Genomic DNA, 72,089 nt, shown 5'->3' on the forward strand with positions numbered 1-72,089 from the left:
GTGATCCCTGAGGTCACTCTAAAACGAGTGAAAATGAACATTTTCACTCAAAATTCACTCCAATCTCACTCTATATTCACTCTTTTTTGAATTCACTCCTTTTAGAGTGAATATTTTCACTCGATTTTTTTAAGAGAGTATATATATATATATATATAGAGAGAGAGAGAGAGAGAGAGGTGTATTATATATATATATATATATATATGGGCAGGTAATTACATACACACAAACATTAAGAAATACACCATAAACACAGTTTGAGAAATAACCGTAATTCTTATGAGTTGTGCAATTAAGTCACCGTTGTATATGTACAATATATGTATATGTATATATATAATATATATATATATATATATATATATATATATAGAGAGAGAGAGAGAGAGAGAGAGAGATATATATATATATATATATATATATATATATATATATATATATGGGCAGGTAATTACATACACACAAACATTAAGAAATACACCATAAACACAGTTTGAGAAATAACCGTAATTCTTATGAGTTGTGCAATTAAGTCACCGTTGTATATGTACAATATATTTAATCTCAATACTATGGTACAAACTGAATAGTGTTAACATTATTCACAATGATTACATTACCACCGCAGCGACAAATTTTGTACTCTTCCACCAGAATTTAAAAAAAAAAAGAAAGCGATGGAAACAGCGCGTAAAATCAACAAAACAGTAAAATACAGCATAAGCTTGGTGCTGGAGCATTATGTGCTAGTTGCTCCACAGCGCAAATTGTTTAATACATTCCGTCCGTAATATTCTGTGTGTATCTATACATATTTCAAGTCGAAAAAAAACCATTTCTGTCAGTGGTGTCATAATGCTATATAGCTATAGAGGTTGTCCTAGTGCTTCATGTCGACATTTCACAAAACGGCGATCTGCATAATATGGCCACCGCCTGTTACAAACATTTCTCGCGGAGAAATATTTTGCTATAAACCGTGCATGATTATCATACTCGTTATGACAGTCGGCTGTCAGTGGTGGCTGAAAGACCGTTTTACAGGAGGGTTACGGTAATCCGGCGAGATCTTGATGAAAGTATATACCGAACAATTTACGAATCGCCTGTCAGCTACCATTATCCTTGGGTAAACAACTCTTCGCAGATCTATGTTATACTCTTCTTCCCTCGAAAACGACAGTGCACGGAGAACTCTGTTTCTTCCAAACTTTATCGCCAATATTAGCTACAGTATCGCTCACACTTTAATAAAGTTACCTTCATTTCGTGGCTAATGGATGAGACTTGCCAAAGAAGATGAGACCGCCTCTGATCTCCACTTCGAATTATGAACATTTGAGGTTTTACCATTCTATATATTAAATAACCTACGTAACAATTGCACCAGAGCCGTGTTTGAAATACTATCTTCAATTTTCTGTCTCTAGACTGTCGAAACATTGCACATAACTCGGTCTTTTTGTGACAGAATACAATTCTTATTACATATTGCATTGCATGAACGTGATAGAACAGACGAAGTTGATTTGTTTGTGCTTATAGCATGAACAAAGGATAATAACAAACCTTTGAAGTGACTCATTGAAATTGCTGTTTAAGTATAGACCACGCAATATACAAGTCATTGATTAAAATGCGGCTAGAATCCATGCAGTAAAAAACAAGAATGTAAAGCAAAAATGTGAAATGCGAGGACTCTCATCGCCAATTTCGTGCTATTCAAGACATCGAACGAAGATAATTTGGAAGGCCTTGTGCCATGTTTCCCTCAAGCAAATGACCAAACGTTGACAAAAATCAATGAATCTTGTGACTAATACAGCTATGAGGGCGAGAAACTGATCTGTAAGTGCTAGTGCCATCGTCAGGAGAAGCGCCTACTAGAAACTGTCATTTCTTGTCCAGAAATGATGCAAAAATGAAATCATTGTTTATACCAACACAATGTGAGTTAGAATAACGAAGGCCTCAAAATGCAATGTGTGCCACATAAAAGCTTTTTTCCCCAGAAATTATGGTCTACTTTAATCAGCAAACTAACAGATAAAGTAAGGGGCGAATTCTAAACACATAAATAGCATATACCCTTTAGCTGAAATTTTAAGATGTATCTTGCTTGTAGTGAATAAACCAATATTTGATTTGATTTGATTTGATTTGATTTTATTGTTCCACATTTCAAAACATCAAACATGATACGATCTTTAATTCATTTAAAATAAAAAAAGATGAAGTGAAAAGGCCTGTTCTTGTTAATGTAGGACACAAAATAAAAACGAACGGTATATATATATATATATATATATATATATATATATATATATATTATTTTGTGTAATGTAATGGCGACAAGACATCTAGGAAACGGCGACAGTCTCACTTAACTGATGCTTTACTCGACTGTGCGCAATGATTTTCCTTCATGAACCACTAAAAACAAAATTATTTGAAACGTTTAAACGTTTGAAAACATAATCAAATACGAATATATTCGTGCAAAGGCTGATAAGTACCAAAAAGATTCTTGTGCGCAGACTTCAGTTTATACATGGTTCTTATTCCAACAAAACCGCTGGCCAACATGCAGCTTTAAACCTCCAAAATGTAATTTGTTTGATACCTGCGACTGTGAAGAAGGTGTGATGGGTTTCTTCAAATTGATGAAATTCAAGTTGTTCTTATTGCAACTGATTGACAAATTGCACTACATCGACGTAAATAAGCACTGAATTGATCAGTGTTTTGTTAGCAGCCATGACAAAAGAATCATGGGCATATACCCGATCACGATTCGAACCTGCGATCTCCTGTTATGATCACCGGACAGGCGTCTTATCTATACAAGACCATCCAGCTCCGCCCGACAGCCAGGGCTGCAGTTGTAATCCTGACAGCATGCAACGGGTACACTGCGTAATTATTCAAATTGATGAAATTCCTGTGTCGAGATGATTCTATTGCAACTGATTGACCAATTGCCCTACATTTGAATAAGCACTGAATTAATCAGAATTTAAAAAAAAAAATCTATTTACGTACCGTCTCTTGGAGACGGTAAAGTCCATGATTTGTATTCTGGCATATAGTTTTATTCTGCCAGATATACAAACACACACATATTGCATTGTAGATTGTATTCATCATTGTGAAGAGAAAAGCCACTCCACTACAGTAAGTAAAGACCCATGGCTATACGCCATCTCATGCTATTGCGTTACCGTGACCCATCTTTTTATAGTCCTATATGGCACAGTGCCGAGAATGGGCGAAATAAGCACAGGAAAGCTCTGGTATACATCTGCGTCTGATGATGGCTGAGCCAGAGGGGCTTTTCATGAGGCGTTATATCCCAAATCTGTCGGACAAGTTTGCTCTCAGCCAATCAGATGCAAGGATTTCAGTAGCTTATAACAGTCTGGCAGAAAAAAAAAAATCTGACAAAATGGTTTATGAAATACCCCAGGCCTCCTGAGACTTTGCACTTGTATGTGCATAAAACCCGTAGGTAGGAAAGCGTTTTATATCAATCCTCCTCTTGACAAGATCCTCATGAGCTTGTATCATGAAAACATCCATGTTGTATTGCGATGGTTACAAAAAGTACACTTTAGCATATTGTAGTGAATACAGGCAAAATGTTACACCTTGTTACTTGTTAGTGGTTGTAGCAACAGTTTCATTGTGCGGTCCTATTGCAGGCCGGTAACAACTGTATTCATCTTTTCTCTACCATGGGATGTGCCGTGATTGCAACCTACATCCCCCTAAAAAATAATGATAACATTCCCTGGCGACAGACTACCTCGTTTCACTTTTAATTTCTAAAAACTTGATTGTTAGGCCCTATGTGTGATTTTCCTTCTGGGCTTGGTAAAGCTCCCCAAGTAGGCATACATGTGGAACAAATTAAGTTAAGCCGTGAAGAAAATTGTTATGTCGTCTTTTTTCTTCGGCACGATAAGTCTATCGCTGTACATGTGTTTTTCAGCAAGCCACATTATTCATTCTTCAGTCCATGTTGATACTATACCAGCAAAAAGCTATTACATTTAAGTCTGACTAATTAAACCACGCTCTCAATCGTTGGTACATGGGATTATGCCCCTTGAATTTAGGATGGTCCCGCGTCAAAAGGAACAAGGCACATGCGTAGCATTCGATCTCGACGTTGAATTTGCACTGAGCAAGATGGCCGGATGTGGAGGCGCCATTTTGTATGACGTCATGAGTCCTGCTGCCTCCGCGACAGCGTTCGAATATTCCTTGGCTCGCATCCGAAGTGCGGCGAGGCTCAGCGATCGTTTCTCGTGCTCGTGAAGGAGTGCCGAGGAGGATTCGAGTGGGCTCCGCATCGAGGGAATGCTGAAACTCCCGTAGCCGCCCGATGTTGGCACTGATTCACCTGATGGGGAATATTATAATCATACCGATGAAGAGTAAATCTTTCACTAATACTCAAATAGAATAACAACATGTAACTAATTCTTGTGATTGGCGAAAGCATCTATTCAGAGTGAAATGTCATTCACAGATTTACACATTCATGAATTCAAAAAGACATAAACTTACCGCAAAAATCGTGTTATCATGAGGTCCAGGGCACTGTCTGTCCCTCACTAAATGTAGACCTACTATAATTAACCGATCTCTCTCAATCTAGTCATCTGTCTTCTTTTAACACGATTCTCTGTACCTGTCTATTGCAGACCATCCACTATTTTCTCTGTCTAAATATGATCTGTTATAATTTTTCATCCTCACTTATAGACCTACTATAATTAACCGATCTCTCTCAATCTAGTCATCTGTCTTCTATTAACATGATTCTCTGATATACCTGCTATTGCAGACCATCCACTATTTTCTCTGTCTAAATATGATCTGTTATAATTTTTCATCTTTTCCTCACTAGATGTAGACCTACTATTATTAACCGATCTCTCTCAATCTAGTCATCTGTCTTCTATTAACATGATTCTCTGTATACCTGCTATTGCAGACCATCCACTGTTTTCTGTGTCTAAATAAGATCTGTTATATAATTTTTAATCTTTTCCCCTCCGAGTTTTGCAGAAGCATGAACGATCTGTCTTCAGCTTATTCTTTTGTTTGCTCCTATATTGTGATAGTCATGTTCTCGTTGTTTTGTTCGAATATATAGGTAAAGAGTAATCACAATTACAGTCATTTTCGAGAGCTTGCAATGGTTATGATATCAATGTTAATACTAAAAACAATAATGATGATAATAGTGATACAATGTAATGATGACAATAGGTGTAATGATGATAATGGCAAAGGTGATGATAATGATATGCAGTAACAATTTTATGACAGATATGATGATGAAGAGGAAGGGATGAATCGCTTGTTTATTATGGTAATATAAATTATAACCATGATATCCCTCAGGGAGACTAACAAACCCCCGACAGCGACAGATTATGGAGAAAGTTAATGCTTGCATGGATCATGACTAAGATGGACTGGCGAAGTAGGCCTACCTTTTCTTGCTGATGCGAACGACATAAGCTGTGAGGCGTAGGATGGGGAGACGAGAGGTGGAAATCGAGCCGGCGCGGCAGGACTTCTCATACTGGATGATAACAAACATACAATAATATTGAATGCATTAATTTGAAGCCCTATCTTTGGTGCGACAGGAAAAAGAAACCATAAAGCGTAACAGATTATCTGCCATGACAGTGAAAGGAATACATCCTGAGTTTTTATGTAGGGGGCCGACCGGTAAGACAAGATGTATCTACTGATCGAGTATATGTTTCACCAGCTCATGTATTGCTTAGCACAACGGTCACTTCCGGTAATCGGCAGAATATATGAATATCATTCTGCGTAATATTATACACTCAAAGAGAGTGTGCACAATTTTGGATGTGCATGTGCTTCTTTCACTGTTCTGTCTCTTCCTAAAACAATAAATCTTGTCCCTTGATGAGAAATTGACTACTCAGTATTCTATTCGCATTATTAGGGTTGATCGCATCACATTAAATGATTCAGGAAAGATATAGGAAAGATTATAATCAGAACTGTGGGTATTTCTTTTTTTTTCAGAATCTATCAGTAATAGAATACCGAAGTGATGATGTCACGATCGTTTGTTATAAGCTTTGGTTGGAATCAGATGATAGCATGGTTAGCAACAATAATGTTCACAGATATTCGGGCGAGGTGAGATTGTTTAAAAATTCAGTTTCCACGGCGACAAATGGCTATAACATTACACGTTACGTTATGCCGTCATAAAGGTAGAATATAGTGCGAAGTGTGCTGTACCTGAAGTCTCGAGAAACTCTCAGATAAAAGCAACCACCATCGACGCTGATGAAATATTGTACCGGAAATCCCATCATGCATTATTAATTCTATTAGCGTTTCCTCCCAAAAGTGGCTAGTAGAAATATTGCGAAGGTACAAAAACGGGCCATTTTTATGTACATAAAGTATAATTTGCCGTCTTGGTATTCTTTTGATAATCAAAATCGCATATTTCTTTAAAGGGACTTGTCGTTCAGTCAGGAAGTTAGCAGTCATGGCAGGAAGTGTGGCAACCGGTGGCCGATTGGCAATGTGTATTCATAATACAAAAAGCATGAGTGTAGATGCTAACTTTTTCCTATCAAAGTCGACAGAAATGTGACCATTATGACATTGGACTGCTGTTTCACAATATTATCATGACTCTGATCGCGTAATAACGTTCTACAGTTATAACTATGACCGTGTAAATCATCTTTCCTAGCCCCAAGTTTTCTGGGGATATAACTTCAAACTTATGCTCACACACAAACATAATACACAGATTCCAATTAACCAATCAGTAAAATTTAATTTCATTTCATTTCATTTTCCATATCCAAATAATACAATATTATTGCAAAATATGAAGTCTGACGAACAGGAGTGTGAGGTTTGGCAAACACTCTCTTAAAATGCAGATAAAAATGCACACCAAAAGGTATAAGAGAAAAGTGCAAAATGCCCTTACAATCAGCATTCTCACCTCTCAAACGGCTGAGATGCCAGCAATAGACGTGCGCCAGTCGGATGGTAAAAAGGGTTTATCATAGTAGCGGCAGCAGTGTGACTAAATGCAGCGGGAGGCAGCAATCGGCCAGTAGCGGGCGCTCCTTCTAGACTGTGTCTGGGAGAATCCTCGTCACTATGTGATTCTGGTTTGACCATCTGATATTGTATCAAATTTTGAAAATAAAAAGTCAAAAGTGAGTGTAGCTGCTCTGGCATTTCAATTCACCAAATACCAGACTGTTGCAAAGCCGATTATTCTTTGTTTACGATATAGCTAGGCATTTAAATCGTAAAACAATGTTCTATCAAGGTACCTCATTCCAGTTATTCTGTTGTAAGTTGCTTGAAATTCTAATTGTCTCTGCTAATTGCGATGAAACAAACAATACTCATTCGCAAAAGTACAAAAACTACGTTGACTCAATTATTGCTGTGACGTCATATAAATTATTAACCATGGTATTTTGCATAGGAAGGGAAAGGGAAGCTGCGTAGTAAATGTGGTGGTACTTACAATGATGGTTTTGTCCCTATCTTCAGGAGATGAACCTGGACTCGCGCTGAGCTCCTCGCGTGATTTTCCCACAGCGCCCTCGTTCGACGAGAGACGATCCTCATTCTCGGCGCCAGACGTTAGGGAAGTGGCGCCACGCTCTTGCTTTGTTCTCTCTGCTTTCCTCCACTTGGCCCGTCTGTTCTGAAACCAAACCTGTGCATACGTACAAAAGGATCATAGCAATGTAAATCGACGTTCATGGTAATGGTATAGATGAGCTTGTGCCTTTGCGTGATGCCTTATCTTTAAACGGCGTTTGATTCTTTTGTTAAAAATCAAAACATGAACTAAGGTCTTTGCAAATGAAATATTACATACCTCAGAATCTCGGACATTTTTTCTATATTTCAATCCTGCTTTAATTGAGTCATTATTCAAGTCAAGTGCACTCAACTATTAGTTTTTGTTTTGTGGTGTGTGTTCTTTGTTTTCTCGGGAACAAACATGTACTGTATAATTGACATGTACGAAAATATATAATATGTATATAGACGGCTAAGTTATTTGAATATATCTGTATATAACCTTTACATTTATAACTTTAAGTGCTTTTAATCGTTGTTTTTGTATGTAGCTGATAATATCGGCTGCAGAGCATTGTTTTCCATCCTTTTTGTGTGTTTATTTTTTCTTTCACGGAGCATAAATTCGTGTTTTCCTCATACCCTTACTATGTAATATCAAGCGAAAAGAAAAAAGAGAGAAAAAGATGCATAGCGCGTTTTCAGCGACTATGTCAGTTGAGTCCCGGTAGACCGTTGACTACGGGCTTGTCTCTATCTCCTCCCCCGGCCGCGTCTGATGGGGAGATGTGCAGCGCGAACACAGATGACTTGGAAGGTTGCGGCCTATAGGTGATACAACACGACCTGCCTGCCGCCCCACAGCGTTCATGAGATAATCGCTTTATGACTAATATTCGATTTTTCATACTCATCATCACCGACTCTTGATGGTCCTTGAGAGAATTTCTCGAGTCTGCACACACTTTCATTTTGCCATACTTGAAGGAAAGAAAGGCCGCAAAGATGACATCACCCTTTAACATTGCATCTTTCTAACCATATCAATCAGTGCACTATCTTGCCTTATAGCATTTCCCTTAAAACGTAATTTGAATTTGACAACAGCCCTGAAGTATTACTATTATTTTGTTGCTGTTGTTGTTCTTGTTCTTTGCATTTCAAAATTAACTCAAAGGATGTGAGCACAAAACGGGTTATTTGAAAGTTTAACCTTTCATTGTCTTTGAAACATCGATGGAACACAAACTCCAAGATTTAACGACTATTTGGATGTGCCTGACTGAAGAATGGTAACATTCATTTACTCGGTGGCAATATAGTATAATGGAAAAGAGACGTATGCTTAGATTGAATAGGGAGAAAAGGAAGAATACACGCAAGTTTGATAAAAATAAAAAAGAAATACCCGGTAGATAAATTAATTTACCCCCTGACTCCTGTTTCTTCGCATTTGAATGATATAGCTTAATCTTAGGGGAAAAGCACTAAAGGTTGCTTTGAGCAAGACAGAACAAGTTTTGCTCTGGTACCCAATTAGTATTCATCAAGAATGATTTGGAGCGGGAAATTCATGAGTTGGAGAGAAAACACATCTTAGCTAGAGCCGTGACAAGAGGAATAAGCGAGATGAACAGTGAAGCTAAGCTCCTGCCGCAATCCTGAGGGACTCGCTGGCCAGGCGCAACACCTTAGCTCTCGGCTGGGGTGCCCCGTGTACCGGATGCTCGCTCTCGCCGCAGAATAATGAAAGTCAGAACGTAAGTCGTTTTCATACGCGTTCATCGGAAAGAAACACAAATCCGGATAAGTCATGAATACTGCCCGTGGGCATCCACCGTGAAATGCATCACCGCTTCGATGTGATTGTCCCTCTTGGTGTTGCTTTTCGCGTTAATCGGACGATAGTTGTCTCTGCCCCCCCCCCCCCCCACACACACACACACTAACACCATCACCACCATCATCACCATCAATGCGAGCACACACACACACACACACACACACACACACACACACACACAAACGTTCTTTTTATAATATACCTCCTTCCATGATTCTCCTTGCCATAAAATACATCCATTACCTAGCGCCAAGTTGATATGCTTTACTCCTTGATTTTTTTCCTTCAATTCTTTAATTTAAATCTGTCGGGTAGGGACTGATTTAGCTTTATCGCCTTTAACTATTTCAGTTCCATCTTAGTTTCTGGTGCTTTCCGCAGTATAGGCACACATCCATTGTATCAGAAAAGGAGTTCCTTAGACAACATTACAAGAAATAGTCGTGACCACTATGTAATCATTTTTATCGGTCCTTATAGGTAAGGACTAGTATATCCCCTAGTCTATCTCTTGTCTTACCCCGATAAACAAAACAATCCAGTCATTGTCGGCCTACTTATTCCATTCGAGCATAACAAATTACTAGCACATGATATAATATAATATAATATAATATAATATAATATAATATAATATAATATAATATAATGTAATGTAATGTAATATAATATGATATAATGTAATAATAATAATAATGATAACATTATATATATATATATATATATATATATATATATATATATATATATATGTATATATTATGAAATCACGTTAGTTAAACTTTTACTGCTAATGGGTGCAGCCATGTTGTTATGTATACCAGTGAGTCACCTTATCTATTACTTCTGTACAGCCCTGACGAAGGTCTAAAGAAATGACCGAAAGCTTGGCAATAAACCACGTTAAACATCAAACGAAACTCATAACATGATGTCAATTGATAGCCATTACTCTAGCACATAAAATGCAAAACGTTATTGGCTACACAATCTCAGCGTTCTTTCGTAACCTCTGAAAGGTAAATAGTCATTCATTTCTGGAATTGTTCCGTGATTTTAGCTATTCCAATACTCGTCTTTGAAACCGAGGCAATGTAATTATGTTTAATATTTGAATGCATTTGTCCATACATCAGAATTGTGTTTCGTTGATGCATTTAGGCGTTCTGCTTGTATGCTAGCGATTAGCAATTTTTTTTTTTCTTTAAACAAGTTTTTAATTGAAATTAGATTGAGCGCATGTAATCAGGTGCCATTGGATAAGTTTCCGAACAGAATGTTCCTGGAAAACGGATAATTTAATGATTATGAATATATTTTTTTCCTCTACAGAGGTACTTTATTCATTCTTTTCCAAAAACTATACATCGAGCGAAATTTTAAACAATTGTATGGGCAAAAAAAAAAAGTTGAGTGCATTTTTTTTCAACAAAATAGACATAGAAAATGGATGCGATGGATACCTGTATCTACGTGTTGACGAGTATCAGATAATCTAAAATCCTTACGAGATTTATACGTGATATATATTCTTCACTTTCGGGCATATGCATTCCTTGAAAATGCTCGATTAGATATCAAGACGTCTACACAAGATGGCATTGAAGGAGATAGTCGTCTCGGATTCTGCCGTGCACCAAATAAAGATGATCATCAAAAGTTTGAATTGACAGCTTGCTTTAATTCTCAGGGCATGATATAATTTTGACAACCCGATTCGAAATTGCGGTTCTTGTTATCGTACAAAATATTCAGATGAGCCTGAATACGATACGATGAAAATCATCTCTCGTTTGACACACATTTCCGACAAAATTAGGGCAATTTTGATCGAACTGTGATTCTATCAGGCTCTCCGAAATCATGCCCTCCCCCAACTCTGCCAAACAAAATTCTTAAGCTTTTTTTTCAAATTGAATTACGACAAAAGAGGGAAAGGAGATGGGTAAGATGTGGATTTATCAATCCGTTTCATTAGCCTGCTGTCAATTTGACAAAACTCACCGAAGTTCTCCGAACGGGAGACGATATTGAGATCTTGATCTTACCGTTTGCAACCCTTGATATTTTCTACTCTGATTCGGCATAAAAATACGTACACAGGCTTCTGGACTTGGCAAGGTTATAATTATTAGGGCTTAACCGACTGACTCGCATGACAATTGCACGAAGAGAACGATTCTTTGATACTATTTTGATGTAAAAGGCTATTTATAAAATCTTTAACCCAACGATCCTGACACTTCAATTAAAAAAGTTTCGATCTATTTCCGAAATTTTAATAACTACCGCTCCTCTTCTCCGATGTCTCAAGGAAGTCCAAGCATCTTATTTACTTGTCTTGATTTGCTTGTTATAGCTTTGTTCTTCATGACTGACAGCATCTTATAGATACAACTATGTTATCACCAATTCATTACTGTTAATCTGCCAACATAAAGTCACCCGACGACAGAAGATGTGTGTATATGGCAAATACATTGCTTTTGATTACATACCAGTGTCGAACGTAGGTTTGTCAACACAATAGATTCTGTTGTCATCGTTTCTGTTGGTAACAGAATCACTCGTGATCAAATCACATTGTAACGTCATCAATGATCTCATCATTAGGTATATTGCCCACGTTGAAAATAATAATACCAAGCAAGTTGTTTCCATGAAACGTGTCTCCTTTTTTAAACAATAGGCTACACGGTACACTGCGGTTCCCGAACCCTCTGCGTGCCGCATCAATTACCTGTCCATAGGTTTGTGTGTGTGAAATTCGTGCACATGTGACTCACTGGCACTGAAGGGGCTTACTATTCCAGTCTTATATACTTCTGCACGTACATTTCAGTTACTGTCAAACTACAAATGGAGATCTCAATTTCTCAAATGTCAATGAATTGTTCATCTTCAGACAACTCAATATATATATTTTTATCAGTTTCCGTTTTTCAAATCAACCATATATGATCTCCACAAGTTCTATTCCCATCTCTGCAGTTTTGACTGCTCGTCTAAATTTGCTAAACATTTTGTGCATAATATGCACAAAATATTATTATGATATAGATTTCAAATATCAAGCATTTTCTATCACTTTGATGGAGCTCGTTTCCTACTTCATTTGCGAAACATAAAGCAATACTTCATGGGAATGATATCTTATGTACAGTATCACTGGTCTTGGCTCAAGACTGCGTTAAGGTGGAAAGGAACCGAAATAAGCTTTTACCATCTCAGCAATCACGATGACTGGCTGAATGAATATGCTAAGGTGATAAGAACTTAGACGGAGGAATACACAGGTTACCAACCTGAGAAGAGGTTGTCTTTTAAGGTTGGTTTTTGTTTTTTGTTTTGTGGGGGGTTTTTTGTGTGTGTTTTGTTTTTTACACCAATTGATTTCCTTTTAGTGGTCTTTAGGATTCGATAGCGTTCAATACAAAATGATTATTTTTAACAATCCATGAAAACATGCACACTTTTCCACAGATAACGATGGATGGAAAAACGCGAACGCGTTACTTTGGTGACTTTGACAATGGTAGTGGCACATTTAAAGTGAAAAGGCAAACATAGATTGTATATATGTGTCTCTTAAAAAAAGGAGCGAGTTGGCTTTTTTTTTTCAGGTAAAACGCTCACAAACCGCGTGGAAATATCGGAGAGAAAAATAACTTGCGTCCCATATCAAACAGCCACACTGTCACGTCAGCCGACACGTGTGTGCGCCACCTTGCATCCACATCTCCTGATGGCAGTGGCGGAATCAAATTTTCTCCGGGCAGCAGACCACCTTACAAAATGTGTCAAATTTGCCTACGAGAATGAAAAATTTAACCCGCTTCCATGACAAATTAGGTGGCTGTGATAATTTGAGCTGACATTTAGCGGATTGAGCCGGAACTTTCTGGCCCACATGTACGCGGTCTGGTTCGGATTTTGTTTTTGTTCTTAACTGACAGAACAAATCGTTTTGCCCTCCCGTGGCAGTGGATGGACACTCGGCGACTTCTTCAACGATTCTCGTTGCGTGTCGACAAGCGGTTGGCGTGAGGTCAGACCATGTCACGTGACAGGTCTTATTTATGGCAGTGCACTGATTTAAAAGGAGGTCGTTTATAGTCTGTATGGTAAGGTTTAAGAAGCAAAATAGGGTCTTTGAACAAAATATGAAGATCGGCATCATTGCAATCTTTCTCCATATATTGGTCATTTTATTTGCTATCTTTTATCCTTCTCATCTGCGTCATAAATTATAATTTATTTACTCATTTCTGAGAAGCTTTCAGTAAACATGTAATGTGGTTTAGCGCTACGAGTTATGATTATCTCACCATTTTAACATATTGTAGGTCATATCAACTAGCAATGAGGAAAAGAGCATCTTGAATGCGTACTTATGTTTCGTATGTAGCTGATCTAGCTATGTGAACAATGCTAAAGCTGTGTAGCATTAGCCACTAGCTGCACTGTTTTCGACACTTGGGTGTTTACATCCTTAGGTTTTGTGAACTTAAGGTATTGTTTGGGCTGACGCCAAACTTTGCTTGAAGACAGAATGTCATTATCATTTTGACGCGCACCCAGTACTTGAACCGCTACCCGTGACATTACGGAGACCAGTGAACTATTTGTTTCAGCACATGTCATAATGACCATTCGACGCCACCTTATACTCTGCCCTGCCTACTTTCATCCCGCGTTTTTCACTGGTCTAGCTGATCACAGCTGCGCTCGCTCTAATAGAATAATTACATTTACTTGCCCCTAACCTGATAACGTGTCCAAGTCAATTGAATTAGACCCTCCTAGGGCAAGAGAAAATATACATTCATCGTCGCCTGCAATGGTAAAACCCTTCAAAAATATAACAGAGCAAGGAGACGCCCGTCAACTTCAAAGAGAAGAGAAGGTCTTTGATAGTGTAAATATTATCAAGATGCTACATATCAAAATATTATTTGCACATCCTCACAAAATGCTTAGTGTACATTCCTTTGTTTGTTTGGGTATAAATGCTTCAATATATAGCCATTGATTAAACATAGTTCATTTAAATCATAAAACTTGTTTCTATCGTATAGTTATGATAATAATAATTAGTGGCGGTCTTGCCAGGGGTTGGCCCTTCAGGGTTGGCACTGATTTCCAACCAGAGGACTCTCTCCTCTCTCTCTCTCTCTTTCCCATGTTATATGCATGCTTGTGTGTGAGCGTGCACACACACACACACACACACACATAAATATATATATATATATATATATATATATATATATATATATATATATATATATATATGTATATATATATGTGTGTGTGTGTGTGTAAGTGCGTGTGTGTGTGTGTATCATATATATAACATGTATGTATTTGCTTACGTCAGGGCATGCGAATACCTATTTAAGTGACGCAATATGCGAAAAGAATGAATTTCTTAGATAGAATATAGATTAAGTGTACTGTAATGATATGGTCCATTGGAAATATTGCTGGAAAACTTGATTTGAAATTGAAATGAAGCACCTGGATAGAACATTCTTCATTTTGGCTCGTTTAATGAAAGGGAACGAAGAGCCAGATTTGGCGTGGTTTTGTTATGTTTAGCGATATATTCACAAACCATTGAATAATCCGTGAGAGTGTAACAACATTTACATTTATAATGGAACCCCTGAGACCAATCGTAAAGTAATCAAATTTGCATCGCACATGCAGAAAGGGGGCTCTTGCTACAGTCGCCACTTTGCATCGAGATATGGGCAATCTTGTTTGTTGATTCTCGTGTATTTAAATTTCTTAAAGGGACGGAATTATGAGATGGGGAAACACGGAATGATCAAAACCAACCATTATGTGTATAATGATTCGATTTGAAGACACTGTAACATCTCGTAGCCACAAGGAAGCAACATTGCGCGAAATTATATTTGACAGTCACGGTTTGTTGCTGATTACCATAAATTTATTGTACACTACTTGGATTTGGTCAATCATGATTTCAGAGAGAAAGAGAGAGTAGATAGAAAGATAAACTTATAGAGAGAGAGAGTAGATCGAAAGATATACTTATAGAGAGAGTAAAGATATACAAATACAAAGAGAAAGAGTGATAGAAAGATAATACTCTTACATAGAGAAAGAGTATATAGATAGAAAGATATACTTATATATACATATTATATAATGCGCCTTTTGGAAGCAAGCTCTTCATATATATATATATATATATATATATATATATATAGAGAGAGAGAGAGAGAGAGAGAGAGAGAGAGAGAGGAGAGAGACGGAGTGACGATGACGACATCGTTGAATTTTGCTACTGAAATAACGATTCTCGATGAAAAGAAAATGATTATTAAGTTTTACATTATGCATTTAAATATCTATATCTACTTCAGAGCAAATATAATTCAAATGAATTACAGAATCACAAAATAAAGGAAAAAAAGATTAAGCATAACAAAATGAATACATAAGATATTACATATCGAATGTGACAAAAATGCCTTGCAAGTTAATCATACATTTTCAATTCAAATTTCGAACCTCCATTTTTGAAGATGAGTGGCCAAGTTTACCTTTCGTTTTGGAAATCCTATATTCTATTTCTTCATTAGTTTTTAAAGTAAGCACGTAAAATATTCCAAAATAGGGGTTTTATTCTGGAATTTATAGACATATAAATGTGAAATATCTAATGAGATGAGTACCTAGAGAACGCATCAGAATGTTTTCTTTCTTTAATAAGGACACATAGATCACTTTGTTAGCTTTTATCTTGTCATTGGTTGTGAATCACATCGCATCACATCCACGCGGATAACTGGAAAAAAAAATCATGAAAACATGAATATGCAATGCTGAAGTTTCCTAAATCAATGGTAGCACGCATCATTTGATTACACTTCGACAACAAAAGCTTTACGCGACGAAATCTCGCACGCGAATTTGCCAGGACTCTCCATTTCCGACCAAGCACAAAACATGGCAAGGATGGTGCTAATCGTCAACCTACTCATCGCTCATCAAATCATGCGCGTCTAATGTCGATAATTTCTCAACTGTTTATGGAATCTAACACCGCTAAAAAGAAATCTATTTGGCGAGCGGCGAGGCGGTGAGTTCCCCTCACTTCTCCCCGATCCGTTCCCCCTAGTGGGACGTGCCGATTGCGGCCTCTAGCTCAGTGAAATGCATCAAGCCAATTAGCGGTCCCCGCGCTTGAGTACCGCGAGATGCATCCGACGGCGACTTGTATTTCAAACCATTTTGCGATTGGATATCTCTTCCACCCTTCTAATGACCTAGCTCTTTCCCTATCAAGTATGGCTCTCTAATCTCGTTTGTAGGAAAACAATCAATGTGTATTTACTAGATCGTAAAATGCAATTATTTTGTGCGCCGGGGAATTGCGCGCACGTGTCGTTGATGGTAGAAAAGGGGGCCTCTTGTTTCACGGCTTTTCATCTGATTTTTCTTTCCTTACACAGAATCGACAATCCACTTTGGTTGTTGTTATTTGACGGAAACTCCCCAAATGCATTAGCCAGGGACCTCTAACGAGTTACTAGATCCATGCATTAACTAATAATTGTAATTGTCAGCCTGAGTGAGGAGATGATTTAGCAACTCGTAGGGAATTATCTTATAGTCGGACCCAAAAAATACACATGATACTTATTCCTACTGAGAAAGTAACTTCTGTATAACATGGTCAAGGAATTGCTACAATCATTTTTTTTTTACCAGTAAAATCTTAGACACAATGTGAATATAAGCCAGTTCAAAAATAACTTAAATCCCACTTTTCACAAAGAGCATATTAAATGATGATAATTCCACTACTTAGTAAATCTTTTTTTAATGAGATGTCTTGCTCATGTATAACGATTCTTGTGGACTTAATAGCCTGTCTCATAAAAGTGATTTTTTTTTTTTTTTTTTTTTTTTGGGGGGGGGGGGGGGGTCTGGGGGCCTTTTTTATTTCAGATTGACTTAACTTGTGGTCACACTAGAAAGGGTACAAAGTATTATTTTGCCATTACAGGGACCAGTGTTCTTACAAAATAACCCTATTTCTGTTAATGTGTTCATCAACGGCATCCATTCCATTTGAGTCTATAAGGCTGGCTCAACGCCTTTACACACACTCACGATCACAAACACACACACACACACACACACATATATACACACACACACATATCCCTGTCCAATGCACCTTATGACCCCGAAAAATTCACCCAGTATTTGGAAAATATTAAGGACAAATAGGATTAAGCCTAATCTAATTTGCATGTGAGGCTGCGACTCATATCGCCACTGTTTCGAGAACTATCTGAAATTTTAGATGTCAGAACTTCTTCATGATTATGGCCGAACGAATCTTAATGTAATTTTGTCATTCTGCCAGTTTGTTGTGATTAGTTTATCTATATAGTCGACACGTAGGACAAGGGGAATGCTGCTTTGATGATTCAAAAGGGCTGATAAAAAAGTTACCGTTATGGCCACAATATCAATTAAAGAGAGAAAAACAAGAAAAGGAAAACAAAAGATAATGAGAATACGAAAATTAGAGACCACTAATAAAGATATTAATATCTTAGATCATTCGCAATATAGAAAGCTCAATGACGGCATTTTTTAGACATTTTTATAGGGTTTTTTTTTCGAAAATATATCAAGCTGTTTGACTATACGTAATGCTACCCAAAATGACACTGTACAACGACGTACAAAATCAATTTAAAAAAGACTCCTGGATCATAACACACTGCCTACCAAGAGCCACTGCCGTTAAGAAATTATGCAAAGTCCTAAGGAGAAACATTAATGGAGAATAGTTACTAAACAGACAACCGCCTTGAAGAGAAACTGCTCAATTTTTCACGTCACTATCGCTCCACTATGGAGTACGTGCATATATATATCACCGGTAGTTGTTTTTCAGGTTTGTCTGTTGTTGTTTTTGTTTCGGCTACCTTTACATCTGAGACTTACATTGCATCCGATAGCAGGACACTAAGGGATAATTACTAAACATTTACTCTCGACAAGATCACTGTTACTGCAAAAGCTGCCATTTTTTAGTTTAGGAACTCTTTTTTCCCTCTCCTTTCTCGCTTGCGTTCCGTCACGATATCATTCCGCGGGTGTCATAAAGAACAGATGTTTTCTACTTTGCAACCTGGCAAATGTTTAAATAACATTTTTGTTTCAGTTATTCCGTTGATGTTTGAATGTTATAACATTGATAAAATTGTAATTATGATATCATGGTGGTGAGCACTACCGCTGTTAACCAACATTGCTTTTACACTTAAAGGAAACCAAATCCAAATAAATGTGTATTAAGTGAAAGAAGCAATAATAGTAAAACACATCAGTGAAAATTTGAGGAAAATCGAACTATCGATTTAAAGGTTATGAATTTTTACCGTTGGTTGGTTTATAGGTTCCGTCATCGCTGAATAACGAGACTGCTATAGTGCATGACGTCATATATGGACAACAATTTGAAGATTTTTTTTTAATCCACATCCCCCCCCCCCCACTTTTCTGGCATAGTAAATGAGCACTTGACATACCTCTTTCAGAAAACAGGATTACTAATACAGTATACTACTCTTACATAATTATGTCAGTGACAAATCGATGGAATGTGTACTTTTCATTTTTAAAAATGAGATTTTGTGGAATTCTCCTCTTTTCTTTATATACTCTCTAAAAAAAATCGAGTGAAAATTTTCACTCTAGAAAGAGTGAATACAAAAAAGAGTGAATTTGGAGTGAAATTGGAGTGAATTTTGAGTGAAAATGCTCATTTTCACTCATTTTGGAGTGACGTCAGGGATCACTCGAAGATTTTGGAGTGATCCCTGACGTCACTCCAAATGAGTGAAAATGAACATTTTCACTCAGAATTCACTCCAATTTCACTCCAAATTCACTCTTTTTTGTATTCACTCTTTTAAGAGTGAATATTTTCACCCGATTTTTTTTAGAGAGTACTTGTCCTTACATGGCGTCATAAACTGTATTGTAATCTTCTTATCCAGCGATGAAGGCACCGAAACTATAAAAATTCATAACGTTTTACTAGTAATCGATTGTCCTATTTTCTTCAAACTTTCACTGATGTGTTCTACTAATATTGCTGCTTTCACTCAATCCACATTCATATTTTGGTTTGGTTAAAGTGTTATTACATCCATGATAAATAGTTCTCTCAACCCTATGATATCACTCTGGGGTTTGTTTTTTTTAGTTAGTAAATCCCCAGAATATTTACTCGTCTAATTTTTGTTTTTGAGACGAAGTCATGATGATCTGTCCTCTTTAATTACAGTTTGTGTGTACGAGGATAAAGGAATACAAACAGCTTGAATTCTTGTTAGTGGATTACTTTGGTTCTTATTGGACTGGATGTCATGATTGATATTAATCTATCAGAGTGAACGCCATGGTAGCATTTACAATACAACACATAGTTTGTGCAATACACTGAAGTTGTTTGAGGTGAACACTCGTGTCCCGCTATACGGCTGCTGGGAAATCCCCTCGTAAATTTCACGTTAAAAAAGGTGTTTTTATAGTCTTACCTGAACTCGAGCCTCCGTGAGATTTATTCTCAGTGCCAAATCTTCGCGGGTGAATACATCAGGATAGTGAGTCTTCGCAAATGCAGTCTCCAGTTCTTCAAGCTGTTAAAAACAAAAAAAACAAAAACAAAAATGGTGACTAATCAGAAATTTGCATACCGGTAGTCATTTTTGTAAGAATTCAGTGCATATAATGGACAGTGAATTCAATACTGTACCACGCAAAATGACATTGACTAGACTTGTTTGATTTTTTTTTCACAGTCCATCTTTTAACGTTTATTGAATGCAAACTATGGTATCTAAAGAGTGAAATCCTTTATTGTCCGAGAAGCAGCATTTCTTCTCCCCATCTCTCTCTCTCTCTTTCTCTGCTCTTTCTTTCTTTCTTTCTCTGTTCCTCTTGAAAGGACTGTTGGCTCTGTTTAAGCAAATTGCTTAACTTTAGTTACTCACCAAACCAAGTGATTATGATAGCAGCAACATTCATAAGGCTGTCTGGAAGAGTGTCATACGAAATGATATAGTAAAGTTGTATATCTTCGCTACTTAACGTGGACGTCTCCAAGTTAAAGCAATGATTGTAGACATCAAATTGATTACACTAAAAAAAAAAGAAATAAGAAAAACTGGATATTGCGTTTTTCTTTTTTTAATCGGATTTTAAAAGGCATTCTTACGCTGTTTTGGTTAAGAAATGTGAAATGTTAATAATTTTGTCCGGTTGACAATCATTCGAAAGTATGGGATCGTCAAAGTTCAAACATGAAAAGAAATACTTCCAGGAGCACACAGTGGAGAGACTGCTATACCTGCTGGACTGTGAAAGTGGTCCTGTTTCTTCTCTGTTTCCTCCTTGCAAATGTTTCGTCCAGCTCCCCTCCGTATGTCAGCTCTGAATCTATAAAAATGACAAGAGGAAATTAGGGTATAATGATCATAATAATAATCGTCTCAACATAGTCTTACAATCTCTCATCAAAGTACACTGTCATTAAATCTATTAGACTCTTACTAAATCTTCACGTCCGTTTTCATCGACTAAGTCATATAATCGCTTTATTCTAGAAATGTCTTTAGGTCTGTAGACAATGGACCTATGTCTACTAATGTCTTATTTCATAGCATTACTTGCAAAGCTATAGATCTCAAACTCAGAACCAGTCTATTACCAATAGATATGGGAAAGTTCTGGTCCACGACACAACCAGATACTTGAAATAATCCGGGTGTCAAAACATGACTTGCTGGATTCGCGCAATCCAGAAGAAGGCGCAGTATAATATACACTTTAAGACTGCCAGAAATAGAATGGTATCAGTTATGACTATGAGATAACAAAGCGTTTGGCATGGCTGCTGTCAAATATTCAAGTTTCAAATTCAAACTTCAAGTATTCAAAGCGTACAATCAAGTGGAATTATCGGTTTCTGAAGATGAAGATTTCTGAAAACTTGAAGACTAACGTATTTTGCTTATTAACTTCCTCCTTTATTAATGGAGGGAAGGTACTCTCCAGCAGCGGACTGTTTGGCAGGTGGTTGTATGGGTCCAAAAGTAGCCGCTTTTCTAGACCATCCCAAACGCTAACCTTAAGACGAAATTGGCGTATTTTCTTCTCCCTGTGACGACCATTTGCGTCAATGTCAGCGCGTTTGTTGGTTCAACTGAACCATGATCCGTCCAGTCTTCGCTTGTAAGTCTTCCAACAGAAAAAAAAGAGCCAAAAATTCCTATTTAATTATGCGATTGCAAATTCAGTTAAAAACATGTCTGCGATTCCTCCTCTGACGCTGAGATCCGTCGCCTCTTTACCCTATTTTCGCTGACACCTTTAAAGGAAGCGAAGGAAATACCTCCCGGAAGTCGCCAGAAGTAATAACTTGCACCTCTCCTTTTCCCGGCTCCTTTTCCTTGCGCGCTTTGTCACAAGCGTCGTCTGTCAGATGAAGAGGGAAAATTGTTGCAAAATTCCTAACCGCGGGCAAGGCTCGAAAACTGTACAAATTCGTCTGGTTTTTAATCGAATAGCAATGTTTAGAAAGCTGTGCGGGCACGCTGGGAATCTTTTATCCGATTTCCCAGCTAGCTGTCAGACCGTGAATTCGCGTTAAAAAAAGCATTGAAACATTTTCATCACAATTATTCACATTTTGCACAAGGTCCTGCTCAATTTGTTATTTCTTTATTGCGACAAGAAAATATACGCTCTCATTTCGAAGAAAAAAATTTATCAGATATTTATCAGTCTATCTGTCCACAGAACAAGAAGTGAAAATAGGATGGATTCGATGCCAAAGTTTTGAAAACTTGTCAAAATAATGTTAACAAGTCTTCATTATCATGATGATATTAGCTTATCAGCAATCTATCCCTTCGGTATACTCGTAAGTATACGATGATATAAATCCAACGTAAGATGAAGTGGCATAACTGACGACAGAAGAGTCACAAAGACGTCACATAACCGTCATAATCATAATATATGTAGACACATCTTGACATCTTGTGAAGTTGTATTAAGCAAAATGAATATCCCTGTCATCGTATTTAAACTAATCAATGTCTTCAAACCACTATTATTATGTTCCCGTTGCTAATGGTGTTCTTCATATCTGTATCATCATAACTACATGAAGACAAAATTTTGCGGCAGCATCAGATAAACGTTTCTGTCGATCCTGACTGTCAACACGTAGATTATTTCATCATCCATTACAAGAGGAAAAGGGAAGTATCAACGTATATAGCTATGTGGCGAAAATAACTGATATTGATTTGGGATATCAAAAAACAAATTAGCTGTACACCTGTTTGGATACAGCAATATCTAATTCGAAGGACTATAAGTTCGGTCTATCGCTGTGGTGTCTTGTGTCTTTGTAAGTAATTCTCTCTGGAAGTTATTCATTATTGTTTATTTATGATTGTTTTTGTAAAGTTGACGAGCCTGTAGATTCTTAGTTCTTCTGTCAGCCAAGTATTAACACAGTTTAGAGTGCCTTTTGTGAGCTATGTGAAGGTGTCATAATGTTTTATAGTTTGAGAAAAGAAGTAGAAATCACATTGATTCACCGGCCCTTCACTCTTTAGCAACGAAACACCATGGTCGGTACGCTGAGATGGGGTCTCGGCGGTATTCACCGCAGTGAGTATAACAAACAGTAACCAAATCATCATCGGCATGATTGAACGCAATGTGGCACTGTGTTTGGGTCAGCCATTGTTATAAACAAGGCCAAGGTAGGGAGCAGGAAGACGGCTTGGTGTTATGGCGGGAACTACTCAAAGCGCCAGTGTGTCATACGTCTAATCTACCCGCTAAATGACCTGATAATTACCGATTATGCCCCTTACTTCCCATTAGGAACGTCCTGATAGAATTAGACGCATGCGAGCGAGAAGGTAGAGTGGAAAATATCCACCCAGACTTGATTCATTTCTCTCATCTCGACTTGCCTCTTTCTTTCAGCGCTGATACAAAAGACCTTCATTTAAGAAATTAAATCTAGCGAGAAAACCATAATGACAGCCGCATTAGCCCAGCGATTTACTCTCCGCTCGCTCCAACGTGACGCCGGGTACTAAATATTGCACGAAGCGCGCGCGCCCCTCGCGCTCTTGCCGTAATTGCATTAGGGGGCAAATGGGGAGATGGATAATTTTGTAATTGAATTATTCATAACCCGTCGATCGAGCCTTGAGATTTCGCTTTTCTTCTCTTCTCCATGAATAATATACGGTCCAATGGCTGCATCCCTCATCTAACGCGCTCTCCAACTCTCTCTAACTCCTTCTCTCTCTCCCCATCTCCCCTCCAATCTCTCGCTTTGTCATTCCGTTGTCTCCTATCGTTCATTCACGGACAATCTTGCACACCTTATTGCACCGATCTAGACCACCTCCCCTCTTTTTTACCCCCTTCACGTCTCACTTTCAGTATCTCTCATTTTTGTTGTCTTTCGGACAATCTGTCCATCTCTTGTACAAAGTCGACCTCATTCCCTGAAGTTGTCAATCTCTGCCCTACCCATAAAGGCTTATGTTGAGTACCCCCATTGATTAGAATGGAATTCTGATCTTCTCTGCATTATTCCTGTTGATGACGCATATCTTCAAAACGCAATTCTTTAAACTCATTTCAATTGTCTAATAATGGTACCATCAAAAAAATATATACATATGGCATTTCTGTGCTCAATGACAAATTATTGAATAAGAACAGTTTTTTTCTCAAATCGTCATTTTTCATATATTATGGGCGTTCTTAATAATTCTGTTTATATAATTTTATACATACATTGAATTTCCTCAGAAATCAAGACGAACTGTCGACTACAACGACAATAGGAGATGAAAATAATCCAGTGGTATTCTTCGTAATGATAAAATCCCCATCTACTTTGAGATCGCAATAAAAGTGATAATAAGTAACACATAGCATGTTTCCATTTATATTCCAGTCAATTCTTTTAAGGACTCTATGAAATTTGGATCCAAGGAAGGGAATGGGGCTGTATGCTATCTATATTTGCGTGTTTCCTCTCACTTTGAGTTTTCTACTTGCTTTACTTCCGTCTACATGAGTGGTTGGCTCTAACTTGAAATCCATTTTCCGTTTCTCGTCCTCATTTTTGTGATACTCTCGCTATACTTTTTCCTCTCTGCTGTTTGATATTTCATACTTTATTCTTCTACTTGTAACCTCCATGCTGAAACAACCACGTGCCATACGGCAGCATCATACAGATCGCCCTTAATTCAAATCTAACAAAACTGTTATTGTCTCGAAGCATCGATGAGAATCAGGACAGCGGCCGCAGGAAAAAAAAAATGACTTACTCGGCAAAGGTAACGATGTCTATCATTGATTATCAACGTCGTTTGGTGTCGGTTATCATATTTCTAGCTTATTCGAAGGAAATGGGGGAAACTTGAAAAAGGTAGCAACTTGGGGTCCATTTGATTAATGCTAGTCTTGTGTCACTTGGAACTGCAGGTGAATTGCTGTGAAAATCTCGAGCAACTATCAAGGTATCTTAAACAGAGCCCCCCCCCCCCCCAAAAAAAAAACACAAACAAACAAACAAAAACAAAAACAAAACAACAACAACAACAATAACAATAACAAAACAAAACAAAACAAAACAAAAACATGAGACGCAACATGGACTCTCATTGCTCGCAAGAGTGTGATACAACAGGACGATAATAATCACTGACTCAAGATTACCACAGTGTAACTCATGCATCATGGAGAGCTTGGGTTGCTCAATGACTGTCGCCAAGATATTCATCTCTCATTCCTTGGGATGGGGAGGGAGGGGGGGGGGGGGTAACTAACTCTAATACCACTTCAAGGTGTATGATTATAACCTCTGCCGCTATTAGATTAGTTATCGAGAAGAGATTCAGGCCTCCATTACATACACATTATGATCTTGCTGGACTCGCTACAGTGGTGATGCGGGCGTGTCTGCATAAATCTACCTTGCAGTCTGAATTATAGGTCTTTGGTTTCAATCAAAACAATATCATTCACTTTTCACTTTTTGAGGAACACGACGGGACTTGATGCTGGTGCAATTATTGCTTGATTTTGATATCAGACGTTTGAATAGACAACGATCGTTCGTTTATCTACTGACTAGCTTGAAACAGATTACTATCATAGCCCAACCCGGCGCAGGTTACAACGATAGGAAGAAATTAAATATGCCTCAGTTACGACAATGATTCCAATTTTCATATCCAGTGTGTCAACACGCCGTGACCATCTGACAATAACAATTTCAACTCAGAGAAATATCATTGTCGTGGTTGAAATGAACAACAACCACACTTTCATGGTGTTATAGTTATGACAGATGCAAGACTCAATGATACTCCGGATGGTATGTGTATGCATATCGTATCAAAACACTGTTACATTGGACTTGAAATTTCACTCTTACGTATAGCATCTCCTTCAGTTCAGAAATTGACATATTTTTCTGAAGTTAGGACGACAGATATTATGACAAGAGCATAAGAAAATAATGAAATATCATAGAAGAGTTATTAATTTCGCCACCTGTCGTTTTGGTATTTTATAGAATCAAATCCCCAGGTAGATCACCATAATTACAGAACCACTCCAGGTTAACGAGGAAGGCGTTTGAGAACATTAACAAACTGTAATTGTAATTTGATATTAGCATAACACTGTATATTAACTAATAATGTTTGACTTATTTATAATCTATTGTGGTCTGATTTGATGTCAGTATTGTCTGGGGCAAATTATTTTTTAACAGCGTCCCATTTTTTTTTTTGTAAACACAACAACAAACTGTCATTAATGTAATGCGGTTTCTGAAATGGAAGAAAAGTTTTACACAATATTGCTTTCCCCTAGCTGGCACACTGATAGTTTTTAAAACAATGATAAAACACTGGAATACAATTGACATCGTAAAAAAGATCGAATAGAAGTATAACACCAAAAAACAACAGCAACAATACATGCTAAAAATAGATGAATACACAAAATGATACGAGACTGACATATACAGAAATCAACATAGACGAATTGAATTATTCTTTTAAAAAATAGAAACATACTATAACTGTGTAATTACTGTAATAGCGTACTGTAAGTAAAAACTAAGTTTGAATTATGATAAAAAGTGTTGGTGAAACAAAAAATGAATTAAAACTAGGAAAAATACACTAAACAGTGAAAAATGTGAAAACGATTAAGTAATCATCATTATGTCATTATAATAAGTATTTGATGAAAAGATACAGCTCAACTGACGGCATAATTTTTCAAGAGAGGGGCAAGTTTGCAAGAACAGCGGCAAAGTGTTGAGCACTTCCCTGGTAAGAAAAGCATGTATGTTCGCATGTATTCTGTCCGTGGCGTATAGGCACCATTATACACAATTTGAAGCATTAACAAAACTAATTTTCGTCAACCTAATGCGTTTTCTTAAATGAATTACAAGTTTTAAATAATATTGCTTTTCCCTACCTGACACACTGATGCAGTGCACTCGTAAAATGTTTCAGGATTATACTTTACAGATTAAGTACTCCACCTCTGTAGTTAGCATTGATTTTTTACACGAAAAAGACTAGAGAAATAAAGTTCCGTGCATGCTAAGTTGTCTGCATTTAAGCAGAACGCATGGAGTATGAAATATATACGTATAGCCTTGGCTGTCGACATCTGCAAATATAAAAATATTCTGATAAATAGTAATAAAAGCAAAAACTTATACATATTTAAAAAAAAAATAATAACATTTTATTTCAAAAGTTGCACATAATCAAGCATGCCAAATTGAATTTCAGATATACATGTACAATGATATTTTCATAAAGAAAAAAACAGTTCGCAGCATCATTTTATCATGTGCTTGGATGCTACTTCTCATCCATCTTGATTAAATGACAGTGGGTATACAGGCAAGAAAACATTTCATTCAATGTGTAAAAGCCCGAGCCTGCATCATTCTGTGACTCGTTAGCCAAGTGCGTAATAACAAACAAAATGGGGCCGTGAAGGAGCGACTCAAGTCGACAACAAGCAGACGATAAGGGCCAGGCCACATTGGTGTGTGTCACTACGCGAGTGCTGGATGTGTTAACCAGGTTCACGAGAACGAAATATGAGCGCAAATTGGAATAGATTGTTTAAATTCTATTGATATTGGCTTGAATTTAAACCCCATCTCTCTTGGTAAAAGCTGGCAAATTAAGAACACGAGATAGACAACATTTATTTTATCAGCCAATCGCAGGAAGCACCCGGCCCGGCTACCCAACACTTTAACAAAATTTCACCGAAATACGATTTTCACTTAAATTTGCTAATAGCGTCTCTTTTCGACAAGAAAATGTGCCCCTTTGCTGAAACCGGAGTTCTATTAGATTAATGGCACCGCGCAAGGAAAAATTCGGTTAGCGCCTTTTCCCTGAGAACAATTTGAGTGCTTTGAGAATTACGAGTATAGGCGTCAGCCAATTTGGGAATAGTGAGTTAATACGACGATAATGCACCACGCTAATGATAGCAGAGCGATACTTAAATAACACATTAAATTAGGTTTGAAGAGAAGGGTGCGGTATAATTTCATCATTTGTGGTAATTTGGGCAGAGAGCGTCAAATTCAAACTTCAGCGCGGCCAAAGTATAGCCACTTACCATAAGAGTCCCCGTCCCTGATAACCCACTCTGCCGATCTACACCGGCGGTGATACAGATCAGATTCATGTGCAAGTTGCAGTTACTTTGTATCTTCGACACGTATCATTTCTCTCGTCTTAGACCTTCCAACTTCACCGACCCCCCCCCCCCCCCATCCTACTGAATACATACACATACGCAGAGAAAGAGGGGGAGAGGGAGAGAGAGAGTTGCACATGCACCCATAAACAGAAACGGAAATAATCGTTCTTCATGATATTGTTTACATAATCAATGTTGTTTTTTAACATTCTGAAATGTCATCCTGGCATCATTTTGGTGAACAAAAGTATTCTCTTTTCGCAATTTTTATACGAATGTAGGCTACGTTATATCTAATCAAAATTAAGCACACTTAAATTATTTTACTGCGACATAACACACATTATTCAAGATATAGTAAGCACGCTCAGTAGTTTTTATTCAACAAAAAAGCAAGAAAACATTTTAAAAATTTTAAAGATAACTACTATCACCTTTTCTTCACTACTACGCAGAAATATCTGATGTAAGAGGATTACACCTTCAACTGTCCACTCAACTTCGCTTTTGACAAAATAATGTAAGCAGACTTTGCAATCAAATTTCTCAATTTTAACAACCACGTTAAACACAAATCCCAATTCACGGCTTTATAAGACTGCTGTGACTTAACCATGCAAAGGAATAACAGCTTGCGTCTAATGATACAGACTGTGCCAAAATACGATATGAGGTTAAAGGGGGATTGAGTGATAGAGATGGTGAAAACTAGTCACCGATGACACAAGTGTTTGTTTGTTTTTTAACGATTCCAGGTATCACGTGTTCACATCAGAGAACATAGGAGATTCTGCACTCAAACAGAACAGAATGTAATTACACTTATATCAAAAGCAACCAATGCAGCTTTAACATAAACATGTTATTGATTAAAAAATGAGCAGATCAAAACATATACCCTACACACACACACACATATATATATATATATATATATATATATATATATATATGTATGTATACATACATAATATCAATGACCAAATAAGTAATACCAACGCGTCAGTAGGATCCATATCTTCGAAATCAAATCCACATGACAAAACTTGATGTCGTTTAGTCACACGCTGAATGTTTAAGATACATCTCTTGATCAATCAACATAAGTCATGACGAACATGGAAAAAAGAGACGTATTTCACATGAGCAAATCGTGCAGTAACGGCCTAATTCACTGTTTATAGGTCTTCCCGTGTCTGAACGTGTTCGACATGAACAATTTTGCGTCCACCGCCATTTTTACATGATATTTTCTATAGCAGCTGCTAAAATGTGCCCATAGAAACATACAATTGCAATTCGACAAACCTATTGCATTTTTTGTCGATGTGCTTGGAATCTGACTCGGAACATTTTATTTTATTTTATTTTATTTTATTTATTATTATTATCTTTTTTTGGGGGGGGGGTGGCCTCAACTCCTTGCAGGATATCTAATAGAAGTATACAGAGACAAACACACAGTCTGACCTTGACATTTTCAGATTTACATGGTTTTGATCTTGCTGCATGCGCTGTTTTTTTTTTTTTTGTCTTATCGCCTACATTCATGATTTGCGCTATTAATGACAATTTGTTGATATCATCTTTGCAACCCTTCCTCTAATGATGTCATGACTATCAGTCACAAGGAGCACCAACAATAACAAAACGACGTCAAATTCAAGTAGAAAGAAGATATACAATAAGTTATTCAACTTCAACGTTTCCCTCGAAATGTCTTCAATTCAGTGTTTCATAATATTTAGACAAACTGGCTAGAATTAAATCTGAGGTGTCAAAACCAAATGAGCTTTCGCGCCTTGCATTATGAACCACACTATTAAAGGCTAACGGAAGATCCGATCATGAACCATTATTTTACTGCATGCACAGCGAAATGATCAGTTTATGATGTATCAGACGTAAGCCCGGCAACTTAATAGAATAGATAATGAAACTATGTATTAGCGATAGAAATTTGTCATATTCTTTCTATTTTTTGCAAAGTGACAGACTTATTTCTCAATTTTCGCGACAGTTCGAAAGAAGAAGCATAAAATCCTAAAATCCCACGGAAAAAAATAAAATCCCAGGTTGTTACTTTACCATAATCCATATCTATACCCGTATATATACCCTAACACGACATATATCTTATTTGCGCTGCTTTCATATAGGATACAGAATTAGAGGATAACTAACAATGTAGAAATGAATATGGATGTGGTATTAATAAGCAGAACACAAGTTTTCTTTTCTGTTTCCTTAAGACCGCGCGAATATGACCGCGGGCTCCCATGCATGCACGAGACCCGAGACCCAGCCCGGCAGATTATAGCTCCCTTTAGAAAGACGCTTTATCCTCATTTTTTTTTTCGGAGGAAACTCAAAGCCGTCGGTACCGTGTGAAGGAGAGTCACAACCTATGCGCGTGAAAGAACCCACTTCAATTCTCTAGTTTTAAAATAAAGAACAAGAAATAGGAATAAATCCTGGTAATGTTGCCAAACACGCAGGTGATGAAGCTTACAGTCACTCATTTTCTCTTCTTGCTGCCCTGGCAGACTAGGGTATTGCCAAAGAATCTTTAATGATAAAATTGTCACCATCGCCATGGAAAACCGTTGAGAAGTAAACTAGTATCTATAAGCACATAATTTCTCAACAAGTAGACCTACTACTGATTTTTTATACAATATCACAGCCCCTATCTATCATAACAATATTGGTAATGCAGTAAACGCTATTTTGCAATCAAATGTATTATCAGGTCTAAGATAAATAAAAAATCTCGATAAAGAATCTTTGAATAGCCACCATTCTTTACAATTTTCAGTGATTTTAAAAACATTTTGATTTTTTTTTCTTCACTTTTAAAAGGTAAAGGGAGCAAGTTTAATATATACGTATGCCTTAAATGTTTAAAGGGATAGTACAGTATTGGTGGAGATGAGAATTGGGCTTTTAAATTTTTGCGAGATACCAAGAAAACACTTATGATATAGTACAGAGCATACCATTTTAAGAGGAATTCAAAGTTTATTTAATGAAAATCGGGTTTGGAATTACTGAAACATCCAAAAACAAAGTAAAACAAAGCGATCGTTACAAAGTGTGGGTCCCACACTTTATTAGAATCGCTCTTTTTGGATATCTCAGCCATTTCAAAACCAATTTTTATCAAATAAACGTCGAATTCCTCAGAGAATTACATGCTCTTTCATATTTCATATGAGATTTCTCATTACCTCACCTAAAAATGTTAGAAACCTGAAATTAGGTCTCAACCAGAACTGTACGATCCCTTTAATGGATTCAGTGGGTCCTAACGATTATAAACCTCGCTTTGTTATTAATGAATGCAGTTGTACAATTCATTTTGTCTTTATAATAAACCAGTGTTGGTCAAACGTCCACTTTGAGGAAAATAAAACTAAATCATTATTCGTTTAGTCTTAGCTTGCCACGAGAAAGATGGCACGTCCGTACCGACTATAATTAAGACTCTTGAAAATGAACCATAATTCTAATTTGGCAACACTGACACGTGGAGGTAATGGCTTTTTTATAATTTGGAAAAACTTGACAATCTTTAGTCATAGATCACATCCTATAGATGAATTATCCTGTGGTCCAGTCATTTAATGAAACTTAAGTTTTTGATGAAGACTGCAGAACTCAACTTTTTGGTATAAAGTTGGTTTGTAATACAGTAACACAATTTACTAATCTGCAAATCGGGGGCGCAGTATATAGCTATGATAAAGTATGATACGAGGTGTTATACGCTATATAAGCGCTGTTAAACGTTATCATAGATTATGTAGGGTTTATCATTACTGTAAAGGAGACACGTTTGATACTTCAGCGACAGCTGTAAGTAAACTTTAAGTATACAAGTGTTAGGTGCAAAGGTAACATATATGTGAGCTTTTCCGCGGGGTAGTACTGTAGCGATAGGCGAAAGGTCAAATATTTCTTCTTTCAAAATTTATGTGATGACTAAATTTACAATGAAAATACAAAAAACTTCATGTCGATATTTAAGCAAGTTAGCGAACAAGTTTTGACGAGTATGAGAAAACAAGATGCGGTTAACAAATGGGACATAAATCCTTGTAAAGGAAATGATGTGTCGACTAAAGGCGCATAGAGTTGAAGATGATACGTGGCTATCCCTCCCACTCGATTGTGTCTCTCTAACACACATACACACACACACACACACACACTCACACACACACACACCGCAATATCTTGATGAGATACAGTAGTCAAATGCCATTTTGTAGGACACAACGCTGAAACGGCTACAAACTAAAACGAGTTAAATATTCATGAAGAGACTGCAAACTATATCAAGCCCTGCTTTTTAGCAGTCCCCTCCATTTCCAACAGTTTAGATTGGGCATTTGTCATAAAAGTCACAACATCTATTGTACCTAAGTTCACAGTATTTTACGTATTGCGATCTATTGATCTTTGTATTAAGGTGTATTCAATTGTCTTATTACAATATTGCATTTTCATCGGAAATGAAATAAATGAAATGAAATAAACAATGACGGAAAGAAACCTCGATAATAATTGTGGCTCAGATGAAAGTCTTTCCTCATTGTGAGTGTGTGTTTGTGTGCTTAACTTATTTCAGTGAAATTCAAGAGATTAAACATGATTTTAACTGACATGGGAATATTTCTGCGAATGACGGACTGGTTATGGAACGGGAAACCAGAATCATGGAATCATCCCATCGGTTGTCGCCATGATTGGGCTCTCAGTTTTTGAGAGTTAGAAAGACAGCAAAATATACACTTGTATTGAAAGAATAATCTCACACACCTACAGCTGCTGCCCGCTATTCATGTTGTGTATAGCATAAAAAACCCTTCACATGCATGCAACAACGAAATGCAGAATGGTTGCACGTAGGCCTACTAAAAAAGCGTGAATAAGATGCATCGGGATGAACATGATGAAGATGTGCCTTATAACGTTTCATCCTCATAGATGTATCAAGACATAACATGATGTATTTGTACGTACTGCTAAACTACTTCACGAATGACAAGAAACCTAAACGGACATCAAAAGCGAAGATCTGGCCATAATGTAATAACGAAATCTGGGAACTAAAGACTCCGGGTGATTATTACAATAGGCTGCACGATGCCACGCATTGTATTATCATGATGCAGTCGTAGATACAACCGTGCGCAATCTCAACAACCCTGATAAAATAACTCTGATCTTTTTTTCATTATTTTGTTTCATTAATCGGCAAAATGCATACAGGAATATCACTAATTTTCCGATTGTCACGACATAGGTTGTGACAAAATCTAGAAACGAAATGACAGAAGTGCAGGAGAGAGAATAAAAACAAGAAGAAGAAGAACTTACACGGTGATTCTTCACACGAGTGCGGACACACTGCACTGCCACCTAGGTGGGCAGGGGCGGCCGGGCTGGCATTGTGGTGAATGGTGGAACACTGGTAGCAGTACATGATGACGAGATTGACTTATACGCGAATTCTTATCAGAGTTTTGCTTATTTAAACTTTTTCCCCTTTGTATGGCGATGACCAAAGTTGCGATATCCTTGTTTTGTTGGTAGGACGACTGGATCTAGTCTGGAGGGCTCCTAGTTTTCTGAAAATGATCATGAACACAGAAAAAGACAAAGCGACAGCTGAAAATAGAAATTTTGACACTGTGGCATTGAATGTGTATTTGTGATCTCAAAATCATCGGTTTATTTTTTTTCTTAGTAATCATAATGTTGATACAATGCGAGCTTTATCAAAATGTTCTCGATCAATCTTGGCAAACTTTTTTTTTCAAAATACTCCTAAATTATGTATTTCATGTTTTGTTCTGTTCTGATTATAGTTCGCAGTATTTTTTTTTTGGGGGGGAGGGAGGGGCGCTAATTAGACTCATGCATTTTGGCAACCCTGATGCAAGTATTCATATAGATGTCACTTGTTAATCGGCTCTTTGATAATAGCAGTGTATGTTGAGTTGAAGAAGCTGTAACGTGTGGTACCCGGCCCTTATATCATTGAGCTTATTGCACTAATGTTATTCTTTAGTTTATCAAAGCTATCCTTCTAAAATAGTTTTTTTTTTCACAACAGGCCAAAAAAGACATTTCTGATGATGCGGTGAGTTTCTTCATTTACATACATGCCTTCACTGGATACATCGTCACCCTACGGCGGCAGGTATTAGTTGAGGAAACACTATAATACGAAAGTACTTCAAAAATACATATATGGTTATACTCACGGCAGAAGAAAATCAGTACGGGACATTCCAAATTCGTACAGTGTCACGTTTACGTGGGTTGATTTTACTTTTCCCCCAAAATATTCGGCGAGAATCATCCGCTGTTAGCGGCAAGACAAGGCGGTAGAAGGCCTCCCCGGTAGAGTGTGGGAGGTCCGGGCAATTCGACGAAAGCTCGGAGTGAGTAGAAGGAGTCCCCTTTTCAGCATCGGTGTCGAGGTGTAGACCTACGATCGACTCTCGAAGCCTCCAAAACTTGGTATTATAATTTCACCGACATGTAACCACGCAGTCAAAAAGGTGTTTGTAAAATACGAAACAAGATTTGTGTCGCGATTCAGCAAAACGAAAGTATAGATATGATTGCGTGTAGCTTGTCCTATTCGTCACTCCATACACGACGTTTCGTTGTGTAAATCGGTGACTGTCATGATGTTGAGTTGCTGACACCTCTGCAATCTTGTAGGTCTTTTACTCTTGGTAATACCACTAGAAATAGCAATTTACATGTGTGCTTCTTTGTCCAGCTCGCAGATGAGGAATCCAACACTACGACCCCAGGGGTACCGAGTCCTGACCTGGTGCTATCATATCTCGATTAACGATAGCAGTAACCGCCGTCGTCGCTAGCGTGGCTTGTATCACTGATCGTGTCGAACTCTGTGGGGCGACGGCATTGTTGTACGCCAGTCAGACGGTTCAAGTGAGCCTTACAGCAATTTCACGTGCGTGCGAGCTTTCGTATTTCCCTCTCTTGAGCAGAGCGCGCGCACGTCTGCAATATGACAACACTATAATAATATTAATGGGAAGCTGAATGAACATGTCTGTGGAGGTTCCCTAGTCAGTCGGTGGTGGTTTAGTTCGCCAGTGAGGATAGATTCTTCTGAAACGTGCGGTAGTATATTTTAGAAAAAAAACAAACATAGGAGGCTTTCCACTCTATTCTTCATCCTGCCTTCATTTCCAATATCATATTTTGATTACTCGGCTTCTTTTGCAATGATGCTTTCCTGCTCTCAAACAAGATTGTGTTATAGTCACTTCATTCATTCATTCATTCATTCATAGTCATTCCCGACACACTTCCAAGGCGTGCTAAAAAAAAAAAAAAATATATATATATATTGTTTCATTACAACTATATTTTTTATATCAGAATGAAAGGACTCTTTATTTTATCTGCTTCATTAACAGTTATAGAATATCGATTTCACACAAAGTTTTGTTTAATAACGATCAGTCATTGTCATTCAGAGTATACTGTTGAAATAGATTCAATTAATATTCCTCTTTCTGCATGATTGCTCTGGTAATCATTCAAAGGTTTGCGGCTGTGTTCCTTAGTTGACTCTAATAAGTATTAACAGTCAGACCAAAGAGGAAGAATAGTCAAGCAAATTAAGCTTCACTAAAATAAAAGAAATGTATAGATTTTGAAACACGTTTTCCGACACACAAGTTCAAATAGGCGCTGGAGAAACAAAATTCTGTTAGGCTAAAAATTTAATAAAATGGAAGAGGCGAAAAGCATACTCACTTCCAAAAATTAATGGTATTCTTAGGTGGGGGATAAGGCTCAAAAAGCGTTTTAAAGCAATTCCACAGAAGAAACATTGAATACAGGTTTCTTGTTGAGCCCTCTAATTGTAATCTTTATGGGGAGAGGATTGTCGAAATGGACTAGATTAGATGATTAGTTCGCAGCATTAGTTTCTTTGTACAATCAATACTTCCTTTGAATCATATGACTGAAAAAAAAAAAACCCGAAGTAATCTGTTTTGAATCTAATTCCTTACGACTTAATCTCTCTTGACAGAAGGGCTACTTTTTCACAGAAAATTATATCAGCATCTTTGTTAACACTGGTATTTCATTTTTTCCTATATCACAAACATAACTTAGTCTCTTAAAAGCAAAAGTTGATTTGCGAAAACCAATATTTTGTTACATTTACATCATCCCACTGAAATTATTGGATTACAAGAGAGAGGAATTGTTAAAATATGATAGCTTAACATAAAAAAAGGAAATGAATTATTCAGGAGGATTGTAGAAGTGAAGATTATACGAAGCGGAATAAACCAACTTCTTTACTGCATGGGTTACAATCACGACAAACACACAAGGTGTGGAATGAATCTTAGGAGATATGCCTAATATTCTTCGTTTAAATCTAGTTTACTTACAAAAGCACTTAAGATTAACTCGTCACGATTCTCTTAAAATGAACAAAATGTGTACAATTTTAACTTAATTCCTCTTATTTCCTGATGAAGAAATTACTCACACTATGCAAATCCGCTGTGTACTAAGCAATACTGTACCGACGGCTTTTGGCTGAAATGGTATTTGCGCTGGCATCGCCATGATTTGTTGAATTTCGAAGAACACTTTAGTTGCAAATATATTCCCAAAGTTGTGATTATGGCATTAAAGCTTAACTTGGGTTGATAGTGGGTTACCATGGTAGGCAAATCCCTCCCGCAGGGAGGGCTCACTTGCTTTTACGACAGCTTTAGGCGCAGATTTCCTTCATGAGCTTTTTTTAAACTTAGTTTTCGGTTTACATCCAGAATGCTCTCATCCAAAACTTAATAATTTCCAACTTACTCTACGGCTTTCAATTTTATGGAGTATATCCCATAATGCAATGCGGTGATGCAGTTATATTTGTTGTCAAGAAAGAGAAAAAAAAAGTTGAGCCTCCTCTTTGATTCTCAAGAGAAAATGAAAGTCTTTGCTCTAATGAAATGAAACTATACTCTGTACCCGTTTGTGTTGTTGTGTTGGTTGTTGGTTTTTATCTGCGTGTGCGTGCGTGCGTGCGTGTGTGTGTGTGTGCGTGTGTGTGTGTGTGTGTGTGCACGCGAAGAAGTTTTCTTTGCTCTTACAGAAATCATGGCTCCGATTTGCAGTAGATCTTTCCACACATTTGTCAAGCTAGAAATGAAAAACATCATGATGAAACTCTCATTCGCTCTATAGCAAATGGTGTCACAGTTTGTATTAAGTGGAACTTAATTCCCGTGTATAGCTCTTACTGCCCCCCCCCCCCACAAAAGTACCAAAACGACATAATTTACAAGCTTGAGATTGTGTCTATATACATGATATAATTATGGATGTACTCTGTTTACTCACCAACAGTTAATCATTCTGTTTTCACTCTTTTTAGACTCTCCTAAAAGATGTCTTCCTCAATATTGTTCGTGTCGTTTTGTCTTTTGATATATCAAGCATGAACGTTCTCGTATACACTCTCACATTTATTTTACATTTATACCATACAACCACAACATGCCTGATGTTTGTATCATATAGGAGTGGTGTGGCAATATGTAGTTGTCGGTAATCATTTGAAAAAGGCTAAAGATAAATAATGACCAACATCGCGTCATTTTTGCAATGTATTTCCTTCCGACAGTTAGAAGTATTTCAAGAAGAAATCAGTTTAAAGTTCATAAACAAATACCAGCATTTCTTTCCAGAACACATTGAATTAGTTTGATTCTAATGCGATGTTCAACTTCTTTACCCTCTTTGCTAAACAAAACAAAAATAAATGAATAAATAGATAGTACCATGTCCAAAAAAAAAAAATACAACGGGCCCCTCCGAAATGATAACCTTAAAAATAGTGAATCAGTCCAAATACAATTTCAGGGTATGAAACTATGACTTATTACCCACGTCCTGCAGGAACCCCCATCCGATTTGCTTCAGTGGTCAAAGAGAAATACGGATTTTTGTAGAGCATGTCAGGAATTCTTTCCTTCCAAATTCTGTCCATTGTGTTCACACATAATATATACAGTTCCAAAAGCATCCAAATGCTAAACTTGGAAGAATCACATCCACAACATGCTTCACAACGATTCACATTTCTCTGTGACGACATAACCAAATCAAATGGGATTTTCTGCAAAATGTAGGTGAGGTGTTATATTCTTAGACCCTGAAATAGCATTCAGACAGTTTAATCATAGTGGAAGTTATCAATGCAAATATCCGATTGTAATTTTCATTGGGACATACTGTACTTTAACGTGCCGAGGGAATGTCAGTTTTTCTCCCGTCAACAATGATAAACACATGATACTCGTTTATCACATTTGAGCCGATATGTCTATCCTCACTGATGTTTTCTATGCATGTTTTGTTGCGTTGTTTCTTCAAAGGGGGTTTAAGTTGATAGACTGGAAAAGAAAGGACTGCTATGTAACATTTCGATGGCCAAACCAAATGGAAAGTTATGAAGCGATATTATCGCCTTGACTAATTTGCAACAAATTACTGTAGTTCTGATCAACGTTTCCCTCTTTCGCACAAACTTATTATAGAACGAAAAGTTCCATGACTTCTTCACTTTTTAAGATTAAATAAAACTACAAATCTTCCTCTTGTTTGTCATTGAAGTCAACGTGAAAAACGTGATACATGTATAGCTTTTTGCAATAGCTAGATTTAAATCCTATCATTTCTAGAGGGCGCTAGACACAATAGATTCAATATCATCATCTAACATTCTTGTTACGCTACATTAGCGATTGCCAGTCAATGACACCAAAAATCATTCCCCCCCCCCCCTCCACTAGACATTTGAAGGAGGTTCGAGCAAGTTGATGTAAAAAAATATATATATTTCTAATATCACTTTTTCAACAAAGTCTCTAGGATTGAAATTCCAATATTCCTTATGTATGTAAAAGATAATCTACTCAGTAGCACAACTCATGCGCATTATCTTTGTTTTTGTTTTTGTTTATTTACTCTACCTTATTATATTAGCTTGAACTTGATGATTCATTTCACTTTGAATCATAATTTCCGAGTTTTGTCCATGAGCAAAGACCACTTTTATAATAATAATAATATGAAAAAAAAATATATATATGGTGCTTTAGACGAAAATGTTTGTCAGGATCTCCCTAATGTAAACTGATCGGAGGCCACGAATATAGCTGAATATAGCAACTAACAAAAGACCTAAACGGATCAGTTTTGGTTATGCGTACAAGTCAGTTTCAGCAGCAAAATAAAGCAGGTCAAATATTCAATGAAAAGACGCGTCGTGATAACAGAACGAAGGGAAGGACCGCAAAGATGGAGAATCACACACACACACACACACACACACACACACACACACGCACACACACATAGATAGACAATTATACAGACAAACAAACAGACACACAAACTGACAACTTACACACAGACAAACTACCAAAGAGAGGAGGGAAAGAGAGATGTGACTGTGTTTGATGTCGTCACTCTATGTACATCCTTTCAAATCCTTCATGAAAGTTTTCTCTTTTCGCATAAGATTCTCATTTTGTCATCCTGCCATCATTACACATTGACGGAGGTCACTTTTATTGATGCTAATCATTTTCATTTCTACTCGAAATTAACCTCGCCGAAATGATGCACGATCCGCTTGTTGCGGATATTTGATTAGAATTAAAAAAACTCATGGTACTCGTTTAAGTTCGTTTTTCCCGACCAGCTGAGCAATCTACGAAGACGTCTTCCTTCAATGCTGCCACACGAACCAGAAGGGTAGGAGCACTGACTGCATTGTCAATCACAGTGAAAAGAAAGCCATCGAATCTCTTCCTCGGATAACAAGAGTCCGCTCTCCGTCCTTAGTTGCTCCTCACCTATTGTTACGTGTTTCTCAGGCTGAAGGTCTTCTCACACGCATTTAAAGCCAAGTATATAGAAAAGGTCTTCAACGTATAATATAACGTATCTCTTTGGTGATGAGTAATAGATAATCCGTCGAGTCCCACGCATGTAAAAAGGTGTGTTCTTATCGCAAAAAGCGCATTTCAAATTGCAACTCAAACTATTTCTCAAATCAGAAATGGAAGTAATCATTGACAAACACTTATTACTAGTAATTGTCCGTGAATTTCTGAAAATTACTCTAAACGCAGGAAATAGAAGTGGGGAGTACAGCAATACACCGAGCGACTGATCTACAACAAAAGAAAAAAAATGGGCATTCTAGTACTTGATTTAGCGATTATACTGTGATTGAAATTTGCAACAGCGTTCTTCGGCAATGTTTCATGTCCTGTTGCTACTTTTGTTGTGCTATATAAAAATGGATTCAATTTTGGAATGGACGAAAAATTCACGACTTGAACGTTGCGATGTTTTTGTCTGAAGATTTTCAGTTGAATCTATGAAATGCAAACAATTCCAAGGCCTTATAAGGTTCCACTAAGAGAAGAGCTGACGTGTATACTACAATATTCTAGTCTGCATGAAAAATAATTTGAACTAGTCGACTGTGAAAATTTTGTTTGGAGCACAACACCTGCAGAACAATGTCCTCGTCATGCGATATCATATTTTCCCCCTTTCTCTCTTATACGTACATCCAAGTTACATCAACATCATATCTAACCAAATTAAACTCATTAAAGAGTGTAAAGCATATGTTTGATTGAAAGGGAAGAGGAACACCTCCAAAGGTGTAACATAACAAAATGAAGATATGAAACTGCATGGCAACAAAACAAATACACTCCATATTTTCGAGGTGAAAAATGACATCACATCTCATTTTTGCTCGCTTGCACGCATCTGGCGAAGTTTCCCCCTCTCGTCGTTGCTCGTGTTCAGAGGGAGTCCGCGTCTTTTGATTTACATATCTCCCCTCTCGTCAGAGAAGAGAGCCTTGAATAAAATGAGTTGGAGATAATTGGGTCAGAACGAGTCTCCCGTCTCGGCTCCTTATCTAATCTGTGAAAATTTGCAGAAAAACTAAATCAAATCATGTCTATCGATCCGTCGATCCCGCACCCTAAACAGCACGTGTGCGCTCCTTGCCTCAATCGCCTGGTCGACTAGATAAAAGGCCGCCGCATATCAAGCGATACGATTTCGATACGACAGTCTCTATAGCATTTCACAGCTTCTGATTCTATGTTCATATATATATAATGTGTATATATATATATATATATATACGTGTATATACTCATTATATATAAATGTATGTATATGTATAAGATTATATACATATACATATATATGTTATATAATCAGATAATACGTGATTATATCTCTATATTTTAAAAGTTTTGATTACATTACAGCCATTTTAGTTTTAGCGAGGATTCTTCTCTTTTCATTATCTACTCTTGTCTCCTGCATACTATATTCCCCTCTCTTTTCAGTCTTCTTATGTTTCTATTCCTTATATCTTAAGTATTCTTTTGGGGTTCTGATGAATCTGTGTTACTAGAGACTTTACGTCTATAGGCGAATGTGTTTTCTTTGTTTCGCTAGCTTGGTATTTTGATTGCTCATTTCATTCGTTATAATATTTTTTGGGTTTTTTTATGTTTTCATCTTCAACAATATGCCGTGATTTAAAAGCAAAATTTTATTGATGTTCTCCTTTTTTTTTCTACCTTGCAGATTATTTAGTAAAACAGTGCCTCATGTATAAAGAGGCGCCAAAATTGCAAAGATTGTATAGATAAAGGCAGGTGTTACCAGGAGCTATGAGGACGGAGACACAACAAACCTAGCCACAGGTTCGTTTTGTCTATGTCCATAATGTTGTTGAAGTGAATTGCTATGAAAAGCAGTGACATTACAGCTGATGAATATATTACGTATTGTCCTTCATCCGTAACGCATATCATTATCTACACCAAAATATGTTCCTTAGAGCAGATAATTCCAAAAAGGCTTGCCTGACACACCTATTGACAATTCAAGCTGCAACCTGAATGTCTGAGTATAATAGGAACATGTCAAATATGATCCATTCTTCAATTTAATATTTTTGAGTGAAAAAAATGATATAGACATACGACTGACTTTATGACTGTCACGGTGACATAGACATGATAGAGATAGAACCAATCGGACGAGCAGCCATACCATACATCTGAGAGAGCGGTCAAGAGGAATGAGAAATATACGAAGAGAAAGAGAGAGAGAGAGAGAGAGAGGGGGGGGGGGATCGAGTGAGGAAGAACTATCAATAGACAATATCTTTCAAAACCCGATGCGACTAGATAGCGTTGTGAATTGTGGTTATATATCCTTCCTGACTTAATTTTGTGTTGATCGATACCTGTCGAAATGGGTTAGTAGTGCCCGAAGACCTCACACTGCAAAAGGAAAGAACAAGACACTGAGTTACGAGACTGGTCAAGCGAACTGGAACTGGTAACACAGCCGAAGGGTTCAGCGAAAATATATCCATAAGTTGCGATGGCATTGAAGTTCTTTCTGCATTTTGTGTTCAGGGAAGTGTAGGAATGGGAAATTTTCGATATTTGTATTTTTTTTACCACAACGAAAGGATCTGAATAAAGGACAGTTTGTAAAAGAAAAAAAATAGAGATATTTCCAAGCGCGTAATGGTCACATGACTGAGATGGCAGCGTTAATTGAAAAGTCAATCCATGTTACTAGTATCATAAAGACAACAACCGCACACAGAAGAATATTCGAAAACACCACTGACTGATTTAAAAAAGTTTGTATAGGCATTAGTATAGAGTTGATACATAGATAGAGAAATAGATAGAGAAATAGATAGATAGATAGATAGATAGATAGATTGATTGATTAATTAATTGATTGATTGATTGATTGATTGATTGATTGATTGATTGATTGATTGATCGAAGGATTGATTGCTAAAATGGTCTTTATTGAGATCACATGTTTGGCAACCAAATGTTGAGTTGTACACGAGATACACTAACATTACAATTTTGTATGTGGATACTATGATACATCGATTCAAACACACATCTCTCACACTATACCAGCATTCACAAATATAGAAAAACACAGACACGCACTCACACGTGCACACACATGTGCACACACATATACCAACACAAACTTTATGCACATAGAATGTGCACGAGATGTGCTTTGATATCAGTACTTAATACATGTTTGACCAAATTTAGAATGATATGTTCTTCTATTAAAGGGTTATCTGGTATGTTAAAAGAGCAGACACCTCGTACATACAGCGTGAGGATGATGGTTCGTGCTCTATCGCCACTATGATTAAATCGCAGGGGGTTTGGTGTCACTTTACATCACATTACATCACGTTACATTACAGGGGTCAAATGTCATATAGAATTATAGTGATTATCAAAAAGAATCATTTCACCTGTTCAATAAGTCAGGCGACATTGCTGGGTGTATATATGAGTTCTTTGGGTATGAAAAACAGACAACATCACATTTTCATGAGGTATTATTTGATTTTCGAGACAGGAAGACTGCCAACTTGTGAAACAGATTTCAATTATTCAAGTTTTTATATTTCAAGCGCAGCGGTCCATAAGATAATTATTTGTCAAAGCAAGCTTTTCTACTGTTTGTGTATGCGTGTGTATTTTTCTTTAAATCTCTGTCTTTATGAGAAAATAATGACGTACAATTTGGGTTGTTTTCGTTCTTTTTTTTAGTTTAGTTCATATTTTTGTTTTTAGTCGCAAGGCCATAAGTTTCTAAATATTCTTCACCATATTCTCAAACGTTCATCAACTCACACATCTTTCATCTGAATTAGATTTGATTTTCTTTTTGCCGAAATTGATGGGCATTAGGATGGCTGACAGACGGACTGGAAATTGATTAAAGATGATTGGGATAAGGCTTATTTGATTTAAACTACCAGAGAGTGAAACGGAGAGGCTGAAGACGCATGACACGCACCCTCTGAGTGAATAAAGAGGATTAATAATAGATAAATGCAGTCTTATCAAGCAGCATCAAGACTTGATTGCTTGATTGCACTGCGGGAAAGAACGATAGCGGGGATCGTGTGGAAATTTAGTCAATTGCAAGACGTACGAAGCGGGGGTGAGATAAGAGTAAGATTGTACTAGTCAAGATAGTAGCGTCGGCGTGCATGAGATTGTGAAAATATCAAAAAGATATAGCTATCTGGAAAAAAAAATAGACATGGTTGATATTATGAACGATAAAATTGTGACATGGTTGATACTAGATATATTGAATGATACTGGGGGGAAAGGCGGTTAAGTGTCAAGATAGCAGGCTGCAAAACAAGAGAGATAGAAATAAGAAAGAAGAGAGAGAGAGAAAGAGAGAAGGGAACGCGCAAGTAAGAGAGAGAGTGGTATATATGGCATAAAGACAAAGATAAACAAGATAGATTGTCATATATTGAAGAAGGTAGAACACTGGCAGTGACCGGTGAAACAGGAACAGAAACATATACATTTCCACTGTACGAAGAGCAGTTAACAAATGGTTATGAGTCTAAAAATCACCTCTTCACCACAGATAACATAATCGAGTCCGTCATCAACTACTTGCAGTGCTATGTCAGCAAAATCGCCATGCGAATTTAGGTTCTAATCAAATCAAATCAAAACAAAACAAATGAAAACACCTTTCGATTTCTAAAACCGTAGCAATGTTTCATTGCTATTCAATTTCCCTAACCTGTTTAATTCTTGGCACGTATTCCAACTGTCCAGCGGACACGATATCGTTTATTTTGTCAGGCGATGTTGACGAATGTAGAGTAACTATAATGATTCAGATCAAAATCATGTGCGGCCAGTTCTCACATCTAGACAACTTGGACTACTGTCCTTGGAAAAGAGCGATTTCACATAATTAATATACATGTGTCCCGAGAAAAACAAAAACTCAAGTTTAGTCGTTTGAAACATGATAAATGTGCAACATTGAGAGGTTAGAAATCCTTGAAGAATGATAACAATGCTCTTAGTACTATTTCTTTGTCGTAAAGATTAATGAATATACTTGACAAAGTGCCTTGATAAAGACAACACACGGTACCGACCTACTCCTTTTAAATCTCCGATGAGATCATCACAACAGCACAATATCAAAAGTCAAAGAAAAGAACATTCGGTAGTAATAATCCAATGCTTTGCAAGACCTAGACGCAGTAAATGAAAAATATTCTAACAAAAGCTCAATCACCTTCATACTCGTATATTTATAACATGCTGCGTAATAAAACTTGACATAAATCATTACCTTATTTCAGATACAATAACATCATTTTCATATCTCTATAATCATTCTGAAAGACAGTACAAACAGTACAATTTACTTGTTGTATTACCATTCGAAACTGTGACATGTGTGCTGTTTCTTTTTAATTTTACTTTATTTTAGAGATAGTGACGAGGAAATATAAATGTGTGTGTGTGCGCGCGTGTGTGGCGTGTATGTGTGTGTGTGAGTGTGTGTGTGTGTGTGTGTGTGTGTGTGTGTGTGTGTGTGTGTGTGTGTTTGTGTGCGTGTGTGCGTGCGTGTATGCAGGATCAGATAACACTGCGAGCATATCGTCATATTGGTGTTTGTGTTTATTGTGATAAATTGAGGATAAATTCACTGCGTTCTCACCCCAACTGTCATGCACACATTTTGCTATAATACTAATGCTATAGATATTTCATTGTTTTATTTCTCTATCATGTACTTGTATTTTTGTAACGTGCATCTAAGCTACACCCACTATGTCGTGTATTCATTTGAAAGTTTGGGGTTTTTTTTGTATGCGCGTGTCTGCACGTAGATAATTTTACATGTCCGTGCCTTTCATGGCATCGCCTATCAGTGTTTCTCAGTTTTGCAATAATTCAAAGCTCAAATTCAAATTCAAATTCAAATCTATCTTCATTTCCATCAAATATACAGAGAAAATTACATACAATGTACAAGCAGAACATATTTGTAATAATTGCAAAAATATAAATCAACAAATAATACATGTGATAATGAGATCACGCCTGCCTCAGGCATTACCGATACTGCTTCTCTTTTAGTGAAACAAATGTGAATGAAACTCATGTGATAAGGATACGAACGACACTGACAGGCTTTTGGAATGACCTGCATTGATTCTAATGTTTTAATGTTTGTTTATGGGTTACTTTACTTACGCCTTTTCAGCGCATTATATTGAACAACGGTATCACGAGGCATGAGTGCGCTCTACAGATTTCGAAAGGAGCATAGCAGTTTCAGCATCCCGTGCCAATTTCCTTTCAGTCTACAGAGTACGACCCACGCGAGATTGTGCTGATGATATTCCTACGATGTTATCTTGATGCGGGTATGCTTAGGCTCTTGACCAGCGTCGAGTACTTACCATAGTTCACTCCTTGGTTTAAAAAAAAAAGACTAGCTGCAAAAGATGGATATCCCGACGCCATCGTGAATTCCTGACACTATTAGCACAGGAATGGTGTTGTTTCCCTTAAATTCTAATGGACGGATTAACAAGTACTTGGCGAACGTATATTCGTGGCTAGAAAATTGGGTTTGCCAACGTATACTTAGCACTTCTCCTCATATCTGACTTCTTCGCAATACTACACGCAAGCATTCAGGATTGTATGTACGTCTTTGGTTCCTGTAGAATAGCATTCATGAAGAGAAATATCAAAAAACAACAACAAGAACACATGAATTTCAGACGAACAGTGGTCTAAACTCTCCGAGCGGTGCAGTTGATTCCAAAAACATACAGGCACCTAACCCCATGTCTCTATCTGTGAGATATAACCTAATTTTAAAATCAAATTTCTCCTTCTTAATTTCATTTGATATTTCAATTGAGTTATTTCTCCCTCTCCCTTTGATTTCATTATGAACATGTCGTGGCAAGTTTGGAGGAAACTGAATGGTGAAATCAACTTTACGATCACGAACACGGTGACCGGGAAATTCGTTTAAGGAGCGAGTTTGAAAGGAATGAAGAGAAATGAAACGATAAAGAAATGGCTGGGAAATGACAGAGGAAGACTAAAATGGAATCGTAAGTATTGAGTTGGGGGACGACAGGGTTTGGTAATGAGGCATATGGGGCGCATGCGCAATTTGTCTGGTTATGATTCAGTGGTTGCGTTTGATTTTATTTCCTTGTTTTGCTGAGAAAGGGCGAGCCCAAACAAGAAAAGGGAATTGAGGGGAAAAAATCGACATAAAGTGAGAAGATAACGCAATCAGACGACTATTGAGAGGTAACCTGTCGATGGCGTAACTCAATAAGCGTGGAGCCTTAATCAAATTGGATAAATCATATTAGGACATTTTTTGAATATTGTCAATTCAGTTTCACGGTAAATTTGGGCAAGTTTTGTCTCGCTTCTTTCATCAACTACGTTTGAAAAGCAGCGAAAGGTATGTTTGCGTACCAGGAGCTCTATGTATCGTGTGTTACAGTTCCTGCTTAAGCCACTCGCCACCGGCAGCTCCGTCGATCAGCGCACATGATGATGTGCTGTCGATGTGCTTCTTTCCAGTGAGCCTATAGCACGAGATACACCGGCACCTATGATGAAAAAGGCCCCAGACGTGTTTGTCTCTAAAATAACACAAATTTAGAACAGCATTAAGAACACTGGAGATAATATAGCAGGAGACACGGATATAGCAGGTTCAGTTGTTTTAGTGTATTGATGTAGGCAAGTCTAAAATGTGTTGAGTGATGTAGTGCCTTTATTAGCACGATGATCATGCTTATTTCATGTAGACATGATACTAAGACCGGGTGCATCACACTGAAGTTCGTGTTAACACAGATTTGTTTCTAACTATTATCAAGTGTGCTGATTTTAATAGAACGTCAACCAAATTTTTGATTGATTATGATTATGCTACTCGTTATACCAATCTGAAATATATGGAGTACCATGTTCAGACACGTGTAAGGCATTGCTCTCAACATGTTTTATTTCTAACCGAATCTTCGTAATTTGCGTAAAGAATTATCACATTATAGCACATAATATCCCAGCAGGAACCTCCAGGTATCAGCGTCTGAGATCGTCTTGTGCACTGATAAAAGATCAGCGAATGAGGCCATTGTGTCATCAGCTTTGAGATTCGAAGCGGTAAAAACATAAGCACTGTTAGCATCGTCTATTGGCATCGAGTTGTGAAGGAAAGCGATTTTATGCATCGCTAGGTTGTGTATTCCTGATTTGGGTGACTAATACTTTACTGTGGCAACCAAAACTCACTGTATAAGTTCTCAATTACCTTGTCCTGTTGAAACATAACATTGTAGAACATAACCAGAGATAATAAGGAAAAAAAAACCCGTGGATGCTCTCTGCTCAATGATGTTCTTCAATGGTTTCGTAATGGATTGGCATGCACAATGATATTGTGACTAAGCCAAAAAATGCATTTTCCTAACACTTTCGACAACGGGCATAATTCAACCGAGCACTCACGCAAGTGAAGACACTGTTCCATCGGTTGATGCTTTGGGTATGTCAGATCATGGACCTACAGTCTATGGTCAGATAATGAAAGGGAAATTGAATAAAATTATAACTCATGTGATAATTGTGAGAACTTTTTATAAGGTGAGGAGGACAAAAAAGAAGAAGAAAAGAAATCGGAACTGTTTCAACAACATGGTAATGTGATAACCCGTCCGCACAAAAGTGAAGTCAAATCCCTTGCTTTTATGAGAATTGAACTTCAAATCGAAATTGAAATTGAAGCGCATTAAATCAACACACCACAACATAATACAACCGATAAGGAGGCAACCTATACAGGAAGTCTGTCCGTAAAGTTCTGTCTTCCAAACCTCATTGAGGCTTCTGAAAACACAGCTCCGATACTCCGAAGAGATTAGTTTTGATTCAACCCAAAGCCCTTGATTTGCCAAACGTTAAATGACATTTTGCACAGCATGAGAAAGCATTTTCATTCACAGGTGGCACCATTCAACAGCATCATGGGCCCCGCACTGAAATTACGTGGTTAAACTTTAATGGACTAGACATATTAGCTCGAGCCGATGGAAGATGATTAAAGATACAATAGTGAAAAATGAAATAATATAACTTGAATTTGAAGAAATACTTTAAATCGCTCACATCTATCTGTTTGTTTGTGATATCATACATTATTCTTCGACGTGGCTAATGAAATTTATAAATTATTCGGAAAATCGAGAAGGACCTCGCATGCAAAGGTTAATTGTGTGTATTGCAGTCTCTCTTCCTAAGGAAAAAAAAAATAATCGGAGGTGGATTAAACTGAAGTGAAGAGTCTTCTCTCTCTTTCTCTTTAAAGCTTTTTGATCTTGTCAGAACATGAGTGATGTAAGAAAAAAAAGTCAGGGGGGAGGAGGACAAGAGACATTGCGTTACATCTGGATGATGACGTTGTCTGATACGAAGTGTTTCAAGTCCCTGAAAATCAGACTCAAGAAATTAATATTAGATGAAATTTGTGTTAAATTTTTTATCTCAATACGAAATACATGTATTTGCCTCCGAAATTTTCAGCTGTTAACGATATGATCAACTGATGATACAGAGGAATGACTCGTCTTCCCGTTGGTTACGTGACGGTCGATGTCGTGTTGAAGATCAAAAGTGTAACACCAATTTCAGATGGATTTCCAATACAGATGAGCTTCTACTCTAAAGAATATCAGAGCACAATAGCGAATCGTATACAAGGTTATAATAGGAAATGCATTTGTTACTCATCAGTTCCTCGTCTTTTCGATGAACCTTTGTTTATTTGGAGTAATAGCCTGGATGTTGGGTATTCTTTTACCACGCTCAAATGATTTTACACTTATAAGAGGACTCTGATTTTTTTTTCTTCAACGAGTAAGTCACATGCAAATATGTTTGTGAATACAGAAGAATCACAGGAAATAATTCGGTTATGAGTAACCTCGCACAGGGAGGGGCTACATTTCTACGCATGCTTATTGCACATAACGCTTTGTCATACTGTGCTTTGAATTCGATTACGCGCCTCGCATTAAGCTATTTCGGACGCCCCGTGTGAGTCTAAACAGGCTCTTATACATCGTATGACGTATACTCAACGCGATTAGTAAATCAGTTTAGACGTTTGACGCTTAAACGCCTCGGAAATCGCCCTAACTAATCAACTTACTGAGGATTCTGATTGGGAATTGCCGTCACAAATGGTTACTGACGGGTCTGGCAATATGCGGTGTAATAATTGCCTAACAAGGTAGACCGTAAGATGCTTGATTCATTTTATTAGTGGGGACTGCTGAAGTTTCTCCATAGAGAGAAACGCAGGAGACAAGCATAATCTATTTTCAATAATTTCCGCCCATTCGCAATCAGATCAATGAACATTTATGCACAGGCAAGACCAGAACGTCATTAAAAACTTTGCATGGCTCAAGCCTGTTGGATTGTTTTAATTGCAGAGATGTGTTGCTAATGAGTCAACACTGATGAGGTGATGTTTCAGGGGTCTGTCCGCATGCCAAAAGCATTTGTCTTCCTACAAACACGTCGTCATCACAGTCAAACAGTGAGTGACCTTACGCTTCTTTCTTCTCAGATCACTGGGCGAAAAGTCAAGTCACTGAAAACAGTAAAATTCAGGTTATTTGACAGTAATATGATACGCACATTGCGCAGAATCCGGCTATGAATGCTGTCGCGTTTGCTGCATGGGGTCGTTGTACGGGAACATTGTGCCTTCACCATTTGACGTCATTAGGTGTCAATACACGACCGAGTTAGCTCAAAATACATCAAATTTCGGCTGAGTGTGATGGCACAGATAAAACCACTGAAATAAATCAAATAGCCAACTACTTTACCGAATCATGACGTGATTAAGCCCAGGGAAATGCCGAGTGATGGCACCCTACAATTTCACGCCACAAAACTATTCAAACATTCGCTTCCACCTGTATGTGTTGACAACTACGGGGCATACTGTCATTCTACTCGTGAAAATTACCTAATGAATGACTAAAATGCAAAGCTCTATCAGGCTAGATTCAGTTAATCACATTTTGCGCGATATATTTGCAAACGCGGAAAGCTATATGACCAATCTTTTAAGAAGGACAATATGAGTTATAACGCTAATGACCTGAAATCATTCATAACGCGCCCGCAAATGCTTGAGAAACTTTTGAGAAACTGTGACGATCAATCGAGAAAGTTGGAGCTGATTATTTTCCCGCCAGTGTTTTACTATGTTGTCTCCTCCATCTCTCTTTTCTCTGTCGTTGCGTCTCCCCTTGCACTGATATGCCTTTAAAGGAACAAAAGAAAATCTTAAGACATTTACCCCCAAACTCTCTCAAATAACTTGAATCAATGCAACACACTCCAGATGAATATCAGAGGTGACTAGGGGACGAATTGTGTTTCTATACTGTTATTTAAAATTTCTACATTCATAACTGGATTTCATATTTCAATTTTTTGCGATTTTCTCGGCTGTTCAAAAATAAACATGGCAAGAATTCCAGCTTACGATGAATGACTTATACCTCTTTGTCAGTCGCATCGTTTTGAGATTGCCAGACTGTTTCTGCAAAATCATGTTGGTGTTGAGGAGAGCATGTGCACCGCATGCTCGCATTCATCCTGTGAAAGAGAAAATTCGCGAGAATACTAATATAATGCCTGACCAACTTGCATGCATTTTACAGCCAAGCAGGTATAGTTACAGACCAGGTGAACACCCAAGAGGTGGGATCAAGTCTTATGACTCGGGTTAAGCACAGTGATTTTGTGCGTATGGGACTTGGTTGTAATATAGCACGGGCCTGTCCTTCTCCTTTTTATAACAATGCGAAATTTCGTCGAATTACACCTACATATAGTAAGGGACATTAAATGCTACATGTAGTACTCATCACAATAGCTTGTGTTCTGAGTTAGTATGGAGCGCAAATTAAACCTTTTAAAGCCTTCCGACATTATATTAATGGTTGTCCGACACGTGTCGAGCAAGTGCTCGCAGATATAATTATCAAACCATTAGTTGTTTTGTTGTTGTTGCCTCATTTCTTTTCTTGTATATATATATATATATATATATATATATATATATATATATGTATATATATATATATATATATATATATGTGTGTGTGTGTGTGTGTGTGTGTGTGTGTGTGTGTGTGTGCATGAGTGTGTCATCATATACCTTCGTCCATGTTTTTTTTTATCAGCTGCAGAATGGGGCAATGACTTTGAAATTGTCTCTTTCCCTGACAAATCTGTTCCTCATTCTTGCGCGTTGTTTTTCTTCTTCGTGTCGTGGTACATGGCAAGGATTTCTGTGTGTATGTTTGCATGAATAAAGTATTTCCAAACACTCATATTGTGTATATGCATGGGTATGTATTGTATGTTTGTATTTATCTATCTTTCTGTCTATCTATCTGTGCTCTATCAAAATATATCATACTCAGTAAGAAGCAAGCAGGTTAAATTAAGAGAGAATACATCCCGTATTGGCACAAGAAATACGTTAACAAGACTATTGAAGATTATAACTGTAAACGGGATCAAAATAATGACAAGTATACATTACACAGATAAATTTTGAGAGGTGACAATAAAAATAACTTACTTGGCTCTGGAGGAATAATGCATCCTAAATTCACTCTGAGTATTCTTCTCTCTGATGCATTTACCAATAGGTATTGTAATAATGGCCATGATAACAGTAATAATAACAACAACGACACTCTTAAAACATCCGAGTCAGAACTGACCAGGAACTGGGTCCGTTGGGGTCACACACCATTCCGGGTCAAAAATTACTTGGAATTTGGTCATGAAGACCCCGAATGGGGTCACCCTGACACAATTCATGAATCTGAATGAGTCATATCTGGCCCCATTCATGGTCATTTCTGACCCGGAACGGTGTGTGACCCCAACGGACCCAGTTCCGGGTCAGTCCTGACTCGGATGTTTTAAGAGTGGATAATGATAGTGGTGCTGCTTAGCTTATGAATATGAATGTTAGTATCATTAATATTAAGAAGACAATGAAAAAAAGGGGGTAAGCGTATCATAAAATGACATTCTAATTCTTCTGATTGTTTTGAAATTTTAATTTGACATAGGTTTCCTATACCCCTCGCCCACAAAAAAAAAGAGAGAAAGATAATCGCTTTCAACTACAACGGAAGTGAAGTGGGTGTCACTATGATAGGAAACAACTGGCTATACTTTCAGAGAGAAAAGTATATTTCAGAAGCACATGGGTCGTATCATATGATTCTCAGTGTACTTCAGCGGAAGCAATGTATTTGGTTTCATTTAAGTCGTAAGAAATGAGTGCGATATCAACTGACTATGGCGAGCCCGGCAAGTCATGCGTTCCAATTTCTTTGGAAATATCAATGAAGGCACGATACGTTTTTCTTCCTTTCCCTTTTTTTTTCTTTTAGTGGATGAGAAAGTAGTTTACTATCTTCTGACTCCTCAGCTGATGGAAATGTTACACTAAGCATTGCAAAGTGTGGATGTAATGGCTTCGTGACATGGAATCCACTCATTACACATTCATCACCACCGATCACTTCCCATACCTCATGTAGACGTCAGAAGCAGCCGACCTTTTCATATTCCTTGACAGCATCCCGCCATTTTGCATCCGTTTTGTTTTTCTTTTATTTCCCCCGTTTCAGTTCGTTTTTCTCTTTCTTCCTCTAAAGATACAGCCACGTTCGCTCTAGGTTTCATCCTGCTTCGTCTAAGGAGGAATATTCCATCGAATTCCGTCACTCGAGAGCCGTAAATCCGCCTTATCGTGTTGAAAACAAGATTTAAAGCGATAGAGGTGTGCACTACATGGAACCCGTTTCACATTTGAAAGTGAGTTTTAAACAGGTATTCGGATTCATAAGACCACTGAGGGGTTCATCCATCCCCCCTGCGGTAGTTTCCCCCACCGTTTGTCCCAATCATTCTTTCTACGTTGTCCATATAGCTGAAGAGTGTCAACCTGAAGGAGGCATGTTCCTCTCTAATTAACGAACATAATGACAATTGTTGTTGTTGTTTGTTCATCCAAAGAAACTTGACATCTTTGCTAATCATTTACAGCTCGACATTCGTTAAACTGATTGAATTAAAGCAGGGAAGTGTTTATCTTCAGTTCATTGATATTACAACATTTTCGTGCTTCGAAAGTGAATCGAGCATTATGTAATATTTACGATGATCTTTGAATATTTGATAAGACATATATTTCACTTCATCCCGATGTTTTTGTTTGAATTCTTTGATGTGTATGCCAATAGCAGTTCGAATAGATGATTGAATACACAGTCTGGATTTTTATTTAGACCTTGAATGTCTCTTCTATAGCATCTCCCTGATCAGACCGCAATGGGAGACATTTTCCTGAATAATTTTATAGCTTAAGCTCGATATCTTTGCTTATCTTGTTCGTTTGTGATATTTTCAACTTTGTGTATGGCACAGCAGTTTATGTAATCATACAAAATGTTGTCTCTGTCATACCTTAGATTGTGTTTTGTAAGCTGTTGTGTGCTTAACACACAGCAACTTGATTCAGAATGAGGGAGAGCAATGTGACGTTTAGTTTAGTTTGTTTTCCAGCCTGTTTTGTCCTTGCTTTCGTTCTTGTCCTTGTCATAGTCCTTTCTTTGTGTATGTTTCGCCTGACGTAATGATATCAAAATTTTCATACGATGGAGTCCTTGACGGATCTTGAGATGCCCTCATCTCCCAGAGTAATTCACAAAATTTACAAGCTATGCTTCTCTTGTGAATTCCTCTTTTTCATTTAGAATTTAAAAAAATGAAATTGTATTTGCTTACTTATGTTTATTTATCGAAATACAAAGTTGATATAATTGTAGCCATGTTTTGTTGAAGCTCATGTGATTAAAAATTCCTTAAAGTATTCTGTACTCATGTAAGCGTTATGTACATTACTATGTATTACTTTATATGGAAATAAAATCATTTGAATTTGAATTTGAATTTGTGGTAGACACTAACGTTCACACCTGACTCATAATGGAGGACCATGCCGCATGTCTCCGATTGACGGATTTTGTCTGTGGCCAGCCAAATGTCCTCGCGGATGTCTTCCGAAATGCTAGATTTACATTGCGGTGTGAAGAGGGACTTAAGTAGCTTTCGGTGAAGCTAATCTAATTTGGACCTAAACCACTTAATGCCACGCATAATTCAATATCGTGTACACATTTTCGCTTCGCTTACAAAAGAGGATTATAAAGCCAAGGTCCTACCGCGGAGCCGGGGGAGGGGTGGGATGGTGGAATATATATATATACTGCAGGAAAACGGCATTTCGCTTGGCAGGCAAGCTCGGAGCAGAAGCGTGAATGAAATTAGGAGACAAGAAGAGAGAATAATGAGAGGAGAGCGCAGAGAGTAGCGGCAAGAGGGAACTAATGGATATGTCAGGAGAAGATAAAATAGAGTGGGAGGATCGACTTTGTAAATACAGAAAAGCATGCAAGAATAAAGTACAGAAAAAATGAAAAAGCGAAAGGGACATAAAAGAGCGCAAAGGGACTCAGAGACTTGTAACAAAGATGCGATAGCGATGGGGATCAAGAAGATGTAGCTGCGTTGTGAGGAGAAGTTTAACAGATGGCAAGGATGATAAAGGAAGACTTAAAGAGAAACGTAAAACCAGGGAGGAGGGATATCAAGACGTGAGGAATATTCCGAGAAGTGACTCAAGACTGACAACAGGTGGAACAGGCAATTAAGAGAAACAAGACGAGAATATGATTTAAAAAAAACAAAACAAAACAAAACGATAATGGCTCTGTCAAAATGTTTGTTTTTTTCGGAAGCAAAACTTAAATCTGCATAAAAGAGGAGATTGTCGTGCTTGTCTCATTCTCAAAGTACAGAAGTAAAGCAATTGGAAAATTATGCATAATTATGACAAGCAGTTAAGTACAATCATGTATGGCAGACCTTCAACACACAAGATTATATCCATATATTTCCTTTTTTAGTTGCATGAGGAAATCCACGGTTTGTGTCTTTTTGTCAGATTATGCAAACTTGTAACAAAACCTAACTGAAAACATTAAAAAATTAAAGAGGCCATTAGGGACTATAGTCACGGAATAAAGATGGGTATATGGATTATGGGTGTGCCCATCAGGCATACTATGCAGGCGCTTCTGTGATATTCTATGAGATTACTGACATCAAAGTGTAGAAGAAGAGACATTTTGTGTAAATACTCAGGGTTATAAATCTGAAATTTTTTGCTTGTTCCTGCGCTTAAAGGGTCATTCAAAAGCCTGCTTCCTGTTAGCACTGAAGGAATCATTACGTTTCTGCAAGTAAATGGTGCCAATAATGAAGGTTTATTCTGTAATTACTATTATATAGACGCCATGTAATAGTGCTTTGACAAGCTCTGCAATACCAGTTTACATGATACCTATTTATTATAATCATGACATGGTCACATTGATTATTAACTACACACTCAATATGCAGGGTACAGTACATCTTTTTATTCCTATACAGGTTGGATTTATGTAGTGATGAGGATGTATTGCCAGCATAGGTTTGTGATCCGCCTAAAGTTGTACATCTTATAAAGATATGAAATCCTTTCATAAATCATTGTTTCTCAAAATCACCGAATCTTGCCATAGTTCGTTCCTTCACTTCAGATACATTGATATTCAAGTGCTAATCAAGACGCTGTAACATGATATAATCTTGATACGGATGAGTAATGCATTGCAGGATATCAAAATTAATCTGTATCACGCAGTGTCCTGGTCGAGTTAAAAGAAACAATGACATTTTTTGTCCAGATATCCACACGAAGGCGACTACATTACATTGCGCCATTGAGGAAGACGAAAAATATCTCTGTCCACTCTGTTATCTAATAATTGACGGCGAACACATTACATTACGCCATTAAGGAAGACACGAAATATATTTGTGATTATCCTAGAATGTCATGGTCTTCGTTCACTCGCTTTTCATAGGGACACAGTATCCTTGTTTCCTTGAAAAGCAAATCAGGGCACTTTTTAATGTAGTGTATAATTCAATTTACGGCCACAATTGCAGACCACTCAACATTGCACACAAGAGCGGAGGTTCTTTTAGTGCGCCAATACCTTTCACGGCAGACTATGGTCATTACTAACTACCGCTGTTTTGCAATCACACTTATTTTTAAAGGCAATTAGGAACAAAGCATTGATTAGATTTGTGCGTTTAAAACGCATCATCCTCAGATAATGGGATTTGTTGTTTCATTACACGCGTTGATTTTATGTCCATTACGCCAACGGAAGTCTCTCAACGACCGAGTCAAATCAACCCTAGGTAATACCCCACTCCCTACACATAAAGTGGAGTCAAATTCGATTATCATTTCTCTTACGCCAAACTAAGCTGGTATAAAGCCAGGATGAATGGCGTGTAATGGCAGGTTTAAATTTCCTCAATGTTAGTCGCTGCCGTTTTCACTGAAATGGTTATTAAAATCTCACCGCGTCACGCATTTACTGCAATTAGCTCATTTGAGCGAGTAACCCGACGATCAAGAGCATTATCTAATACAGCAAGATCACATAAAGCGAGAGTAAATATCAGGTTAGTATAAACAGCTCGTCTCGTCTACCCGTCGGCCTCCCGATGGAGACGCCATCAAAAGTCGAGACTGACCTCATCTGTTGGACGAGTAGCGGTGGATGTCAGAGGCGGGTTGGCAATTTGCCTGATTCCAACGTGCGACCCTCCGTGTGCGGCATTTACACAACGAGCGATTGAGTTTGTTGCACACTTTTTTAGGAACATAATCATTATATCTCTTACAGACTCCTCTTACACAAAACAAACATTTTCAACTCCGTCAGTGAGAAGTTGATGAAATACACATCACAACCCTATTTGCATAACCCAGAAATGGACACCAACTCCCTTGTTCAGGATAGCCTAATAGGCTGCCTTTCCTGTAGGTCTAATTGATGTTACTTCATTGTTGCACTATTTTATCTGCTGCATCAGTTTCAAGGGTGGAGGCTAGAGGCAAAGGCTCGATGTTACATCCTTACCTTGTCTTGACATCTCACTAATTTGATACTAGACGCAATGTAAAGCACATAAAGGTATGAAGTTTTATTAGTTATGACATGGACAGTCTGATCAACGTAAACAATAATATAACATACGAAATAGCAACGAAGATTAATTGGGTGTCGTACATTTTCATGAATTAAACTTAGCTACCATTGGAAAGAGACAAAGTATTTTGGGAAATACGAGGTGAATGCGTGCCTTACTCTAAGGAGATGTAGCCTGATAAAGGTTAACCCTGCATGTCCGATTGGTATAGTATACAGACGTCCTTGACCAAAATTCACGGAAAGGGATGACGGCAACAAATGAAACGTAAAATCGCGTAATGTGCCGTCACTCTCTGAAAAGGGAATGGGACCCTCCTTTGTACCCCTGCAGCCAGATTGCTCCTAATTAGCCTGACTCTTGGACGATCCCTTCCTCACCAGGACACGTCGCTCCCCGCGTGTCGCCAGATTTCCCTCACCATGCCGCATTAGACAAACTATGTAATTATCTTCTCGATGGACCTACTACTTTTTTTTTTCTCAGAGCTAAATCCGTAAATGGTTACTGCCTTTAAATATATGATCACGCCCCTTCGTCGGATTTCTATATCCCCCAGCTTCGAGCTCATTCTCAGAAATCTGTTATTTTTATGGACCTGAAATTATCCCCGAGCAACTTGCCTCATAACTTTTAATATGGCATGATAATGCTCAAATTTCAAAAAACAAACAAACAAATAAACAAACAAACACGAACACACACAAACACATCGACATGTTTCAGACAAATATATATATATAATTATATATATATATATATATATATATATATATATATATATATAAATTTGAGAGTTATGGCGAAGAAATCATTATGCCATGTTACAGTAGATGGATGTACTGTAACATAATTGCTTGATCAAGCTAATCTATTAAAGTCTGTCAATCTTACTCGGAAAAACATTGTTTATATCTCTTTGTTGATTTCTTTCTTTCCGAGCCTAGAATCGTGCCGATGAGGATTTTCATTAATATGTGGTTTATGACAACAGTAGAAACGAGTTTGACGTAAGAACGCGGATTAAGTTAATGACAATAGAGATGCTAAGTGTTACCCCATATACTTGATATTATGACATGTAAAGTATTATATTGTTTATTGTTATACAAACATAACAAACAATATGTCATACCATGACTGATGTTTAAAAAAAGTAGATCGATTCGCAGTTCTTTGAACCTTGTCCATTTCTGTCAGTCGTAACGATTAAAATAATTATACTTCAAATGGATTTCTGAATTCTGCAGTCAAACTGCACGAAGAGAAAAAAAAAGGACATTCGTGTTACTATAGGCTGGGATTTCGGTGTCTGCATTCGAAACTTGAAAGGAGCGATTTTCGTCAACGTGTATAGAATATGAAAATAAAATTATGGGACAATCTTGCAAAGCAAAGCAAAGATACTGGACAACTGTTTGCGTCATTAAGATAGCCACTGATTTCCCTTTTTCTCGTCTTCAAATTCAATGCTATCCAAAAACGACAGGCTTTAATTCAACCATGACTATCTTTCAGTAAAACTCGTGTCGAGATTCGTGTGTTTTGTGACGAGAATTTGGGTATGTAAGAGTGTACCGTATTCTAACACAGACGTGCACAATCGAGATTCAAGCAGCTCTTCTGAAGTGTTGATGGAGTTAATTGATACAGTAATCATTGTGTGATTACTTTATATGCAATTCGCTGCCTATGCACAGTAACTTTCTCCGTGCGTTCCCATTCCGAGCTACCTGAAGATCCATAATGGCAACCTAAAACTCCTGCTCAAGTGGCCCGACTGACCAGGGCAAGCCCTTAGTCTTCAATTATTCAATAGTCTTAATAGATTTCAATAGTCTCAGCTGATCAAAGAAATATCGGGTAAGATCCAGTAGGCCTACATTTACATCCGCTGATTGGTTGCGTTGATTTACTTGTCGTACATAGGGCCAGAGCTCAATGTGTGCAAGCATGAATTTGTCTACTCTCCTTTCTTGACCTCTTTCGATCTAATGGGGGCGCCCTTCCCGCCGAATATTGTCTCTGAATAGTGTCTGTCTTTTCTCATGAGTGTTCCATGCAGCTTGTCAAACATGGTTGTGTTGAAGCCGTAGTTGCAGTGGAAGAGTCTTTAAAAAAATAAACAAATGTTAAAGGAAAACTGTGTTATTACATCAAAGATCTTGGGGAAAGATACTGAACAGTATTCGATGACAGAAACAAAACGATATCGTGTCCGCTGAATATCAAGGGTTTCCCCGTCAGTATAAACACTACAATCCAAGACAGGCTCAGCGATTATGGTAACACCAGAATTGTCAGGTACCCATTAACACACCTTGGTTACGAGAGAAGGAGTGGTCAAACATCTTATCCTAGAATGTATTTGGCGGAAGGGATTTGATCCCTTGATCTCTTGTTAAGTGTCTTATCCACTTCATTACATGCTATGACTGTTTGTAAATCGTAAAAGAGACCTCTGAAAAATTTTTTCTTCTTCCACTTTGCAGGCACGTCACTTTAATGTCCATATTTTTCTCATATTCTTTAAAACAGGTATAAAGCCTGGGCTGATGCAAGAGTGCTCTTTTTGTGTAGACATCAAATTCCTTCTCCACAATGTCATTTCATTATATATCATTACATGTTTGTTGACTGTTATTCAATGTCTCTACAAGTATTTCCCATCGCTTCCTCTCTTCAATTCGTAAATTTCCTTCTTGTGCATGTGTATTTATGATTTCTTTCTCATTCTCTTGTCCGTATCGATGAATCTTCTTTCTCTAACTGCGTGTCTAGTATAGCTCCCAAGCCTAATCTCTCTCTAAAGGAAATGGCTAGTAATTGGTCACTGGGAATCAATGGGAGTGCTGGGGGATGATTCCTCCAATTCTTGTGGGGTTCATTTAAGGGTACATTATATATCTATTGTTGTATGAAAATTATTTGCTTCAGACCAGTCTCATATTCAAGTAATGTGCAGTTTAATGCCCCGTCACTGTACAGGCATGCTAGCCTGGAACCATTTAACTGCACATTACTTGAATATGAGACCATTCTGAAACAAATGATTTTCACACATCAATAGATATAATGCACTCTTGAATTAATCCCACAAAAATGGCAACAATCATTCCCCAGCATTCCCACTGATTCCCACTGATCAGTTACTAGCCATCCCCTTTAAAACCTGTTTCACAGTGTGTGGTGGTGTAGATACTGGTTCATTTAACATGGTATACCTGTGATGGTCGTCATGGAACATGACGGCTGGTTGCCATGGCCACAAGGCATCAAGGTTGATACCGGAGTGATCCATGATGCTGTAGTAGTACCCGTAGATCAGCCAGAAGATAAATACACCTAGAATATCAAGCACATGAGCATTTATGACGATAGACGGCGAATTGTTTACAAGAAAAATATATAGGTCAAATTCTTATGTTGAAGACTGTCGTCGCTGTGAAAAACTTAACGCAGCAAGATACAAATAATGAACTTAGTGTTATATCAAATTATGTAATCAGTTTCTAGGGGGCCATACTGTTTCAGCTGATAATAATAATAATAATAGATATCCTGCTTTTCCGACTAAACTTATGTCGAACTTCACGGCAGTAAAACGTTGACATAATTATCATGAACATAGATTAAGTACGTAAATTGCATAAAGACAGTGTAAAAGAATAATATATGGTCTCTGTATGTACTTCTCCGCAGGAAGCAAAGACATCAAGTACCTTTACACTTTATGAGTTTCAAAGGGCAATATTTGTTCGAGACATGAACTGGAAAAGACAATAAACCTTTGTACTTAAAGTATTCTTGGTAAAGCCATTGATATTGTTCAAACAGTAGTTGCTACGTCTAAGTAAGTTATCTAATCCCAATACGACTTTGATATTGATATTAAAGACATTTACAGGGCCAACAAAAAAGGATGCAATTTGCTCTGGAAAGTGTTTTGTATGTGTTTTTGCCTGTTGTATTTTGTTTTTGTTGTTTTGGTTAGGTTTTTAGTGTTTATTTGTTTGTTGTTGGCACAGTTGTTTTTCTTTGTTTGTTTGTTTGTTTTACACAGAAGAGTAATAACCCTACATTGCCACTGTTCGGTAATCACCTGCGTGCATTGGTACGAAGAATATCGGCAGCTCCATTAAAAACTGTAGTGTAAGGAATTCGTAGGGATGCATGGCAACCGCCCCGAAAGGGGTGGGGCACTTGAAACGATGGTGAAGTTTGTGGTAGCGCTTGTACCAGAACGGGATGTGCATCGATTTGTGGGCGTAGTAGGCTGCAGCTTCGTTGTAGAGGTAGTTGACGGGTATGGAGAGCAGGAAGTAGGTCCAGCCGTAGTCCGAAATATTGTAGTAGAATTTGTTCGGACCGCCGTTCATGATGTACGTAACGAGAATACCTAGTTTTGTGAAAAAGCAAGATGAGAAATGTAATTTTTATTCATAATTACAAGGAACTGTCATCACTAAAGCTTTTACATATATTACATATCGAAGAATGTTGGTTTGTAAGTGGTCTTATTGAAAAAAAGCTTCATGGACATTGGAGTGAAGATTTGTGCTCGTATCAGACATTTACCATGTTTACGTTTCCAACGCCGTAATGAGAGCATATGTCTTTCATATTCAAATGATTCTCAATTCTTCTCAAGAACAACATGCCTATGTCTCAATTCCTCGTTCAAGTATTGCATCTAGATACATCCATTTTGATATCAGTAAATTCGGAAACCTGATAAAACGGAGCCAATCGCCATGTTCATCGATCCAAGGAGAAACTCCAAGCGATCGTCTTCGGGCGTGAGAAACCGTTCCGGTTGACATTTCCACTCTGCTGCCCTCTCTCGTCTTTGGATGTAAAAATGCCACTTTAACCAACCGCCAACTCCGTAAAGAATGACGAACCCGCCGATCAAACTTTGTATGATGTAGAACAAGACTCCCTGTGAGACGTCACAGTGAAAATGAACGAAAAAACGCCAAATTAGCAAGCGAGTTACTATCCAGGCAAAGTACATCAAAACAAAATACAAAATCAATATCTTGCCAATAGAGCGTTCTGTTGCTGTTAATATAAACATTTTACAAGAAAGAGAAAAGATGATTTAACGAGTCAAACTCGAGTTGAATAATAATGTTGAGCAAACTGATATTGCGAAACCAACGTATTTGCATTGTGGTGATAACACGTTGTGAGCTCTCCAAATTACAGTACACGTTGATGGTCTGATTTTAATCTTACATGTATTACAATTAATTTTGTAGGACAACGACCTCTGACCTTTGTATGTCGTTCTTTTATATTTTGGGGTTTTTTTTCGGCTTGTCGCCTCTTTCCCTCTCTCCCATTATTTCTCACATTTTCACCTTAATCTAATCACGTTTTTTCGTCTGCTTCTCCATGTCATAAATCAGCATTGTCTTACCTTCATGTAATATCTATCAAGTAATTCTAAATTCTGTCCGGCTGTCCTATTATCCTCATCGGGGAAAAATCTGCCAAGGGAAGAGTCGCTGAATTTGTTTGTTCCCCACCAAAGTTTTTTCGACTGGACGTAGAAAAGCAGCCAGTCCCCTGTAACATGCAAAAGACAAGCAAAGTAATTACGGTTTATGAAGAAATCTTGAGACATGGTAAGCCAAAACATTACCAGAAAGAAAAATGATATCAGCCTTATAATCTCAGTGAATAGGCCTAAACGTAGACAAGGAGGAAAATGCCAATCCCTCTCCACTGAAAAAGTGGGCAAAACTTGTTATAACAATACATGAAATGATGCAGAACAGGAAAAGAAGCAAAACAAACTTTTTTTTTAGATACTAAGAGAGACAGAGAGACAGAGAGAGAGAGAGAAATAGATAGATAGAGGGAGAGAGAGGAGGAGGAAGAGAGGAGAAGGGGAACCGAAAGCAAAGAAGTTCGTTCACATCTCTTTGCACTGAGGAGGTTAATTCAGGTAATTTGTCATTCACACGTTATCTAACCAGCAGAGGTAAACCAGTTGTAGAATGAGAGGCAGAACTGAGAGAAACACCACACATTTAAAGACAGGCTCACAAACAAGAAGATATTAACAGGAGACGGTGAGTGAAAAAAAAACCAAAAACCTAAGAGAATAGAGATCGAAAACAAGCGAAAGTATAATTCGCATTCAAAGCTGAAATGCTTAACTGCAAAAAATAGTATTTATTTAGCTTTAAACTGTATATTTTGGAGGTAAAAAAGTGTATTTTCTTCATCACAAATGCATCTTGAATAGAAATGATAAATGATAAATAAGCTGAGTTGAACTGTTATAGTACTGCTATGCTATTAGCCGGTATTACGGAGGAGAGGAAAAGATGATGATAACTCAGCATGTCACACGTATCATCACTGACATCAAACAGATCACTACCATTCTAGGCTTTCTTAAAGTAACAACAAGAAAACTCTATTCCCCCCCCCCCCCTCGAGCGCCATAATCCCAAGTGTAGAACCTTTCTCTGCCCCACAGAGGGCTGAACAGGTTTTCCCGGACAAGCCTCCAGTTGTTACTGAGGAGAGGAAAAGATGGTGGCAACTGAACAACACGTCACACGTATCATCACTGACACCAAACAGATCACCACCACACCAGACTTTCTTAAAGTAACAACAACAAAACTTTATTCCTCCCCTCGAGCGCCATAGGCTCAAGTGCCTCGAATCTTCCTCTGCCCCACCGGGGATGAACAGGTTATACAACTGTACGTACTTTACATAAATGCATATTCATGACACCAGGTTATCGTGAGATGTTATTGCTCGTACCATCTCATGTACTCTGTAGCGGCTGAAACTCCTGCTTTCCCAACCTTTGTATCACGATCGCATTAAAACGGTTCGTTGGCCTTTTACCCATGCGCCCTAAAAACACTGATGAATCGAGATACTATCAACAGCCCACTGTCTAAACCACTGGCCAGGTTCAACAAACGTATACATACTAATTGTCTGTCTAAGGACTCGGTGTTAAGAAATTATCATCTTTCATGGCGTTCTTAGACACACTTGAAACAGCTGGCTTTTTACACAAGCGTTGATAGATTAAAGGCCTATATAAAGCCACCAAATTATTAACTCTGAATTTACAAATGTGATGTTACTTTGTTAGTGTTTTCATATAACTGCATTTCCTACCTGACGGGAATGAAAAGAACGTTTGCCAGATATGGTGAGATGGGTGATGTCTTACTTTACACGCAAAAGAAATTCTCAGTATTCGGGCGCGAGTAAAGTTAAAGTAGAGTGCCCATCAAAGTACACTACAGCACCCCCTTGAGGTGCCAACTTAGCCACGTCAGCAAAAGCTGTAACTTATTGACAGATGACTGGTCAGTAGTCAATGATAATGATAACACAGTTTTTTTCCAACATGTTTTGTCACGGTCTGTTGCGATGACAGAATGCCAAGCCTCTCTAAAACCAAAATAGGCAGAAATGTAGATGTCCCATCAAAATGGAAGCAAAAAAAGAAAAGAAAAAAAGGATACGAAATGGTAAAAATGGTTTAAAACATCACTTAACAGTTACATTGGTCCCACTAGGTCTTGCATACGCCATTGTACGAATTAGATACGCGATGGCGTCATCAACTCACACGCGGTGTGCCATGTACATCACCTGCTTACAAATTTTCGCAACATTCATTACTTTCGACATAAGGAATGAAGTATATCCATGATAATGAGTGTAGATGCGTTTTGCAACTGAGCATTTGCAGTTAACGATAAGGGCGTGTAGTTTCTCAAATTTCGACCATAGTACATTAAAATGAAAATGTTTATGATACAAGTACGTTACACAAGCCCCGAGGAAATTTGGGACGTGATCCCGGGACGTGATTATGATTATAAATCCCTCATTCACAAATGGGACTGTATAAGGGAAAAATGTGATTTTTCTTTTTCAATTCCATAACTTTTTTTTTTAAATTCTTGCCCGATAAAAAAAAGACACTTTCAGTTCTGTGTTCGTTCGTCTGATTTCGCTGTATTGATTTGAGAAACATGAAAATAAACGGTGAATGGCATTTCACTTTTTAAGTTCATCCTCAGACAGTACATTGTGTTTGGCCAGGTTTGACAATATTCTTGTTTTCATTGGAAAGATGATTTTTTGTGATTCCTCACTATTTCTCCTGTTTTGTTTTGTTTTTCATAACGAAACTTGAATGCCAAGATGCCCGTGGTTAATAATAATGGCATTTTATTGCCGTTTCGCTAAACTTTTCTCCTTTTCTGAGCAGTAAAAGAATAATCATCACACTGACAGATCACCGCCTCCAAAATAAAAATTGGGCATAGCACCCTTATGATATATGAATTGGTTATTGTATGTTTGTTTGTTTGTTTTTGATATTCCTTTGTGTTGATTTACTTTGTAGTTTTGCTTTTTGTGTGTGTAATATTGTGTAACAAATTAATTTACTTACAATGTAAACTGGACTTACTTGTAAAACAGCGTGTTAGGATATACTTGCCGTGCGAGGCTATCCAACAGTATTCATCACTTCCATGATTAGTTCATTTTGGTAGATATGAATACCGACAAACCAACCGACCAACCAACACATTCTTGGAAAGGAAGCAGAGTGAGTATTAGTGTTGTACTGCTTCGGCCACACCAGTCTAGTTGGTGTTGAGATGTAGGGCCTACATTAGTGATTTTCTCTTGCGTTTGTCAGATCAAAAACATGGCACAAACATAGTGTCACAGAGTATCGTTCCATTGAGACCGAGGGAGAAGATATGTCATGTGGTCATTTAGTGTAAATTGAAAAATAATTGTCTATGTCCCCCGATGCGTTATAATGCCATTCATGTTGCGGTATATACAATCTCTCACATCGTTTGTCCTGTCATACTCCATGGAGACATACATTCTTTTTCTATGTTTATGTAATATTAGGATATCTAATTACACAAGCAAACAAAATGTTTTATCAGAGAGAGCTGCTAATATCTGATCACAAAAACCTTCAAAAATAACTTTTTGGAAACAAAAATGAATACATGAATAGTATCTGACGTCAGGAGACTCAGGATAAAGTGTGGTACGTGTTGCTAGGCTAATTTGATAATGATCATAACTGAGCTCATAGGTAGAGTAATTACATTTGTTGTATACATGTACTTGGACACTCATCCGATTTACAATGTTACGCGCATAGTTTTCTCCTTTGCTTGAGATCATCCTGAATGGAATTAAGTCGAGTAATCAATATTACGTGGTATTAAGACAAAAATGGCCAGACTAAACAGGTAAAAGCTATACATTGCCGTTGCAATTCATCAACCTCACCTTTTATCATGCCATTAAACAAGACAGAGTAAGCCCCTTTTTCTTCAGCCTATTTATCGTTAAAAGATGTCGATACGAAATAAACTTTTCAATTACTGCGAACTTGTTTTTTTTTTTCATTTCATTTTATTTCATTGTCAACAAAAATTGGTAGTTTTTTTTTTTAAGCCGGTTGTTGCAATGTTTCACGTAACCTACAGTTTATGCTTCCTTTACTGGTTTCTGATAGATGCAAACACTAAAGGGTCTACTTACCATGAATTCCTGTAGCTAAAACTGCCGTCATGAAGCATCCAAGAGCTACAGCCAGGCGGTTCCACAAACCCCTCGGAAGCCTGGGATGCTGCGACATATTTCTTGGTTCAGCTGCGGGTTCCATGATGCACGCTTACTATACCTCCTATCGAAGAATCCCGCGATATTGAACGAGCTATATAGGCTTCTTTTTAAGAAGACCTCTTGATTTTTTTTTTTTTGTTTTTTCAGTCCGTTTGGCAGACACATTAATATTCCTTCAGTTTGAATCGCTCAGGATACTTGTCTCAAGAGCGATTAAAGAGGAGTCATGCATCCCTGGAGTTACATGCAGATTAGATCATAGCCCACTAATTTCTTCTTACATCTCTGTTCAGATAAGACATAAAGCTAAAGGTGAATGAACTTCCTGTAATGACAGGTGAGCGAGGGAAGAGGAGCTAGGCGCAGGTTAGATCATAGCGTACTGTTTTCTTTTTACATCTCTCTTAAAGTTCAACAGAGAGCGTTTATAGGGTGAATGAACTTCCCAGAGACTGGTGAACAAACTTTTGCATTCATTCATATCACGTTTTTATTTATTCAGGGTTCTTGTTTTTTCCCCTTGTGCTGAAGGCAACTCTTTACACCGACAAATTTCAGTTTCATCTAAACCACCGTATTTTATCAACTATAGGTGTGCACCAAAATAGTGTCTTTTTTTAAGACTGGTGAACGAATTTTTGCATAAATGTATATCACGTTTTTCTTTTTTTAATCAATTGTTTGTTGTTTCCTTGCGCTGAAGGCAACTCTTTAAACCGAGAAATTTTTGTCTCATTTAAGCTACCGTATTTTGTATACGAACAAAACAAAACAAAACAAAACAAAAAGGCTTACACGAAAATAATGTGCTTTTTTGGGTGGTATATGAAGGGAGGATATAATAATGGCTTATCATCAGTTCTGTTTGGTTGGGTGTTTTTGATGTACTATATAGGGCAGTATTTGTAATCAGCAGTGGGTGTCCTGAATATTCATGCGTGGACGTATATAGCGACTACATAGTGTAGGCCTACTGAGTAACGTCCTAACAATCACGTTCCTCCCTGTCCCCAATGGAGCATTCCCTATTTACCATCGTCCCTTGGCCGTGCATTTGCGAGATCAGGAACATCTCAAAAGAATTAGATCTCATTCTACGGTAAGATGAAAAAAAAATATGAACAGACCTATATCTACATCAACTATTGCTAAATTTGGTGGCCAAACTAAACAAATTGTAGGAATGATAAGTCCTGTCAAAAGTTCGTCCACCCAAGCAACTCATACATCATGCATAGTAGCGCGAATGTCATAATCTGGCCTTCAAAACCTAGCCTGTAAGTCAGTGGAAGTTATAGTGGAAGTTAATGATTAATCCTCTGTTTATCTGCCTCAAGATAAGTACATGTATATTTGCATATAACGGTTTGACAGTCAGCTGTATAAGAAGTTCTGTCAGAGTGGACTGTTTTTAAAGGGTCTAATGCAAATATTAGTGCTGACATCGGGACAGATGTTTATTGTCCTTTTGATTTATGTGCAAAGTATATATGATAATGTAAAATATACAACATGCGCATTTCTTCACAAGTATCAATAGTTCCTATATGCAAATATGCTAAAATAGAACAGAAATAAAATATGGCGATCTATCGCCTGGTCTACCCCCACTTTGTCTCATAGGTATTTAGCATCAACCCATTTGGTCTAATCCCATTTCATCTTCAACCAGTTCGTTTAATGATCATTTAGACCAATTGCCACTTAGCCTCTTTACCATTAGTCTCCTTCCACATATGGGCTATGCCCATGTCGTCTAATACCCATGGTTAAATAGACTAAAGTGGAAAATATCCAAGGATGCAAAATTACTATTAGACCATCTGGTTATTAGACGAAATGATAATTAGCCAAACTGGGTATTAGACCAAGTGAGAATTGGACAAAATGGGCATTAGAAGAAATCGACAGTAGACCAAATGAGTTTAGTCGTAGTGGTGTTAGACGAACTGGAAAGTAGACCATCTGATTTTAGACCAAGTGGCAATAAACCAAATAAATTACCTTTGCAGAAAAATCAACAGAAATATTCGGATATCATTTCTGTAGAATTTAATTTTCAGTATTTCAGTATTTCTTTAAAAAAACGACCATAATTTCATATGATATATTAATCAATCAATTCGATAAGTGATTGATAGTAGTACAGTTTGTATTGATTTATCCATTCTCCACTCATGGTAATGGTCACTAGTGTCAGCCAATGCTAGAGCCGATTTCTTAGAATATCCTTACCATTTATAAAATGTACGTAAACACTGTACATAATGTAAACACATTAAATGATAAAGACAGAATAAGCTGACCAGAAAGAACATAAATTATTAGTGGAAAAATGAGCAAAGAAAATGGGATTATATGATTACAAAAGCAATACACAAATATATAATAGCGCATTACTTATCGATCAAAATTCAAATCAAATAAGAACTTTTCATTATAGAAGTATTACCTTAGTACATATACAAATACATGTACATCTAATTCCTATTACAGTGTATGAGCTCCGACTTAACTAAGTACATGCACAATGAAAGAAGGGTACTAAAGGAGCAGGTGGTGAGAAACTGATTTTTTTCCCACATATCCTCATATTTCATTTCTATTATAAGAATTTGTATTTCTTATTTTCAGCGCTCAGAATATTTCATTATTTGAATTGTATCCTTTAATTTAAAAAGTTAATACAAAAAGTCTCGCAGAGAGCCTATAATACAAAGGTTTGCATAAGCAATGTTTTCCACTGTGCAACTATGATAATGTAATCAGGTTCTTATAAGGTATACCTCTTCATCTGGCCTTCATCATTAAGCTTTACAGTACATGTACAGTACTTTACCTCACCTGTAACTATGCGATGTAATATCCGTATATGGCCTACTTCCTGTGTGCCAGTTGAAAGGAAAGTTACGGGCGAGAATAAAAAGGGCGTTAAATTGCCACTAAACCCAAGTTCACGACTACCTAACGCCATTCTCATTCTCAACCGACGTAAAAAAAAAATGCCTATGTTGAACGCACAAAGTTGCTAAGTATGAACTATACGAGACATCAGAGATTATCATAAAAGGTCATAATCATTGCTATCACCCCCATACACGCACACACAAACAAACACACAAGTAACACACACTCTCGCGCACACTTTTAATGATTATGACGTTACTCTATCAATACTAATGCCATTCATCTGCTATACAGTGGACTCCCGTTACAAAGAAGTTCTTGGGTCCGGCAGTTTTTTATTTTTCGTTATATCGAAATTTTGTTATAACCGAATATATAAACATTAGCAACAACATCATCATCAACAACAACAACAACAACAACAACAACAAAACAAAACTAGAGAGGGGCCGTCAAAGGCGGCAGACCCACGCCTAAGTACAAAGTCGGGGTAAACATAATGTGCATTCGGTCATCTACCAGAATTCGGCCACTTAATTGCCAGTGTGCTTTATCACCAGCCAGTGAGTTCTACCAAAGATCGTACACTGAAGTGTACGATCTTTGGTTCTACAGTCACATCACACGCAAATCACATCATTACACATACGGTATTAACACTCATTCACGTACAGGAAAGTCCTCAAGTCTCCTCCAAAAATCCATCGAAAATCCCAAATTCCACAGTCAAAAGTGCAGAATCGGAACTTTTCCAAGCGCGCGCGAATTAAGTCCAGTTTTAAGAGTATTGTCTACGCGACGGGTCGCGGAAAAAGCGCTAAAAATCGAGAAATACGCCGTTTTCTTGCGGGATATTTTGATTATAGCAAGCCGAGAGTGTGATGATATCAAAGGTCGTATGAGTG

The 72,089-nt window shown here is 37.5% G+C and overlaps 2 protein-coding genes across 2 annotated transcripts; both read right to left on the reverse strand.

The window, feature by feature from the left end:
• Nucleotides 1-4,133: 4,133 nt before the first annotated feature.
• Nucleotides 4,134-33,851, reverse strand: LOC139717583 (uncharacterized). The gene is made up of 7 exons (XM_071629090.1): nt 33,746-33,851; nt 20,898-20,986; nt 20,086-20,187; nt 7,574-7,768; nt 7,034-7,215; nt 5,511-5,602; nt 4,134-4,408 (listed from the first exon to the last, which is right to left on the reverse strand). The coding sequence occupies exons 1-7, from the start codon at nt 33,849-33,851 to the stop codon at nt 4,134-4,136; spliced, it is 1,041 nt and encodes a 346-aa protein (XP_071485191.1).
• A 26,726-nt stretch (nt 33,852-60,577) lies between these two features.
• On the reverse strand, nt 60,578-68,317 carry LOC139717558 (uncharacterized). Its single transcript, XM_071629066.1, has 6 exons — nt 68,194-68,317; nt 64,040-64,188; nt 63,346-63,556; nt 62,717-63,013; nt 61,839-61,959; nt 60,578-60,725 (listed from the first exon to the last, which is right to left on the reverse strand). The coding sequence occupies exons 1-6, from the start codon at nt 68,315-68,317 to the stop codon at nt 60,578-60,580; spliced, it is 1,050 nt and encodes a 349-aa protein (XP_071485167.1).
• Nucleotides 68,318-72,089: the final 3,772 nt, after the last annotated feature.

The sequence above is a fragment of the Diadema antillarum genome, unplaced genomic scaffold (assembly GCF_040938485.1).
Source record: "Diadema antillarum isolate AM-2024a unplaced genomic scaffold, OU_Dant_1.0 scf00000077, whole genome shotgun sequence".
In the NCBI taxonomy this organism is placed as follows: domain Eukaryota; kingdom Metazoa; phylum Echinodermata; class Echinoidea; order Diadematoida; family Diadematidae; genus Diadema; species Diadema antillarum.

What these genes read in the sequence shown, in the direction of transcription:
- LOC139717583 (XM_071629090.1), bottom strand. Translation starts at nt 33,851, where the DNA reads ATGTACTGCTACCAGTGTTCCACCATTCACCACAATGCCAGCCCGGCC. An exon ending in CCACTTTCACAGTCCAGCAG is followed by an intron (nt 20,188 to 20,897) that starts GTATAGCAGTCT and finishes TGTTTTTAACAG; the next exon opens with CTTGAAGAACTGGAGACTGC. An exon ending in GTTCGCATCAGCAAGAAAAG is followed by an intron (nt 4,409 to 5,510) that starts GTAGGCCTACTT and finishes ATTCCCCATCAG; the next exon opens with GTGAATCAGTGCCAACATCG.
- LOC139717558 (XM_071629066.1), bottom strand. Translation starts at nt 68,317, where the DNA reads ATGGAACCCGCAGCTGAACCAAGAAATATGTCGCAGCATCCCAGGCTT. An exon ending in TTGATAGATATTACATGAAG is followed by an intron (nt 63,557 to 64,039) that starts GTAAGACAATGC and finishes GACGTCTCACAG; the next exon opens with GGAGTCTTGTTCTACATCAT. An exon ending in GATTGGCTCCGTTTTATCAG is followed by an intron (nt 63,014 to 63,345) that starts GTTTCCGAATTT and finishes TCACAAAACTAG; the next exon opens with GTATTCTCGTTACGTACATC.